Below are 72,089 nucleotides of genomic sequence, written 5' to 3' on the forward strand. Positions count from 1 at the left end.
TCTCTGGAGACATTCAAAACCTGCCTGGACGTGTTCCTGTGCAACCTGCTCTAGTTGAACCTGCTCTGGCAGGGGGGTTGGACTAGATGATCTCCAGAGGTCCCTTCCAACCCCTATCATCCTGTGATTCTGTGAGGCTCCTGCGTCAGCCCAGGAGGAGGAATCAGATACAGAGGTGATCATTAAATCCTTCTCTATGAAGGATCTGCGAAATATGAGAAAGGATTTTACCCAGAATGATGGTGAGACACTTCTCTCCTGGTTGCTCTAATACTGGGATAATGGGGCTGATAGCATGGAGTTAGATGGTAGCGAAGCTAGGCAGTTAGGAAACCTGTCCAGAGAGGGCGGTATAGCTAAAGCTCTTGGGAAAAGGTCACTGACTCTCAGTCTCTGGAGGCAACTCGTATCAGCTGTAAAAGGCAGATATCCTTTTAAGGATGATATTGAATGCCACCCGATTAAATGGACCAGCATAGAGAAAGGTATTAAGTACCTGAGAGAAATGGCTGTGAAAGAGGTGATTTATGGTGACTGGGAAGTGAATGTAGATCCTGATGAAATGCCATGTAGACAACCTATGTTGCGGAAGTTTGTACAGAGTGCACCACCAATGTATTCCCATACTTTGTCAGATTTGGGGAGGAGTTGATGATGATTCACTTAACTGTAAATGAAGTGGCTAGCAGAATGCAACAGTATGAAGACAGTTTCTCTCGTCCCCTCACTGTAGCAGCTGTGGAAAGATTGACTGATAAAACTGAGAAAATGATTGAGAAAAATATGAAACTGTTTGATAAATTGCCTAGGATGGAGGAGAGATCCTATTCTTCCCCTGCACGGGCCCGTGTTGCAGCCATTAGGAGAAGACCCCCTCCTACGAGACCGACTCAGAGGAAACAGAACACACTACGAAATATCCTGTGGCTTTGCCTCTGCAACTATGGAGAGGACATGAGTAAGTGGGATAAAAAAACCTACCTCAGCCCTACAGGCATGAGTAAGTGAGTTGCAAGGTAAAGCAGATAGAAGAACGAATTATTCCAGGAGGGCTGCTGCTCGAGTCCACAGGGGGCGGTTCTCCGGTCCAGGTAGAAACTCATCTACTAATTATAGATGTTAGAGGTGCCCTGCCTCCAGCCAGGAGGAGGAGAGAGACAACAGAGTTTATTGGACTGTGTGGATTTGATGGCCTGGCACGTTAGAACCACAAAAGTATAAAGCCCTGGTGGACACTGGTGCACAGTGTACCCTATTGCCATCAAACCATAAAGGGACAGAATCTGTCACTATTTCTGGAGTGACAGGTGAGTCACAGGAAGTGACTGTATTAGAGGCCAAAGTGAGTCTAACTGGGAATAAATGGGAGAAGCACCCCATTATTACTGGCCCAGATGCTCTGTGCATCCTTGGCATAGACTACCTTAAGAGAGGGTATTTCAAAGACCCAAAAGGGTATCAGTGGGCTTTTGGTATAGCAGCTGTAGAGACTGAGGACATTACACAGCTGCCTACCTTACCCAGTCTTTCAGATGACCCTTCTGTGGTGGGACTGCTGAGGGTTAAAGAACAGCAGGTGCCAATTGCTACTGCCACAGTGCATTGATGACAGTATTGCACCAACCGAGACTCCCTGATTCCCATCCAGAACCTGATTCATCAGCTGGAGACCCAAGGCGTGATCAGGAAGACTCGCTCACCCTTTAACAGCCCTATATGGCCACTGTGAAAGTCTGACAGAGACTGGAGATTAACAGTAGACTATTGTGGCCTGAAGGAGGTCACACCACCACTGAGTGCTGCCATCCCAGACATGCTAGAACTCCAATATGAACTGGAGTCAAAGGCAGCCAAGTGGTATGCTACAATTGACATTGCTAATGCCTTTTTCTCTATTCCTTTAGCAGCAGAGGGCAGGCCACAGTTTGCGTTCACCTGGAGAGGCATCCAGTCCACCTGGAATCGACTGCCCCAGGGGTGGAAACACAGCCCTACTGTTTGCCATGGGCTGATCCAGACTGCACTGGAGAAGGGTGGAGCTCCAGAACACCTGCAGTACATTGATGACATCATTGTGTGGGGTAATAGAGCACAAGAAGTTTTCAAGAAAGGTAAGAAAATCCAATCAAGATTCTTCTGAGAGCAGGTTTTGCTGTAAAAAGAGGTAAGGTCAAGGGACCTGCAGGAGACATCCAGTTCTTGGGAATTAAGTGGGAAGATGGGTGTCACCAGATCCCAATGGATGTGATTAACAAAATAACAGCTATGTCCCCACCTCCTAACAAAAAGGAAACAGAAGCCTTTTTAGGTGTTGTGGGTTTCTGGAGACTGCATATTCCAGGTTATAGTCAGATTGTGAAACCTCTCCATGAAGTGACTCAAAAGAAAAATGAGTTTACATGAGGCCCTGAGCAATGACAGGCCTTTGAGCAAATTAAACAAGAGATTGTGCATGCAGTAGCCCTTGGACCAGTCCAAACAGGACAGGACATTAAAAATGTGCTCTACACCACAGCTGGAGACAATGGCCCTACCTGGAGCCTCTGGCAGAAAGCACCAGGGGAGACTCGAAGTCAGCCCTTAGGATTTTGGAGTTGGGGATTGTGGTGGTGCAACCCCCCACCCGCTTCAGGCCACTAGGTACTTGGCGTGATCTCCCTCCCAACCTGGGCTGCAGAACAACACAATGGACCAGAACATATCACAATGGTCTAACGTGAAAGAAAAGGTAGAGTGCAACATACCAGAACACAGTAGTGTGCCTAGTCCCCATGGCTCCTACTGTTTGAAGATAATAACTATAATTGATTACTCCTGACACCATATGGATCATGGCCACAGAGTAGGGGATACTAGGACCCCAAGATCTAGCAAGCTCTGGGGTTGCGTAACTATCGTCCAAGGCCAGAGTGGAAAAGTACCTGACAGAAGTCAATTATCTCGGATCCTGTAAGTAGCGATTCTAGTAAAGACCCTTTGAGCTCTTCAAACCACGACAAGTGGCCTCACCTATAGAGAGTATATGTCCTAAGACTTGTATTGTATGGCTGTAAGTCAGTTAAATCTCTTGTATTTGTCCTCACTTGGAAGCTTATCTTCACAACCAAATCAGGCTAGCGATCTTTTTGTAAAAGGAAAGCACATATGTAAATGCAGAAACACCTACTGTCTGCTAAAAAGGCTAAATTCCTACCATTCCCTTTCAGTTAGCTTCAGATGAAAGCATGGATACTTGAACAGTAATAAAGTAGAAGCTTTAGCAGGACACTTGAAGAACCCAAGAGCCTCCATTTTTTTCACCTAAATCTACATCAAGTTAAAAAAACAATAAAACTGTGTTAGTAAGTGCTTATTATTGAGAGCAGCCCTGAGGAGAGGAACTTGGGGGTGTTGGTGGATGAGAAGTTCAACATGAGCCGGCAATGTGCGCTTGCAGCCCAGAAAGCCAAGCGAATCCTGGGATGCATCAAAAGAAGCATGGCCAGCAGGTCGAGGGAGGTGATTCTGGCCCTCTACTCCACTCTGGTGAGACCCCATCTGGAGTACTGCATCCAGCTCTGGAGCTCACACCATAAGAAGGACATGGACCTGTTGGAGCGAGTCCAGAGGAGGGCCACAAAGATGACCAGAGGGCTGGAGCACCATGAAGGCAGGCTGAGAGAGTTGGGGTTGTTCAGCCTGGAGAAGAGAAGGCTTTGGAAAGACCTTATAGCAGCCTTCCAGTACCTGAAGGGGGCCTACGAGAAAGCTGGAGAGGGACTTTTTACAAGGGCATGTAGTGATAGGGGGAGGGGTAATGTCTTCAAACAGGAAAAGGGGAGATTTAGATTAGATATCAGGAAGAAATTTTTCACTGTGAGGGTGGTGAAACACTGGAACAGGTTGCCCAGAGAAGTTGTTGAGGCCCCATCCCTGGAAGTGTTCAAGGCAGTGGTGAAGAAAGCTATAAAAATGTTAGTGTTGCGCTCCAGGGTCATACATCCTTTGGCATGCTTCTATGGGACAGTGGCTGTGTCCTCATCAATAGAATCACAAGAGGACACATCATAAGCCGGAAAAAAGCAGTAAGCATACAACTCATCTGGTTCTCTTACAATGGTGATGTTGGGTAGGTTGGATCTCCGTCATTTTCCCCACAGGGAATTTAAGAATAGTTTTGCAATTTGGCATCTGGCAGAGGTTTTTTTCATATGTTCGGGCTGCAAAATGACATCTCCTTTCTGCCAGTAATCTTCCACATATGTAGCTTTTTTGTCATCATTTGTGCACCAGCCTGGGTGGCCTGAAACATCCTACTTCTGGTGGAGGTGGAGTTTTATATTATCTGAGAAAAGACTCTCTGTTCAAAATGCCAAATCTCACAGATGTCAAAAAAACTGTAGCCCTCCTCCAAAGCCTTGTTCAGTTCTGATGAACACCAGGTACCCACAGAGGCTCTTTCTCTGTCATTATGGGTGCACACTCTCTTTAGGTGGTTCATCTTTTGCTGTCTTGTGTAGTATAAATATCTAAAGGTTGCCCCTGCCAGAGGGTGCCAGTCATTTTCATTGTAGCATTGATGCAACCATGGAAAAAACACCCAGTAAATTAAAAGCTGTTGGCATCCAATCAGTGACTGCATAGCCATCCAAGAAGTAGGATCCTACTTGATATTCACAACCTTGTAACGTGTGACAGATTTGAATATTTTCCTTTTTGATCACATACATAAGCCACTGAATAGAGGGGGTCAAATATCTCTTTTTTGCCTGATGATGGCCATCTGAAGGGAGGAGTGCTACTGTGTTAGGTTTAGAGAAACATAAACCAATACGCAGACATGCATGTAGAGGCCAGAGTAGTATACTGAAAGGGATCTATACAGCATTAAACCTTCACCTTTTCACTGCTCTCTTTCTTATAGAATGTTGTCTGGGTCTGGCTGGGATGGAGTTAACTTTCCTCATAGCAGCCCTCATAGTGCTGTGCTTTGTATTTGTAGGTAGAAGGGTGATGATAACACACCAGTGTTTTGGCTACTGCTGAGCAGTGCTCCCACAGCATCAAGGCTTTCTCTCTAACTCCCCCGCCCAAAGGCCAGTAGGCTGGGGGTGGGCAAGAGGTTGGGAGGCGACATAGCCAGGAAAGCTGACCTAAACTGACCAAAAGGATATTCCATACCCTATGACACTCTGCTCAGCAATAAAAACTGAGCGAAAGGGGGGGGGCAACATTTGTGGTTATGGTGTTTGTCTTTCAAAACAACTGTGACACGTACTAAGGCCCTACTTCCAAGGAAGTAGCTGGACATTGCCTGATGATGGGAAGTAGTGAATAAATTTCCTCTTTTTGCTTTGCTTCTGTGTGCTGCCTTTGCTTTTCTTATTAAACTGCCTTTATCTCACCCATGAGCTTGTCCATCTTATTTTCACCCCCTGTATTGTTGAGGAGCGGAAGTGAGAGACCAACTGGGTGAGGGTCTGGCAGCCAGCCAAAGTCAACCTACCACAAATGTGCAACAGGTCATGAACATGATCTCATTCCTGTATGATCTGCAAGCCTCCCTCAAAATTTAGATCTTGTTGGCAATAGTAACTCAGTTCTTTCTGCAAGTAAAAAATCTTCTGATTAGCTTTGTGCCATGCCAAGAACTGTATTTTCTCTTCAAGCATCATGCTGTCCACCGAATAATATTCTGGTGGTGGAAGAGGGCCCACTTAAATTGATTTTCAGAAGTGTTGAAAAAAATGGGGGAATAACGTTTGCAGCCCTCAATACCCAAAGCTTGTGGAAGGCTGCTTAGTTTCATGGGTAAAAAATGCAGTCTATGAAGCATATACTCAGACTGGGTACTTCTATGCACATAAGTTTACCACTTTGCGTGATTAATTGCACATCCATTTTCTCTTTCAGAAGCTGACTAACAATAAAATAGCCATCATAGCCTTTGGCATTATGCGCTAGGAATGTGTAGCCCTGAAAATTTGTGTCCTTAAACAACCCAATAAAGTCCACAAGATGTGTATCCCCTTTAAATTCCCATTCTTCTCCTCCTCCTTCATCCCAAGGGGCATCTGGTGCTACCTCCATGGCAAAAATGTAGTTCAGGACATGTGTTCTGGTTTCCTGCATACATTCTATGTCACAGATAATATAGCCCTGCCCTGCTTCGGGATTTTTGATCATGGGGATGAAACACTGGTGCTGATTTACATTGCACATCTGTTCATAGCATGTTACGCACTTCCAGCCTTTACATTTGTGCTGTTTTTCTACATAGGCCTTCTCACAGAAAACCATAGCAAATCAGTTTTTTTGGGTTTTTTTAATTGCCAGGGCCTTGTGCCTCTGTAAGCATTCCCCAGACTTGTTGTTATGCAAAATAGCAGGAATGGATTCAAATTCAGAAATGAACCACAACAATGCTGAAATTAATATCCTTTTATTCTGTATGCTCACAAATCCCACAGCAGGGGGAAGCTCCAGGAGCACCCTGAAGGGAGGCAGTGGGGAAGACCCAGGCGTGACAGAGAGTCCAGCTGTGTCTGAGGCTTCAGCAGCTGTGAATTTTTAGGGTGTTTTTCTAAGCAGGGATTGTGTCATTCCTTGCATAAACATACAATTACTTGTCAGTGAAGTGATTTATGTGTGCAATAAATATAGGCTACTTTGTACTTGTTCCATACATTTCTGCACAGATATATTATCTATCTTTTGTTTGTATGTTTGCCAAGCCCTCAAGAAGTGGGACATCCAGCTGCACACGTTTCTCTAGAGAACCAGGTGAATCAGTCAACATGAGCTACTCCTCCTCACCATTCTTGTTATTTAGTAGTTCCCAGTGCACTTGTACAACAGCCTGCAGCTGGGGCACCTTATCCTTGTTGCCAAGTTAACTGCACAGTCATGAGACAAGCAGAGCCAGCAATAATAGTGACAGCTGTGGTCATGGTTATACAGTGTATGATAAAATTTACAGAAGTTTCTCACGCCAAATACCTTCTTGACTTCCTTAAAAGGAGGAAACAGGTCTTGGGATATCTAAGACAGTTGTTTGAATTAAAAAATCCCCCAAACTTTTTTCCCCTCACACAAGAGGATAATGCGTATATTAACATGTAGCAGATCCTCAAACAAGGGGATGTCACTCAGCATGACCTTCCTGTGTACAGGCTATCCCAGTTTGTCATGTAGCTGTCACAGGTGAATTATTAAGAGAAGTCATTGTTATGGGGTTAACTAAAAGGGTTTTATTAATGATCAAATGACGATGTCCTGGTTTGAGGTAAAACAGAACCAATTTTCTGATTTGTAATTTTACTTTTTAGCTGGGCCTCTTCTAACTGACTAAACTCAGAAATTAACAGCATATTGTTCGGAAACTGTTCACTCCCAGAGTGATAAGACCTGATTATACCAAGGAGTGGTATGCAGAGAGGCTCTTGCTTAGACTTATTGCTATAACAACCAAGGTCAGCTAACTTTGCTGTTTGCCCCGTTAGAGGGTCAGAAGCGGAGAAGCGTAGAGGGGTCCCACCCATAGGGAGGAGCAGATGGGACAGGTGACCCAAAACTGACCAACAGGGTATTCCATCCCATCTGCATCATGCTCAGTATAAAAGCTGAGGGATCAAAGGGGCAAAGGGGACTCTGGCTCATTTTTTCTTCAATGGCCGACATCTGAGGAGGACCCTGTCTGTTCGTCTGCCTTTGATCCCGATCTGAGCACTCCTGACTCTAGTTCCGGAATTCAGCTCCTGTCCGTCACTGACTCCAGTCTGGGACTTTCCCTGTGTCTGCTGGTGACGCGATCGTCATCCTGGGAGCTGGATACGGTTTTGTATATATTGTATACTTTTCTTCCTTTAATTTTTATTATTCTATTATTATTTACTATTTCCTTATTTATTATTATTTTCATTAAAGTAGTTTAGTTCTTTTTCTAAACTCGTAAATCTCCTTATCTCTTCCTCTCCTCTCTGAGGAGAGAGGGGGGAAGGGCCATCTGTTGTTCTGCTTGGCCAATTTGGCCAAAACCATGACAGACGATCAAATGGTAATTAATTGATGACTGAATGAAAATGCAATGGCAATCAAATGGTGATTAAGCAAACTTGATCTTAAAGGTCTGTTCCAACCAAAACAATTCTTTGATTCTATGAAGGGTAAGTAAACCACATAACAGTTAACCTACTTAGGCCCAGGCCTATGTTGTGCTATGCTGCATGTAACGGTTGGCCTGTGTTGGGCTGTGCATATATATCCCTTGGCCACAGGATAAACTTAACCTGTTGATTTTTACAGAGGAGCCTGCAGGCAGCTCCCACTTCAGTACTGGCAATTACATCACCTGTATGGCCTTGCCTTTATCAGATGCCATCCAGAGGGACCTGGACAGGCTTGAGAGGTGGGCCCGTGCCAACCTCATGAAGTTCAATCAGGCCAAGTGCAAGGTCCTGCACCTGGGTCGTGGCAATCCCAGGCACAAATACAGGTTGGGCAGAGAATGGCTTGAGAGCAGCCCTGAGGAGAAGGACTTGGGGGTGCTGGTGGATGAGAAGCTCAACATGAGCAGGCAATGCGCGCTTGCAGCCCAGAAAGCCAACTGCATCCTGGGCTGCATCAGAAGTAGTATGGCCAGCAGGTTGAGGGAGGTGATTCTGGCCCTCTACTCCGCTCTGGTGAGACCCCACCTGGAGTACTGCGTCCAGCTCTGGAGTCCTCAGCACAAGAAGGACATGGACCTGTTGGAACCGGTCCAGCAGAGGGCCACGAAGGTGACCAGAGGGCTGGAGCACCTATACTATGAGGACAGGCTGAGAGAGTTGGGGCTGTTCATCCTGGAGAAGAGAAGACTCCGGGGAGACCTTATAGCAGCCTTCCAGTACCTGAAGGGGGCCTACAGGAAAGATGGGGAGGGACTCTTTATCAGGGAATGTAATGATAGGATGAGGGGTAACGGTTTTAAACTGAAAGAGGGTAGATTTAGATTGGATATTAGAAAGAAAGTCTTTACGATCAGGGTGGTGAGGCAGTGGAACAGGTTGCCCAGGGAAGTTGTGGATGCCCCATCCCTGGAAGCGTTCAAGACCAGGCTGGATGAGGCTTTGAGCAGCCTGGTCTAGTGGGAAGCGTCCCTGTCCATGGCAGGGGCGTTGGAACTAGATGATCTTTAAGGTCCCTTCCAACCTGAACCATTCTATGATTCTATGAAAGTGCAGCAAGAAGCTCTTATGCAAACACCCTTCCTATTTGACAGTAGAAATGATGAACAGAGTTGTTTTCTTGTAAGAAAATCCTATAATAGCTCAAATGACCAAAATGGAATAACCCTTCCATGGACAGGATCTACATGGCATGCTGTATCCTCATCAATGTTCAATGCTACACAGCTCAGGGTACCCAGAACCTGAAGGGATGTAAGGTTATCTATACTGTCCTCTCCTTCATAGTGTTAGCTTTAATAAATAGCCTTTTAAAACGATACTTTACAGAGTGTGAGTGCCTTTCTTACTGGGATCATAACAAACTAGCACCTCCTTTTACAAAACACCAGTCTCACCAGAAAAAAGTTCTCAACTATGAGCACATGGGAATTCGAGCATCTATAAGCACTCACATTATAGAAATGAAAAAAAAAATTGCTGCAGATCTGTATCGTGTGTACGGCAAGGTTTTGGTAGCGGGGGGGTGCAGGTGTGGTCTCTTGTGAGATGAGACCAGGGGCTGCCCTGTGCTGAACACAGCCGGTTCCAGCCAACTTGGCAATGGACCCACCACTGGCCAAATCTGAGCCAATCAGTGCAGTTGGTGATGCCCCTGTGAAAACATATTTAAGAAAGGGCAAAATGCTGCACAGGCAGTGAGTAGTGCGGAAAAAAGTGGGAGAAACAACCCTGTGAACACCAAAGTCGAAAGAGGAGGGGGAGGAGGTGCTCCAGGCACTGGAGCAGACATTCCCCTGCAGCACATGGAGGACCCTGCGTCAGAGCGGTTGGATATTTTCTGAAAGAACTGCAGCCTGTGGAGAGCTCACGCTGGAGCAGATTTTTTTCCTTAAGGACTGCACCCCGTGAAGAGGACCCACACTGGAGCAGGGAAAAAGTGTGAGGAGGAAGGAGCAGCAGAGAGGAACTGTTATGGCCTAAACACAAACCCCTATTCCCCCTGCACCACTTGGAATGAAGGAGTGAAGTTGAACCTGGGAAAAAGGGGGAGGGGGTGGGAAGGTGGTTTTGGTTTTCACCATCCTACTCCATTTTTAATTGGCAATAAATTTAATTAATTTTCCCCAACTCGAGTCTGTTTTGCCTGTGATGGTAATTGGTAAGTGATCTCCCTGTCTTTATCTCGACCCACAAACTTCTCCATCTTATTTTCTCCCCTTGTCCTGCTGAGGAGGGGGAGTGAGAGAGTGGCTGAGTGGGTGTCTGGCAGCCAGCCAAGGTCAACCCACCACACCATCTCTAGATTAAAGCTGCTTCAAGAAGTTCTAGGCACTACTTGCTTGCTTGTTTTGGGCTGCCACATCACATCAGATCTGGGCTTTGTTTCAAAGGAATTCTCAAAGTTTTTGGTCAGAGAACTACTAAAAAAATTGGCCTCAACATGCTTGAGAAGGTTAACTTATAATATGCTAAATTTCAACAAACAGGAAACACGAACACCTGTATGTTCTGTGGCATGTCAGAATGATAGGATTATAACTACAAGGAAGAGAAGGATTAAGAATTACCAAACACCACTGAAGAGGAAATTCAAATTTTAACTGATCAGCAGTGGTAATTTGTGACCAAGGAATGATCCAGCATGGAAGGCAAGAAGGCCTAAGTGCAGAAGGGGTTAAACTGGCTAGAAGCAGGAATTCCAGATAGAGAACAACTCCCTGTAAGGGAACAAAGTTTCCCTCAGTGATGAGATAAGAAACAGCCACAGCATTGTCTTGTAGTAATCCTGGAACGCAAGTGCTCAGGAGCCACAGTTGGGCAGCAGAGCTGGCTCTGGGGGATGAACCCGGTGCTGGGCCAAGGCACTCCATGCCTACACTCATGGGACTGGTATTGGTGCAAGTGTATATAAGGGATCTACTTGTGACACATCTTTGCAGGCTCCTTGTAGAACCGCTTACAGCGGTAGCACTGTCCAATGCATTGTTCATAATTATTTTTTTTTATTTAAGCACAAACGTGTGTTTAATTCACCTCAAGGGGTACAATACAAATTCCCCAACACCACACACATGTAAACTAAAGTTGAAAGTTAAGTCAACTTTTTATACAAAACACCTATTAAAATGACAGCACATTTACTCTTCTGCTGTTAAGTCATGCCAAACTACAGCTTAATCTTATGAAGCATAGTACACTTCAATATTTCTTGTATGCAATCACTTTTTAATAAAACAAAAAGCAGTCTTCCACCTCAGGTTACTTGTTACTTTACCCAAAATTTGTTACTTACACAAAAGTACTTGAGCTGTCTGAATTTTTTCTACAGCTACATAGAATTCAGTGCACTTGTCATACTGAAAGAAGTACTGTGCAAGTTATAGAACAGAATCATAGAATCATAGAATAGTTTGGGTTGGAAGGGACCTTTAAAGGTCATTTAGTACAACCTCCCCTGCAATGAGCAGGGACATCTTCAACTAGATCAGGTTGCTCAGAGCCCCGTCCAACCTGACCTTGCATGTTTCCAGGGATGGGGCATCTACCACCTCTCTGGGCAACCTCTTCCAGCGTTTCACCACCCTCATCGTAAAAAATTTCTTCCTTATATCTAGTCTAAATCTACCCTCTTTCAGTTTAAAGCCATTACCCCTTGTCCTATCGCAACAGGCCCTGCTAAAAAGTTTGTCCCCATCTTTCCTGTAGGCTCCCTTTAAGTACTAAAAGGCCACAATAAGGTCTCCCCGGAGCCTTCTCTTCTCCAGGCTAAACAACCCCAACTCTCTCAGCCTGTCCTCATAGCATAGGTGCTCCAGCCCTCTGATCATCTTCACGGCCCCTCCTCTGGACTCGCTCCAACAGGTCCGTGTCTTTCCTGTGCTGAGGGCTCCAGAGCTGGACACAGTACTCCAGGTGGGGTCTCATGAGAGCAGAGTAGAGGGGCAGAATCACCTCCCTCGACCTGCTGGCCATGCTTCTTCTGATGCAGCCCAAGATACTGTTGGCTTTCTGGGCTGCAAGCACACATTGTGGAGTCATGTCCAGCTTTTCATCCACCAGTACTCCCAAGTCCTTGTCAGGGCTGCTCTCAATCCCTTCATCCCCCAGCCTGTATTGATACTGGGGGTTGCCCCGACCCAGGTGCAGGACCTTGCACTTGGCCTTGTTGAACCTCATGAGGTTCACATGGGCCGCTTCTCGAGCTTGTCCAGGTCCCTCTGGATTAGCATACCGTCCCTCAGGCATGACAACCCCACCTCTCACCTTGGTGTCATCCGCAAACTTGCTGAGGGTGCACTCAGTCCCACTGTCTATGTCATTGATGAAGACAATGAACAGTACTGTTCCCAATACGGATCCCTGAGGGACACCACTTGTCACCGATCTCCATTTGGACACTGAGCTGCTGACCGCTACCCTCTGGATGCAACCATCCAACCAATTCCTCATCCACCAAACAGTCCACCCATCAAATCCCTATCTCTCTAATTTAGAGAGAAGGCCTTACAGAAGTCCAGATAGACGGCATCCATAGCTCTTCCCTTGTCCAAGTTGTCAAAAGATGTCAAAAGCATTACAGCTGATTGGGAAAATAGGTTGTTTTGAATTAAGTTATGACTTGGATCTGCAACCAGCTGGTGATTAGTCTTGTGCCCTGTGAAATATCACTCAGAAGCAATTCCGAGTTATGAGTCACAAGTACAGCAGATTCATGCTCAAGGCTCATTTTGGGATCAGACTATTTGTATGCAGCCAACTGAACAGTCAAAAGCATGTAACTGAGAAATTCTAAACCCACACCCATGAATTGCCAGGTAGTTTTATATAGGCTAAGCAGCCTGAAATGACTATGAAGTGTTTCATTTTTTTAAGCCCAAAAGACCAAAACTGAAGTGCATTAACGTATTATTTTAAACAAACTGGGTTAATACAATTTTCTACCACAACAGGTATCAATTATCAGAGAACATAACCCAACAATTGCAATTTCTGCTGTAGAATTGGACTACTTTTCTGAAACAGATGTATGCATCTAGTCAGTCTATATCAAGTAATTGAACGTTTTTTTTCTTCTCACTTAAGAAAGAGGGAAAGTCTGAATTCTTATCTGAATTTCCCGACGTTCAACGAGAGGGAGGAGTTAAGAGCAAGCAGGTCAATAAATATGACTTATTAACATCCACTAAAGCAGTAGCTCAACTAAAGAGTTTATCTAATTTGGAAACAAAATTTTTCTGGTTGCCTTCCAAGCAAAATACAGAAAGTGATCATCATGAGACAATGGTATTTGAAAGTACACAATACTCATGAGGTGACAAGATGTACCTCTAAATGCTTTTTATCTGCATCTTAGAGCACTAGGCAGTGTTCTGTACCTTCATTTATTTGGGAAATATATGAAATCACAGAGTTAACATACTCAAAACTACCTTTGGAAGCCTATTTTCTAGTTATATATGAATACTTCTTTTGCCATGTTTAACTGATAGCTGTGCTACAGTTAGCGAACACAAAATTGGCATGTTATCCTGAAGTAAAGCAATAAGGTGCCTTTATGCACAGCAAGCATGGAGGCTTCTATTTGCTAATAATCATATAAGAGCAATACTTTAAAACTTAGTGTTTGTAATAGGAGATCTAAAATAGTTTAGTACAAATCAATACCACCCTGTCAATATCCCCTTTATTAACAAAAGCAAGTGCCAAATCATTAAAGGGTCCAAAATATCTAAAAAAATATTACCAATTATTTACCTTTGTCTAGACTTTGCAAGACTAATCATTTTCAGATAAACCCAGCAACGTGCAAAAGTTCCTAACATCATACATTAGGAATAACAAGTGCTACTCAAACCAAGAGGTTCTGCTGAGATCAAATAAAAAAACATAAAATAGCAAAGTCAAGTCTTATATCTTGAGCAGTCACACTGAAGATCCTGAACTATCTTACAATTTCCTGCATGAAGCAGTTTCTTATGAGTTGAGATATCTAAGCTTTGCCTTCTGCCTTAGTGATAATAGGTAACAATATACTGACAGTAGAAAACTTGGTTCCATTGCTGCTTACGGTATCTTCAGATCTACCACTTTATATAGTTTTGCTTAAACAGTGTGATAAATACTTTCCCTTTTCTCAGCCTTCTTTGGCCACATGTACCATTCTGTTAACCACAAACACTGCTCAGAAAGTGCTTCCTGTGAAAATGGTTTCAAATAAATGAGTTAACCTTGCAAAAATCTAGCTTCCCACAACATGAAGTTTGTCCACCCTGCATTATTCAGTTCCATGTTTACAAGACACTTAAACTTTACATTTGTCTTTTACCTTACAAAAAGTGCAACTCTCTCACCCCATGTTATGGGGTGACAACATTCTTCATAAATTCTACAGAACAGCAGCCTATGATAAGTAAATAAGGTGCTTAGATTATGCCCAGGATCTAATTGGTTAAGAACCACCAAGTACCACCATTTCGTAAAGGCAGACTCCATTCCTATGCTACTGTCACAGTGGTGCCACAGCTAGGTTTGCAAGCTCAATAAGAGCCAATGCACCATGCATGCGTTCATGCTGTTCCTGGAGGCAGCGGTGAGCAGCTGAATAAGCACTATTTTTCTCTTCATCATCCTCTTCATCAGATTGAAGATATCCCATTGAGTCCTTCTGTTCCTGATCCGTTTTCTGGATTGTTTTACTTTTCAAAGTGGGAGCACGCTGTTCTCTAGTCTCCCAGTATCTGCAACATCAGAGATGGAGAATGCTTTTAAATTATGTACAGTTTATGTAAGAACTACCATTCAAAGCTAGCAAAGACCTTCCAAGTACTGTCTTGCACATGACTAATCACTGCATTTGTTTTTCCTCTTTCAACCCTTTTATGGCACTATTTAAGCTGTCAGAAGCCTCCTTTATTCAGCATTTTAAGTGCAGAAGTGTCCAAAGGATAGCTGATCTTTCACACAGATCTTTCTGCTACATGGTATTCCCACCAGTCAGCTCTCCCTGTGCATGATTGTTGTTCCTCACATAGATGCAAATTCAGCAGTATGACTGTAGCACTAACTAACATGGTATTAGCAGGTGTTGTTCAAGCAAAGAGAAGCGTTTAAGTAGAGAAGGAAAAGCAGATGAGAAAGCCTCATGAGGAACTTTGTCTTAACCAGGAGCCAGCAACAAAAGGCAAGGCTGGGTTGAATCATACTAAAGGAACAGCTGGGTTTTGTTTATTGTTTTTCTTTTTTTTTTTGCCCCTAAGAATAAAACACTCTCAGGCCACTCTGTGTTATAAGTTTAGAGAGAGATCACACCATAAGGAAACTTACTTCGCTAGCCACTCAGCTGCAGCTTTATTGTCAGCTGTCTGTTTTTTACTCAGTCTGACTGTGAGTTCTTCCCTCTTCAGCCGGGCATACGGGTGTTTGGTGCAATGACGGTTTGCATGTGTGAATCTGCTTAAACAGCCTTAAAAAAACCAAAATACCAGTGGAGAATGCATTAAGGAAATCAGTCAATTGACATGTTAGCATAACATCCCTGGGATGAAGATGCTCCTTACTCCATAAAAACCTGTATTCAGTTAAAAACAGCACACTAGTTGCAAGGCCCATAACACGCCCAATCATTTATTATGCATTATGCATTGGTATCAACTGATACAATTACTGATAACTTGGCTTATATAATAAAGCATGCAATCCTTAGATATAAGTTTGCATGATTATGCACAGATTCTGTGCAGCTTCTCCCTTCCCTAGAAGCTCCTCTAAAATTAAGATCCAAAGCTTTTATAGATCGCTGCCACATGAGCATCCATACATTCCCAGTACTGGACTGACGCTAATTCTGAAAGCCACAAGTTATTCTCTGAAGGCTCACCATTCTCTGAGCAGATGAAAGGCTTTTCCCCCGTGTGAAGACGCTGGTGAGTTTTGAGTTGCCCACTCTGAACAAAGGCTTTCCCGCAGTCTGGGTAGTCACACAAATAAGGTCTTTCACCTTTAAAAACAAAACAAACAAAAAATAAAAAGAAACAAACAAACAAACAAAAACCACACAAAAAGCAACTTCCCCCCCCAACCAAACCCAAAACCACAACCACACACACAGATTTATGAAAGCTGAATATAGAAGTCATACTATCCAGTGGTGGTCCTTTTTTCCCCAGAAAAATAACAAAATTATATTTTTGCCTTATCATATTTCCTAATCTTGCACATTATTTAAATAATCTATACTCAAGTCAGCTTCTGGCATGTTGAAGTACAAGATAATTCTAGAAGGCATAAAAAGGATGGGCTGACAGCAGTTCAGAGAAATCATGGGCCTTGCTTTTTTCCCCCTCCGTGATAAGATTGGATGTCATTGTCCTGTCACTGTCTGAATTTTTTTGGACTGCAGTAGGAATTTGAGTGAGGCAGACAGAGCACTACAGCAACTGCAAATAAGATGACTCCTTATCAAGGAGTCATCCTTAGTTCTGTTCATTTTGGTATGTGAGACAGCGGCAAGCAATGTTACACACTGTTCTTGTTTGAAAACTTCTGCTTCAGCATGTAAGCAGACGTGTGAACTTAGTAGTGAACGGATTTCCAGAAAGGCTACAGTTTCATAGTTCTGCAGTGTTAGCAGCATCTCATCATCTTTGGTTCCAGAGAAGAGAAGAATTTGACAATGTTTTTCCTTTGAGCACTGCATCCTCTCTTTCAGAGTATCATGAAAGACTGAGGGCTTAGAGTATTTTGTTTGTTTGTTTCAGAACTTTTTTTTGGACCTAAAACTTTCCTAAAGCACCGAGATAAGTCCTAGAACTGATACTTGTAGTTAGGTAGAATGAAACATACACAGTATATTGTATAGATAGCATCCTATAGTATAGGTAGAACAAAGTAAAGGCAAACAATTTAATTCCAGTTGCAACTAGATACATTTTATCATTAATATAAACTGATCTAGGGTAAAATAACTGAGGTTAATGATATAGGGATGTATAAAGTTGCAGAAGTATCTTATTAGAGAGTTTTACTAGACTATTTGAAAAAAGTTGTAATGAATACATGGAGGTAGGAAAAGAAACTCATTCTAGACTCAAGCCAAGAGAATTTTAGGCAAATCATCAAGAACGACTTCCCCATGCAAACTGCAACAAGAGGAATGGAGATAGTGGGTATGTCCCCTCTGTCTCTCAAGAGAGTATGATTGGGTGGCAAGTTTGCAAAGGTGTGCCATGCCACCACTCCTCAGAAAGGACAACTAAAAGAAGGTAACACTGACTTACTAAGTCAGAAAAGTAACACCAAGGTGAGTTCTGCTCAATTAAGTAGTCCATGTCTAATACACAAGTTCAACACCTAATTCAAGCAAGTGAAATGAAAACATCTTTTGACCAAAAGGCATGAAGAATCTGGTGTTTAATATAAGTATTCACAGACTTGTCTTGTTTGAGTCAGAAAAAGAGACAACAGCAGGCAAGGCTTTATGTGTCTACAATAGTTCATACTTTATTGCAACTGGGAACGGGGGTGTTTAGCCTGGAGAAAAGGAAGCTCAGGGGAGACCTTATCGCTCTCTACAACAAAGGAGGCTGTAGAGAGGTGGGTGTCAGTCTCTTCTCCCAAGTAGCAAGTGATAGGACGAGAGGAAATGGCCTCAAGTTGCGCCAGGGGAGGTTTAGATTGGATATTAGGAAAAATTTCTTCACTGAAAGGGTTGTCAAGCATTGGAATAGGGCTGCCCAGGGAAGTGGTTGAGTCACCATCCCTGGAGGTATTTAAAAGACTTTTAGATGTAGTGCTGAGGGAGATGGTTTAGTGGTGGACTTGGTAGTGTTAGGTTTACAGTTGGACTCAATGATCTTTTCCAACCTAAATGATTCTATGATTTAATTACCATGTAAAAACTACACAAAAGAAGAAGGAACCAGAAGTCAGAGAAGAGGTAGTCAGAATGAAAAATACTACCAAGTACAGAACACCAAGCTCAGGAAAAATTTTTCCTCTTATTAAGAAAGTCTGACAACATTAGATAAAATATTTATGCTATATGCCTTTACTATTAGAGCCCAAATTACTGTTATGGTTACCCAGTGACAAAAACAGTTACAGAAAGACTTTCCTTTGATTGCACTAACAAGCCCTGGGAGAAAAGTATGATTGATCTAACAATTACAATAAGATATTAACAGGTTGAGGGTTGGGTTTTTTGCCTTCCCAACTGCTTCATAAGTGTTTGTCAGCTACTCACATCTTCCTTTTAATCTCTTCACTTACCGGTATGAGTTCGTTTGTGTGCCTGTAGTGATTTCTCTCGTGGAAACACCCTGTTGCAGATATTGCAACGTATTCTGCTAGAAGAATGCTCTCCTTCATTTATTAGATCACGAACTGTGTCTGCTCTTGGTCGGCCACGTCTTATCCCGTCCTGTATTAAAATAATTAAGAAACTGAAGTGCCATACTTTTCCATGCAAGCAGTTTAGCAAAGAACATCCCCCCTTCCCCAAACAAACAAACCCACAACACAACCCACAAGCAACCACATACACATTATTCTTACATAAGCTCAACAAAAATGAAGGATCTGCTAAAATCATACATAGGAAACAACAAGTATTTTTATGCAAAAAAAAAGCAAAAGAAAAAAGACACTAGAGCTCATTTAGAATTAGCCAAAAAATTATTCTACAGAGCTATACTGTAGATATATCCAAAGATGGGTAAAACAGCAGAACTGTGCGAACCAAGTCTAAGCCTATCCAACAATATAGCTTATATTATCACAGGATTCATCAAATAAGCAGGATGGAGGAGGTTGGTTTTGTGTGTGGGGTGTGTGCACAGGATATGTGAGGTGTGTGTAGCATGGTGTGCGTGGTATGCATGAGGTTCATGGTGTGTGTACACATGGTTCATGGTGTGTGCATGGAGTGTGCGTGTGCACAGGGGCATAGTGTGTGGGGCAGATGTCATGTGGGCAGTATGTGGTGGGCAAGAGCAGTGTGTGAGTGTGGTGTGTGCGGTGCATGATTGTGTGTGTATGCTGTGGGTGGGTGCAGGTGTTATGTGGTGCATGGGGAGGTGTACATGTGCATGCGCAGTGTGTGGTGCGGGTACATGTGCATGGGGTGTGTAGTGCATGCATGGGTGCTGTGTGGGGTGCATTTGTAGTGTACATGTGGTGGGTTGTGGGTAGGTGTGGGGTGTGTCAGGACTAGGTAGGGGGTAGAGATGTGTGCATATGGGGGCTTTGAGGGCATCTGTTTTGGTTGGGGTTTTTTCCATGACAGGGTCTTGAGTCATCTGGATATTTTTCATTCCATGGTTTTGGGTTGTCAGGGTTTTTTCATTCCATGGCTTTGGGTTGTTGGGGATTCTTTTGGCTATGAGCTTTTGGGTTTCCAGTGTTTTTTGGGTTTTTTAAATTATTTTTAGTTTGGTTCCTGCTTTTTGGGTCATCTGAGGATTTTTTTTCATTCTGGGGTCTTGGGTTGTTGGGGTTTTTATTTGTTCTGGGGTCTTGAATTGTTTGTGGTGTTTCATTCCAGTGCTTTGGGTTGCTTGGGCTTTTTTGATGTCGTTTTTTTTAGTTACAGGGTTTGGGGTTATTTGGGGTGTTTGACTGTGGGGGTTTGGGTTGTTTGGGTATTTTTTGATTTAGTTTTGGGGGTTCTTATTTGGTTCTGGGTTTTTTGGGGGGAGATCTTTGCTTCTTGCATTTTGCGGCTTTGGGATTTTGCATTTCTGGAGTCTTGAGGTTGTTTGCTTCCAGGCTTCCGGGCTGTCCAGGTTATTTTTTTGGTTCCAGGCTTTTAGGTCTTACATGGCTTTTTGTTTGTTCCAGCCTTTTGGGTGATAGGGGTTGGGGTTTTTATTGGCTCTTGGCTTTTGGAGCATCTGGTAGTTTTCTTTGTTCTGGCCTTTTGGAGCATCTGTTTTTTCCTTTTGGTTCCGGGCTTTTGTGTCATCTGGGTTTTTTGTTTAGTTCAGGGCTTTTGGGGCATCTGGGTTGGGTTTTTTTGTTTTATTCTGGGGCTTTGGTTTTGTGGTGGGTTAACCTTGACTGGCTGCCAGGTGCCCACCAAGTTACTCTCTCACTCCCCCTCCTCAGCAGGACAGGGGGAGAAAATAAGATGAAAAGCTCATAGGTTGAGATAAGGACAGGGAGATTGCTCTTTCCTCCTCACATTGTTCCCCTGCTCCAGCATGGGGTCCCTCCCATGGGATAGTCCTTCAAAAACGGCTCCTGTCAGCACCTGTCCCCACAGCCAGTTCAAACCACAGGAAGCCGGCAATAGCAGCAGCAGCAGTTGGTGCATGCTGAAAGGAGTGTGAGACTTCTGAGGTCTCTGGGGGTGTCTGAGAGGGTTTCTGGGCCCCTGACACCCTTGGGATGTGTGTGTGGGAGGGACTGGCCAGATGGCAGTAAGTCTCATGAGAGGGGCAGGCAAGAGTTGGGTGGTGCCAGCAGTCCGTGCAGCCAGTTCAAGTCATGCAAAGCTGCATATAACTGGTCCCTAGGGAGCACCAACAACCAGGGTGTGCAAACAGGGAGTGATGCTTGTTGGAAGCTGCATCAGCAGTTCTTGCGGGAAGGGCTGTGCACTCTGTCAGTTATTGGGCTGCTGCCTGCTCTGCTCATCCTCAGGCTTAGGCTGCAGCCCTGACGGTCACCCCAGCTAGCTGGTGGCTGTGCAAACCTACCCAGCAGCTTGAGGTCTCCAGGGAATTAGAAGGGCTTATTAGGCAGTGCTTTGAGGTTGTTGAAAGCATGGTGGTAGAGAACAGGCAAGGGCTGTGCTCTGCAGCAGACAGAAATCAGTTACCCAGACAGGCTAGCCTGGGATGAGTGGAGGAAGCTGCTGTCCAGGTGGAGGGCTGCAAAGACTGCACCCCACACTCCTGGGTGGAGGAGGGTGCAAGCTCCACCTGTACAAGGTGTGCTCTGGTGGAGTCACTCAGGCAGCAGGTGGAGGAGCTGCAGGAGGAAGTCAGCAGGCTATGCTGTATTAGGGAGGGTGAACAAGAAACAGAGTATATTCGAGACTGCAAGAAGAAATACTAGGGCCCTGTGGCACTGACCTCCAAGGACTACCAGACAAAGAGTGTCAACAGCAAACAGACAGCACCTTGGAGAAGGAGGCGCCATGGTCTTGTGGCAACAGGATATCACTTCACTCCCCTTCCTGTATCAACCAGCAACAAATAGAAACTCTTGGCAGCAGACAAAACCAATAAGCAAGACTCACAGAGAGAAACTGCACTAGTTGCACACACTAAAAGCCGCAAAAGGAAGCAGCAAGTGCTAGTAATGGGCGACTCTCTGCTGAGAGGCACCGAGGCACCCATCTGTCGGCCTGATATACAGTCAAGGGAAGTTTGCTGTTTGCCAGGAGCCAAGATCTGGGATGTCACAGACTGACACAACCGGTTAAAAGTGCACACTACTATCCCCTACTTCTTTTCCATATGGGCACCAATGATACGGTGAAGCATAACCTGGGCAAGATCAAACAAGACTTCAGAGTCCTGGGGAGGCAAGTGAAAGGGACAGGGGCCCAAGTGATCTTCTCTGTCTTGTGAGTTAGGGATAGGGGTGCAGGCAGAAGTTGATGCATCATGCAGATCAACACCTTGGCTTGGTGGCTGGTGTCGTTGCCCCAAGGCTTTGCTTTCTATGATCATGGGACTTTCTTCAACAAATACAGCCTATTGGGGATCCACCTATCTAGAAGAGGCAGGGGAATCTTTGCTAGCAGATTGGCTGACAGTGAATTGTGCTTTAAACTAAGGAACTTGGGGTGTGGGGTCCACAGCTGTGACACACGTATATCCATAAGCAGCAGGGTGGATGAGCACACCTACCAGAGTAATGAGGAATGCTCCCCAACTCTCTCCAAAGGCAAGAACCCTAAGTCCAGCCACCTCAAGCGCATGTATACCAATGCAAGTAGTCTGGGCAACAAACAGGAGGGACTGGAGCTCTGTGCCCAGTCTGAGAGTTATGATGTCATAGGAATCACAGAAACTTGGGGGGAAAACTCTGTATTGGGTTTGCATGGCAAGGTTTTGGTAGTGGGGGGGCTACAGGGGTGGCTTCTGTGAGAAGCTGCTTGAAGCTTCCCCTATATCCGATAGAGCCAATGCCAGCTGGCTCCAAGACAGACCTGCCGCTGGCCAAAGTTGAGCCAATCAGCGATGGTAGTAGGACCTCTGTGATAACATATTTAAGAAGGGGGAAAAAATGCTGCGCAACAGAAGCCAGAAGAGAAGAGTGAGAATATGTGAGAGAAACAACTATGCAGACACCAAAGTCAATGAAGAAGGAGGGGAAGGAGGTGCTCCAAGCACCGGAGCAGATTCCCCTGCAGCCCGTGGTGAAGACCATGGTGACACAGGTTGTCCACCTACAGCCCATGGAGGTTGACGGTGGAGTAGATATCCACCTGCAGCCCATGGAGGACCCCATGCTGGAGCAGATGGATGCGCCTGAAGGAGGTTGTGACTCCGTGGAGAGCCCACGCTGGAGCAGGCTCCTGGCAGGACCTGTGACCCCATGGAGAGCGAAGCCCACACTGGAGCAGGTTTCGAGTAACCCGAAATAAGAACTATTTTGAGTGGGGCCTTGAGCAACAGCAAGCCTTTGAGCAGATCAAAGAGGAAATAGCTCATGCGTTAGCTCTTGGGCGTGTCCAGATAGGACCAGCTGTGAAAAAGGTACTCTACACTGCAGCTGGGGAGCATGGTGTTACCTGGAGCCTCTGCCAGAAAACATCAGGAGAAACCCAAGGTCGACCTCTAGGGTTTTGGAGCCAGGGGTATTGGGGATCAGAAGCCCACTACACCCCAGCTGAAAAAAAGATATAGTAGCAGCATATGAGGGCGTTCAAGCCGCTTCGGAAGTTGTTGGTACAGAAGCATACCTCCTTTTGGCACCATGATTGCCTGTGCTACACTGGATGTTCAAAGGAAACATTCCCTACACATCATACAACCAGCACTACATGGAGTAAATGGGTAGCGTTGATCAGGCAACGAGCTCGATTGGGGAAACCCAACTGCCCAGGAATCCTGGAAGAGATCATGTACTGGCCAGAAGGGAGAGATTTTGGAGCATCGCCTGAGGAGGTGGCTCATTCCCAAGAGGCACCACATATAATTAGTTAGAAGATGAAAGACTTTATGCTCTGTTTATTGATGGATCCTGTTGTGTTGTAGGAAACTATCGGAAGTGGAAAGCTGCTGTGTGGAGTCACACACAAGTCGTTGAAGCCACTGAAGGAGAAGGTGAGTCAAGTCAGTTAGTTTGCAGAAGTGAAAGCCATTCAACTAGCCCTAGAGATTGCTGAACAAGAAAAGTGGCCAGTACTCTATTTCTATACTGACTCCTGGATGGTGGCTAATGCCCTATGGGGATGGCTACGGCAGTGGAAGAATCGCAGCGCAGGGGTAAACCCATCTGGGCTGCTGCATTGTGGCAGGATATCAATGCCCAGGTAGAAAACATGGCTCTAAAGGTACACCACGTAGATGCTCACATGTCCAAAAGCCATGCCACTGAAGAACATCGAAACAACGAACAGGTAGACAAGGCTGTTAAAACTGAAGTAACTCAGTTGGACCTGGACTGGGAGCATAAGGGTCACCTATTTGTAGCTTGATGGGACCATGAAACATCGGGACATCTAGGGAGAGATGCAACATACAGATGGGCTCATGACTGAGGGGTAGACCTGACCATGGAGGCCATCACACAGGTCACTCATGAATGTGGAACATGTGCTGCAATAAAGTGAGCCACACGAGTAAAGTCTCCCTGGAACTGCTGGAGAGGGCGCAGAAAAGGGCTACAAAGATGATTAGGGGACTGGAACACCTCTCTTATGAAGAAAGGCTGAGGGGTCTTTTCAGTCTGGAAAAAAGATGACTGAGGGGGGACCTTATCAACACTTATAAATACTTAAAGGGTGGGTGTCAGGAGGATGGGGCCAGGCTCTTTTCAGTGGTGTCCAGTGACAGGACAAGAGGCAATGGGCACAAACTTGAGCATAGGAAGTTCCACCTAAACATGAGGAGGACCTTCTTTCCTTTGAGGGTGGCAGAGCACTGGAAGAGGCTGCCCAGAGAGGTGGTGGAGTCTCCAACTCTGGAGACATTCAAAACCTGCCTGGATGCGTTCCTGTGCAACCTGCTCTAGGTGACCCTGCTGTGGCAGGGGGGTTGGACTAGATGATCTCCAGAGGTCCCTTCCAACCCTATGGTTCTATGATTCTATGAATAGAGGGCGGTGGCTGGGTTTTTGATATGGCGAGGCCTGGCAAATTGACTATATTGGACCACTTCCATGAACACGCCAAGGCAAGCGCTACGTATTCACTGTGGTGGAAGCAACTACTGGTTGGATAGAAACCAGGGATAGAAACCCTGTAAACCATGCCACTGCCTGAAACACCATCTTGGGCCTTGAAAGGCAAATTTTATGGTACCCCAGAAAGAATTGAATCAGACAATGGGACTCATTTCTAAAATAACCTCATAAACTCCTGGGCCAAGAAACACGGCATTGAGTGGGTGTATCACATCCCTATCACTCACAAGCCTCTGAAAAGACTGAGAGACATAATGGACTGTTAAAGACTATGCTGAGAGCATTGGGCAATGGGGCATGGAAGCACTGGGATATAAATTTAGCAGAAGCCACTTGGATGGTTAACACCAGAGGGTCTGCTAAGTGTCCTGGTTCTGCCCAAACAAAACCCTTACATACTGTGGGAGGCGATAAGGGCCTCATAGTGCACATAGGAAAGTGGCCAGGGAAGGCGGTGTGGATTGCTCCTCCCTTGGGAAAAGGCAAACCCATTCGTGGGACTGTTTTCGCTGAAGGACCTGGATGTACTTGGTGGGTAATGCGGAAGGATGGGGAGACCCGGTGTGTGCCTCAAGGAGATTTAACCTTGGGGGAAAAATAGTCTGCTCTTGTGAACATCTGGAGGAGTGGAGGAAGCCCATGGAATCTGTTATTTTCCTTTGCTTCCGTGCACGGCCTTTGCTTTTGATTTATTAAACGGCCTTCATCTTGACCCATGAGGTTTTTTCCATCTTATTTTCTCCCCCCTGTGTCCTGCTGAGGAGGAGGAGTGATAGAGCAGCTTGATGGGCACCTGGCATCCAGCCAAGGTCAACCCATCACAAACTCACACAACTAAAAGACCACAATGGATGGCTACAAGCTCTTTCAGAAACATAGGAAGGGAAGAAGAGGAGCTGGAATTGGACTTTATGTAAAAGAGAAATTTGAATGTATGGAGGTGAGCTACGGAGACCACAAAAGTTCTATTAAATGCTTTTGGATCAAGATTGGAGGGATCATCACCAAGGGGAATCTTATGGTAGGTATCTGTTATGGACCTCCCAACCAGGGTGACAAGGCCAACGAAACCTTACTTTGGCTGCTCAAGGAAGCCTCGGGCACACAGAACCTGGTCCTCATGGGTGACTTCAGTTACCTGGACATTTGTTGAGAAAACAACACAGCAGTGTACCAGTTGCCCATCAGGTTCCTGGAATGCATTGAGGACTGCTTCCTGCTACAGATGCTGGACATGACGACTAGAAACAGCGCATTGCTACATTTACTGCTAGCAAACTGAGAAGACTTATTTGACAACATAACTACCAATGGTAGCCTTGGATACAGCGATCACAACATTGTGGAGTTTAAGATTGTGCTGAGCACGCTGAAGACCAGCAGTAGGACAAAGATCCTGGATTTTAGAAGAGCTAACATCAATATGCTCAGAGCCCAGCTGTGAGGGATTCCATGGGAAGCATCCACGGAAGGCAAAGGAGCTTGCAAGTGCTGGAAATTATTCAAGAACAGCCTCCTGGAAGAACAAGAACAGTCCATTCCCTACAAAGGGAAAGGAAGAAGGCAGAACAAGAGACCACTCTGTCTTAACAATGACCTTATGGGTGTGCTTAAAGGCAAAAAAGAAGCATACTAGCTATGGAAAGGCAGCCAAATAGCCATCAAGGACTACAAGAACCTTGCTAGTGCATGCAGAGATGCAGCCAGGAAGGCTAAGGCTCAGATAGAACTGAAATTGTCCAGAGATGTCAAGAACAAGAAAGGGTTCTTCAGGTACGTGAGCATTAAGCAGAAGCACAGGGAAGACATAGGCCCATTGCTAAACAGGGCAGGGAAACTAGTCACTAATAATGCTGACAAGGCAGAGGTTCTCAATACCTTCTTTGCCTCTGTCTTTACTAGTGTAGCTGGACGCCAGATCACAAGATCAAGTAGCTACGTCAACACATGTGTCGACCCACCAGTAGTGTAGGGAGGGCTGGTCTGCGGCCTCTTTCAAGAGCTCAACCCACATAAATCTATGGGCCTGGACAGAATCCACTCCAGAGTGTTAGGATAAGTGGCTGACATTGTTGCAAGGCCACTGTCTATAATCTTTGAAAAGTCGTGGAGATCAGGGGATGTCCCTGATGAGTGGAATAGGGCAAATATCATACTCATCTACAAGAAGGGTCTAAAGGAGGACCCAGGAAACTACAGGCCCATTAGTCTTATTTCAGTCCCTGGGAAAGTAATGGAACGAGTCTTCCTAGAAACTATCACAAACCGAATGAAGCGGGTGATTGGGAAAAGCCAGCACGGATTTACCAAAGGCAAATCTTACCAGACTAACCTGATCACCTTCTACAACAAAATAACATCTTCTGTCGACATGGGGAAAGCAGTGGATGTTGTTTACCTTCAGCAAAGCATTTGACACTTTTCCGCAGCCTTCTCCTGGACAAACTGGCAAGATACAGATTGGATGCATGGTCTGCAAGATGGGTAGGAAATTGGCTAACAGGTCACCCTCAGAGGGTGGTGATTAGTGGTTTTTACTCAGGCTGGCAGCCTGTCACAAGTGGGGTCCCCCAGGGATCAATACTGCGTCCCACACTGTTCAATGTATTCATAAATGATTGGGATGATGGAATTGAAAGCACCCTCACCAATTTTGCTAATGACACTAAACTGAGTGGACACATCAGAAGGGAGAGCCATCTTACAGAGAGACCTGGACAGGCTGGAAGGAGTGGGGTTAGAAAGAACAGCATGAAGTTTAACAAAGAGTGTATTCCAATACTTAAAGGGTAGCTACACAGAGGACAGAGGCTCTCTCTTCATGAGGAGCCCCATGGACAAGACAAGGTGCAACAGGTACAAGTGTCACCGGGAGAGGTTTCATCTTGACATAAGAAAGAATTATTTCACAGTGAGAACAATCAGTCACTGGAACAACCTCCCCAGGGATATGGCAGAGTCCCCATTACTGGAGGTATTCAAGATGAGATTGGACAGGGTGCTTGATAATCTCATCTAGGCTTCCTTTCCCACAAAAGGTTGGACCAGGTGATCTTTTGAGGTTCCTTCTAACCTGGGCTGTCTATGATTCTCTGATTCTCCAACATGGGTCCTTCCCACAGCTGCAATTCTTCATGAACTGCTCCAGCATGGGTCCTTTCCATGTGGTACAGTCCATCAGGAAAAGACTGCTCCAGCATGGGTCCCCCATGGGGACACAGGTCCTGCCAGAAAATTTGCTCCTGTGTGGGCTCCTCTCCACAGGCCAAAGCTCATGCCGGGAGCTTCTCCAGCATAGGTTATCCATGGGCTGCAGCTTCCTTTAGAGCATATCCACCTGCTCCGGTGTGGGGTCAGAGTTTATTTTGGGTCTGGAAGCTTCGCGTAATTTTTTTGGATCTAGAATTTTGAGGGGTTTGGATTCCAATGATTTTGAGTTATTTAGCTTGGGGATTTTCAGATTCTGGAGTTTTGGGATTTGGGGGTTCTGGGGTTTTGGGTCACCTGGGATTTTTTTTTTGTTAATGCTTTTGGGGCATCTGGGTTTCTTGGTCTTGATTCCGGGTTTTGAGTTTTTCTTGGTTCGGGGCTTTTGGGTCATCTGGGGTTTTTGTTTGGTTCCGGGCTTTTAGTTTTTGGGGTCTGTGGTTTGGGTTTCTAGGGCTTTGGGGGTTCTGGGATGGGTTTTTTTTTCAGTCCTGGGTGTTGTTCTGTTGGGTTTTTTTTATCTTAGTGGGTTTAGGGATTTTTTCTTTTTGATCCAGGAGGGTTTGGGAATATTTTTTGGTCCTCGGGGGTTTGGGGAGTTTTTTCTAGGGTTTTTTTGGTTCTGGGCTTTTGAGTCATCTGGGTGGGTTGGTTGGTTGCTCCTGTTTCTGGGATTTTGGTTTGTCTGGGATTTTGGGTTTTGGGGTTTTGGGATTTTGGGTTTTGGGTTTTAGGCTTTTGGACCATCTGGGTTTTTTTGGTTCTGAGCTTCAGGTTCGGCATTGTTTTTTCAGTTCCAAGTATTTGGGTGGTTTGATTTATTTTGGTTCTGGGCTATTGGATATCTCGTTCTCTTTGGTTCCAGGATATTGGTTATCTGTTTTTCTTTAGTTCTGGGCTTTTGGGGGGGCTGGGTTTGGCATGTTTTTGTTTTCACACGTTTATTTTGGGTTTTTTTGTTTGGTATTTGGGGGAGCTGCATTTGGCATGTTTTGGGTGATTTTTGGCATATTTTTTTTTCCATTCAGTGGTTAGTGGGGCTGGGTTTGACGCAGTTTTGGTTTGGTGTATTTTGGGTGGGTTTTTTTGTTCAGTGGTTTGGGGGGCTATGTTTGGCATGGTTTTGGTTTGGCTTGTTTTTGAGGTGGGTGGTTCCCTGGTTGGCAGGCCTAGGTTTGGCACAGGAGGGGTTTTTTGTGTTGTTTCGGGGGGGTGGGTGGAGTAGTGGCTCTTTTGTTTGTTTTTTTTTATGTGATTGTTACTGGTACCCCCTGCTCCTGACCCCTGGTAATGTGGTTAGCATAACTAACCCCATTTTATAAGGCCAAGCAGCCATTCTCTGTGACCGAGCAGGTCACATATTCATTCCTTTTCCCCTCATTATCAGGCCCTGAAGCTTCTGTGAACCAAGTAGACAAACCAGATTTTTTTCTTCCCCTCCTTGTCAGCCTCAAGATTCCTGGGCACCAGGCCGATCGCTCCCTTCCTTACCAGCCTTGAAGGTCCCAGGCTAACCAGGTGTTGTTGATGAACCCATGTATCGGGTCTGGCTGGGATGGAGTTAATTTTCCCCATGGCAGCCCTCATAGTGCTGTGCTTTGTATTGGTAGCTAGAACGGTGTTGATTGATAACACACCAGTGTTCTGGCTACTGCTGAGCAGTGCTCCCACAGCATCAAGGCTGTCTCTCCAACATTCCTCCCCCTCACTCAGTAGGCTGGGGGCGGGCAAGGTCTTGGGAGGAGACGTAGCCAGGACAGCTGACCCAAACTGACCAAAGGGCTATTCCGTACCATATGACATCTGCTCAGCAATACAAGCTAAGAGAAAGGAGGAGGAAGGGGAGGGCATTTGTTATTACAACGTTTGTCTTCTGAAGCAACCTCTCCAAGTACTGAAGTCCTACTTCCCAGGAAGTAGCTGGACATCACCTGCTGATGGGAAGTAGAGAATAAATCTTTTCCTTTGCTTCAGCACACAGCCTTTGCTTTTGCTTTATTAAACTGCCTTTATCTTGACCCATGAGGGTTTTTTTCCATCTTATTTTCTTCCGCCCCCTCCTGTCCTGCTGAGGAGGGGAGTAATAGAGCAGCTTGGTGGGCACCAGGCATCCAGCCAGGTCAACCCACCACAGTCCTTTTTGGTGCCCAACATGGGGCTAGAGGAATTTGAGATAAGGATAGTAATTAGGAGAGGTAACGGGCAAAACATGGACTGAACACAGCTAGAGAGCTAAGAGCGGAATGATTGTGGTGAAGGGACGAGGGGTGGATTGTGTGGAATTTGTCCGCTTTCGTTTGGTGCTGTGATGATGTTATTTTGATTTTGCTGTGGGGAATTCTTTGAGTGAAGTTTGTGAAGATTGTGTGATGAATGTGGATTTTAATGATAATTCTTAAATATGTGATTCACAGAGGCGAGGAGTGGATTGTATTTGGTTTGTGTGGCAGGGGTTTGGTAGCAGGGCTGCTACAGGGGTGGTTTCTGTGAGAAGCTGCTTGAAGCTTCCCCTATATCCAACAGAGCTAATTCCAGCCAGCTCCAAGATGGACCCGCCGCTGGCCGAGGCTGGGCCAATCAGCGACGGTCGTAGGACCTCTGTGATAACATATTTAAGAAGGGGAAAAAAACCTGCACAACACCAACAGCAGCGGAGAGAGAAGAGTGAGAATATGTGAGAGAAACAACTATGCAGACACCAAAGTCAATGAAGAAGGAGGGGAAGGAGGTGCTCCAGGCACTGGAGCAGAGATTCCCATGCAGCCCATGGTGAAGATCATGGTGAGGCAGGCTGTACCCCTGCAGCCCATGGAGGTTAACAGTGGAGCAGATATCCACTCTGCAGCCTGTGGAGGACCCCACGCCAGAGCAGGTGGATGCGCCCGAAGGAGGCTGTGACCCCATGGAGAGCCCACGCTGGAGCCAGGCTCATGGCAGGGCCTGTAGCCTTGTGGAGAGAGGAGCCCACACTGGAGCAGGTTTGCTGGCAGGTCTTGTGACCCCATGGAGAGCCCACGCTGGAGCCAGGCTCATGGCAGGGCCTGTAGCCTCGTGGAGAGAGGAGCCCACACTGGAGCAGGTTTGCTGGCAGGTCTTGTGACCCCGTGGGGGACCCACAGTGGAGCAGTCTGTTCCTGAAGGACTGCACCCCGTGCAGGACTCACGCTGGAACAGTTCATGAAGAATTGCGGCTGTGGGAAGGACTCATGTTGGAGAAGTTCATGGAGGACTGTCTCCCATGGGAGGGACCCCATGCTGGAGCAGGGGAAGAGCGTGAGGAGTCCTTCCCCTGAGGAGGAAGGAGTGGCAGAGACAATGTGTGATGAACTGACCACAACCCCCATACCCCGTCTCCATGCGCCACTTGAGGGGAGTAGAGAAAATCAGGAGTGAAGTTGAGCATGGGAAGAAGGGGGGGGGTGGGGGGAAGGTGCTTTAAGATTTGGTTTTATTTTCTCATTACCCTACTCTGATTTGATTGATAATAAATTAAATTAATTTTCCCCAAGTCAAGTCTATTTTGCCCGTGACAGTAACTGATGAGTGATCTCTCCCTGTCTTTATCTCGACCCATGATCCTTTCGTTATATTTTCTTTCCCTTTTTCAGCTGAGGAGGGGGAGTGATAGAGCGGCTTTGGTGGGCACCTGGCATATAGCCAGGGTCAACCCACCACACCCTATCACAGAACAGGGGAGTGTAACAGCACATAGAGCACTCTCTATAAAATCAAGCAGTTACAAATCCTAAATGGGGAACTTGGACCAGAACTGCTGCTGGACAGTGAGATCCATGAATCCCTGGTGGCCAGGGACACCTCCACCATCGTCTGCTTCCTCTGAGGATTAAGTGACTTGTATTCTTTTATATGATTTTCAAGTCTAGATTATGATTGTTATTTTGATACAGCAAACCACATATTAAGATTTGACCTGATCTGCAGAGGGTCCAGGTGATTAGAAATTATAAGTTAAATTGTATTATAAAGTATGCATTACACTACTTATAGATTATACTATATTGATTCTGCTTGTAGAAATCCTGTGCCATTCTAATAATAAATTCTGTGCTATAATAATCACAATATCCAGTTAAGAAAATAAAGATTTAATTTTAACTACGATTTAGTGCCATCATCATTCTGCCAAGGATCCCTAAAAGAACCTGTCTGTCCCCTTAGTGTTGGGTGACAGTGTTTTGCAGGGTTTTTTGGTTCAGTGGTTCTGGGGGATTTATTTGGCAGATTTTTGTTTCAGCATGTTCTGGACTTTTGTGAGGGGTTCTTGTTGAGGGGGCTCAGTTTGGCTAGGTTTTGTTTTGGCGCATTTTTCTTTTGGCACGTTAGTTTTTTTGTGGTTCAGTGGTTTGAGGACCTAGATTTGGTGTATTTTTAGCACATTTTTCTTCTAGCGCGTTATGGGGGTTTATTAAATTGGTGGATTTCAGTTTTTGCGTGATTTGTGTTTTTTTCAGTGGATGGGGGACTGGGTTTGGGGCATTTTTGATTTGGCATGGTTTCAGGCCTTTTTGTTTCAGTTGTTGGGGGTCTGAGTTTGGCATGGGTTTTTTGGATCGGTAGTTGGGAGCGCTGGGTAAGGTGCAGTCTTGTTTTGGCATGTTTGGGGGGATTAATATTGTGTTTGGGGGACTTACAGCATTGGGGTTTGGGGTTTTTTTTTGTTTGATAGTTGGAGGGCTGGACTGGGCATGTCTTTGTTTTGGTGTGATTTTGGGAAGCTTAGCGTGTTTTGACATGTTTTCAGCATTTTCTCCATGCTGTGGGGTATTTTTTGGTTCGGTGACTGGCTTAGTTTAGGCTGTTTCTCTTTTGCATATTTTGGGTGGCTTTTTTTGTTCTGGGTTTGGCAGGACTGGGCTTTGCACATTCTTGTTTTAGCACGTTTTTGTTTTGTCCCGTTTTTGTTTTGGTGCATTCTGGGGGCTTTTTTTGGTTTGGTGGTTTTCCCCCCAACCACCTCATTGGGTTTGGTGTGCTTTTATTTTGGCAAGTTTTGTGGTTCGGGGGGGGCTGGGTTTAACATGCTTTGGGAGAGAGTTGCGTGTCTTAGGGATTTTTTTTGTTCAGTGGTTCAGTGGGCTTGTTTGGCATGTTTTTGGTTTGGCATGTTTGGGGGTTGTTTTGGTTCAATGGTTTGAGGTGCTGGGTTTGGTGGTTTCTCTTTTGACACGTTTTCATTTTGGTGTGTTTGGGGTTTTTTTTTGGTTCAGTGGTTGTGGGACTGTTTGGCATGGCTTTGTTTTGGCATGGCTTTGTTTTGGCATGGCTTTATTTTGGCATGGATTAGGGTTTTTATGGTTTGATGGTTGAGGGAGGTGGGTTTGGCACACTTCTGGCATAGTTTTGGGGGCCTTTTTGGTTTGAGGGGGCTGGATTTGGCATGTTTTGAGGGGTTAATATTGGGTTTGGGGGTTTTGAAGGGTTGGGGTTTGGGGTTTTTTGTTCTGGTGGTTAGGGGCGGGGTTTGGCGTGTTTTTGTTTTGGTACGTCTTGGGGTTTTTTTGGTTCAGTAGTTCAGGGGCTAGGTTTGTCACAGTTTTGTTTTGGCTATTTTTTTTTTTTGTGCAGTTTTGGGGGTGGTGGTACAAATTTTGGAGGTTTTCATGGTTTTTCATGAGCTTTAGGGATTTCGTCAAGGTTTGATGGCTCAGAGGACTTGTTTTGGCACTTCTTACTTTTGACATGGTTTGGGATTTTTTGTGGGGTTACGTGGCTGAGGGAGATAGCTTTGGCACATTTTTCTTTTGTGTACTTTGGAGATTTTTTTGGTTCAGTGGTTCAGGGGAGCTAGGTTTGGTATGATTTTGTTTTGGCAAATTTGGGGGAATTTTCAGTTTGCTTGTTGAATGGAGCAGGGTTTCGCATGTTGTAGTTTTGGTGTGTTTTGGAACGTTTCTTGGTAGCGGAGGCTGGTGTTAGCGTGTCCTTCATTTGGTGCATTTTGGGGGGCTAGGTTTGGCATGTTTTTCATTTGGCATGTTTTAGGTGGTTAGTTTTTTTTTTAACGTTTGGTGCACTGGGTGGCTGGGTTTGGCACGTTTTTTAATTTGGCCTGTTTTGGAAGATTTTTCCAGGACTGGGGGTCCTGGGTTGGCATAGTTTTTTATGTAGTGCGTTTTAGGGCAGGAGGTTGCCTTCTTGGTGTTCAAGGGGCTGGGTTTGGCACATCTTTTCATGTAGTACATTTTAGAAGGAGGTTGCCTTCTCAAGGTTCAGGAGGCTGGGTTTGGCGCTTCTTCATGTGGCTTGTTGGGGGGAGGACGAGTAGGTGTTCTTCCCAAAGTTTGGGGCGCTGGATTTGTTGCGCTTTCTCATGTGGCACATGTTGGGGAGAGGTGTTACCTTCGCAGCATTCAGGGGTCTGGCCTTGGCATGCTTTTTCACATGGCACATTTTGGGGAATGTGGTTGCTTCCTCAGGGTTCAGCGGGGACTGGGTTTTGTGCGTCTTTTTGTGTGGTGTGTTTGGGGGGGGGGAGTTGTCTACTCGGGATTCGGGGGGCTGGGGTTGGCATCTGTATTCATGGCAAGTTTTTGTTTTCGGCGTGGGGTTGTTGCCTTCTCAGTGTTCAAGGGGCTGGGTTTGGAGCATCTTTTTGTGTGACATGTTTTGGGGAGAGGAATTCCATTTGAGGATTCCAAGGACTGGGTTTGGTGCGTTGTTTAGCGTGGCACATTTGGGGGGGGGCTTGCCTTCTTGGGGTTTGGGGGGCTAGGTGTGGCTAGTCTTTTCATTTGCTGCATTTTAGTTTGTTTTTTTTTTTTCATTTCAGTGATTCAGGGTCTGGTTTTGGCACGCTTTTTATTGTGGCATGTTTTGGGGTGGGAGGTTGTCTTCTCAGGGTTCAGCAGGCTTGGTTTGTCACACGTTTCATTTGGCACGTTTGGGGAGTACCTTCTTGGGGTTTGGGGGGCTGGGGTTGGCATGCATTTTCCTGTGGCTCATTTTGGGGTGGGAGGTTGCATTCTCAGGGTTTGAGGGGGCTGGGGATGGCACACATTTCCACATTTTCACTGGGTGGGGTTCAATGGGCTAGGACTGGCGCTTTTTTGTGTGGCTTGATTTGGTGGTGGTGGTGGGTGCCTTCCCAGATTTTGGAGGGCTACATTTAGCGCGCTTTTTTGTGTGGCTTAATTTGGTGGTGGTGGTGGGTGCCTTCCCAGATTTTGGAGGGCTACATTTAGCGCGCTTTTTTGTGTGATGCATTTTGGATAGGGGTTGCTTTCTAGGGGGCTTGGGGAACTTGGTTTGACACACTATATATGGAACATGTTTTGAGGCAGAAGGTTGCCTTCACGGGGTTTGGGGGGGGGGCTGAGCTTGTCACACCTTTTTGCGCAGCATGTTTTGGAAGTGGTTCAGAGAGCAGGGTTTGGCGCGCTTTTTCGTATGCTGCATTTTGGGGCAGAAGGTTGCCTTCTCAGGATTTGGGGGGCTATATTTGGAGCATCTTTTCCTGTGGCACGTTTTTGGAAGTGGTTGCCTTCATGGGGTTTAAGGGGCTAGAGCTGGTGTGCTCTAGAGCAAAATGTGTCCTGTGACACATTTTGGAAGGAAGGTTGCCTTCTTGTCGTCCAGGGGACTGGATTTGGCACACTTTCTCGTGTGGAACATTTTTGGGTGGAAATTTGCCTTCTTGGCATTCAGGGGGCTGTGCTTGTTGTACTTTTTAATGTAGCATGTTGTGGGGCCATTGGTTGTGTTCTTGGGGTTCAGGGGGCTGGTCTTGGGCATAATCTTCCATGTGGCAGATTTTTGGGCAGGAGGTTGCCTTCTTTGGCTCTACAGAGGGATCTGGACAGGCTGGATCAATGGGCTGAGGCCAGTGGTATGACGTTCAACAAGGCCAAGTGCCGGGTCCTGCACTTGAGTCACAATAACCCCATACAACGCTACAGGCTTGGGGAAGAGTGGCTGGAAAGCTGCCCAGCAGAAAAGGACCTGGGGGATTTTGGTCAACAGCCGGCTGAATATGAGCCAGCAGTGTACTGCCCAGGTGGCAAAAGCAGCCAACAGCATCCTGGTCTGTATCAGAAACAGTGTAGTGAGCAGGACTAGGGAAGTGATCATCCCCCTGTACTCGGCACTGATGAAGCCCCACCTCAAGTACTGTGTTCAGTTTTGGGCCTGTCACTACAAGACATTAAGAATCTGGAGCATGTCCAGAGAGGAGCAACAAGGCTGATGAGGGGTATGGAGAACAAGTCATATGAGGAGCGGATGAGGGAGCTGGGCTTGTTTAGCCTAGAGAAAAGGAGGCTGAGGGGAGATGTTATGGCTCTCTACAACTACCTGAAAGGAGGTTGTAGCGAGGTGGGTGTCACAGAATCACAGAATGGTAGGGGTTGGAAGGGACCTCTGGAGATCATCTAGTCCAACCCCCCTGCCAGAGCAGGGTCACCTAGAGCAGGTTGCACAGGAACCCGTCCAGGCAGGTTTTGAATGTCTCCAGAGTTGGAGACTCCACCACCTCTCTGGGCAGCCTGTTCCAGTGCTCTGCCACCCTCAAAGGAAAGAAGGTCCTCCTCATGTTTAGGTGGAACTTCCTATGCTCAAGTTTGTGCCCATTACCTCTTGTCCTGTCACTGGGCACCACTGAAAAGAGCCTGGCCCCATCCTCCTGACACCCACCCTTTAAGTATTTATAAGTATTGATAAGGTCCCCCCTCAGTCATCTTTTTTCCAGACTGAAGAGACCCAAATCCCTCAGCCTTTCTTCATGAGAGAGGCGTTCCAGTCCCCTAATCATCTTGGTAGCCCTTTGCTGTACCCTCTCCAGCAGTTCCCTGTCCTTGATGAACCAGAGAGCCCAGAACTGGACACAGTACTCCAGATGCGGCCTCACCAGGGCAGAGTAGAGGGGGAGGATGACCTCCCTCGACCTGCTTGCCACACTCTTCTTGATGCACCCCAGGATGCCATTGGCCTTCTTGGCCACAAGGGCTCATTGCTGGCTGTGGGAAAGCAATGGAAGATTGGAAGATCGGCGAAGAGGATTGTAAATACGCTCAAGTGACTTGCACCTGGGGTTCTGGAAAACACATATATCACACTAATTGTTATTCAGTCTCGGGTGCTTGCAAGAAAAACACTTGCACTTAGGTAACAGAAGTCTGTGATGGACTCAGGGACACCTTATCTAGACGCTTGAGAATCCTGGCCTGTTGTGGAAGAAGATCAAAGCACAGTGAGAAAACTATGCCTCTTTGAACCCTGTAAACACCAGAGAGAACAGGGAGTCTACGCGCGCTCTTGCTAACAAGGACTCTCTTGCTGCGAAGGACTCCTGCTAACAAGGACTCTCGCTAACAAAGACTCTCTCTTGCGCCGCAGTGCCTGCGGTCCCTGCTTGCATGCCTCTGCTCGGGTGTTGCTTCAGAGATTCCCCGGTCTGTGAGGTATTGAGATTAAACTTGTTCTTTGCCTTTCATCCGTGGTTTTGTGCTTGTTCCTGTGTCCTGCCTGCATCGGCTCACACATTTGGCATAGTCAGCAGCTCCAGGAGCAACTATGCCATGGCTGAGGAAAAAATGGTGGGCTGGGGGGGAAACTGAGATGTCTTCCTATATTTTGGGATGGCCCAGTACTGAATACTGGACTTCTGTTGCTGCTTTTCCAGATCAATTGACCCTGCCACAGGCATGGCCTGAATTAAATGACGGAGCAGCAGTTACCCCCCAGGCAATTGAAATGGCTATGTGTCAGCTGCGTGGAAAACGGCATTCTTCGTGTGAATTAGCAGGGAAATTAGGATGGCTGTTAGCTACTGGACTTAGAACTCTTAATCGTGAAGTTGTTGCATTACGTAGTAAAGTGAGAGAGTTGGAAAAGGAATACAGGAGTTTACAGGATGAAAAGGTGATCGCGCAAGAAGTAATTACTGTTCAAGCAGAGCGGTGCCAGGAGCTGCAAGATAATGTAGACCGGTTGGTAGCATGTACTGTTAATAAACAAAGGGAGAAATATGGGAAAAGCAAGCTTTCAATTTCCCAAGTTCGTGCTCTCACCGCAAAATGGTCATGGGATCCCGAGGAATGGGATGAAAATATTTGGAGTGAACCCTCAGACTCCAAGACTGAGTTTGAATTTGATGTGGACTTAAAAAGCAGTGAGGTGGTGGTAGCATGACCCCTCATTCAAATGAGGGGGGAGCGGGAACGAGCAGACAGGGGAGTGCAGATCACGCGTACTGACACTCCGAAAGAGTTAAGGGAATTTTTAGAGATTTAGCAACAAAAGAGTGGGGAAGGTATACTGGCATGGATTCTGACAGCTTGGGATAGTGGAGCTGCATCTATCCATTTATCAGAGAGTGAAAAAGATTTATTAAGCCCTATCCCCATTCGTGATCAGATATGAGGATATGCTCAGCTGCAAAATGTCAGAGGTCCTGACGGGCAAGACATTATTGCACCTGTGTTGTATCAGTGGTTGTGTGCAGCAGTTTTAACAGCATATACAGAACTTGTTGAATTAGTGTCGTCCCTCGGAAACTGGTGTGCAACCAAGAAAGGTATTAATTTGGTGCAGCAGATGGGGATGGCTCACGTGTTGGTTACAGGATGCAATCCGGACAGTGTAGCAGTGACAAGAAGTATCAAAATGCAGTTTTTGAGAGGAGCGCCTGCCTCACTAAATCCCTTGGTTATACCAGCAGTGACAAATGCTATGGGTACTGTAGGTGCCCTAGGAAATACCTTGAGGGAAACTGAGACTGTGATTTCGGGATCATCTGTGTGGGTGGTCAATAAAGGAGAGCCGACAAAACAGAAAGCAGTTACAGCATGGGTGACAAGGAAACAAATGTGGAATGATTTTGTACAAGCTGTTAGCCCACAATCAGAAAGAGGTGGGATCACAACATCAGAAATGTTTCCCCGGTGGCAAAGGTTAGCATTTATGCAAAAAAGCCGACCGCCCCCAGCCCCACCACCAACTCCGCACCCCCCCTCCGCCCTGCCTGACACCTCAGTGCAAGATGTGACCTGGGAACAAAAGCAATATACTTTCCAAGTATTGCCTCAGGGATACACACACAGTCCCATTTGCCACCTAACGATAGCAGCTGATGTAGCAGTATGGTCGGGTACCATTACTGTTTACTATTATATTGATGATCTATTGATTATGGCAGAGTCACAACAAGAAAATGAAGCAGCTGCCGAATTGCTGAAAGCGCATTTGCAGGACCGAGGCCGGGCAATTAATCCAAAGAAAATACAGGGCCCTAGTGCTACTGTACAATTTTGGGGAATAGTTTGGCATGGACAGATTAGAGAAATATCAAATCAGGTACAGCAAACAGTCCAGTGATTTCTTGTACCAATCACAGTAAAACAGTTACAGATCTTTTTTGGGACTTTTTGGGTATTGGAGGACTTTTATCCCACATTTAGTGATATTAACGTGCCTTCTGCAGAAATTAACTAGGAAGAAAGTTGTCTGGCAGGGGACCAAGCAGCAACAAGAAGCCTTTGATGCCTGCAAAAATGCTTTGATTGAGCATTCACAATTATACACTCCTAAGCAAGGATACCCTTTTGAATTAGAAGTAACAATTCCAGACGATACAGTCTCGTGGGGATTGTGGCAGATGACTGGGATGAAAAATCAGAAAGAACCTGTAGGATTTTGGTCCAAGGCATTACAAGGTTCCCCTATACATCATAACCCAACTCTTATTTTACATCCTTTGTTAATATCAGATTCTGGAGTTCTTGTATTTCAGGCGTCCTCAACAAGTACCTGTGCCTTATCTAGAGGAGATAGATAGCATTGGAATGGTGTTATTGGTATCACGAGCCCAGTATCGAATTGAAGTCCGATCCGAAAAAGCACAAGCCACAGCTTCCCAGCCTGTGTGGGCAGTTACCCTGCATCAGGTCATCAAACCTGGGGTAATATTGGCTGAAGGGGCTGGAGCAATAGCATATGTATTGCTGGAAAGTGATGACACTCCTGTATTCCTCCCCTATCACAGGTTGGCTCGCCATGCTTTATAGTCTGGTACTACAAGTACACACCCTGGATACATCTCTGCAAAAGCAACACGTAAATACTTGGATGTGGTTAGTCTCTACTGTAACTAACTCATTTGCCTTTTATATATTAAGGGAAGGTCAACAGCTGCAGATATTTAGATAACTTGTTTTCAGTGGTGCATCAACCCCAGCAGCTGTATTACAGAATGATACTATGCTAAGTGATTTTTGATATTAATGTCTTTCATTGCTATCTTTTCTGAGTAGGTAACGGCTGTATGCCAATGAATATTACAATATCAACTGAAGGTGGACTATTTCCCCCCCCGACACCAGAAATGCCGCTTCGACTGTGACGGCATGTGTTCCCTCAACGTAACTGATGAAACAGCCAGTACGGAGCACGACATTCAGCATCAGCATTCTCTGGGACTTAACAACACCAAATGAACCAAACTACTGGTAGTGTCTGCCTGGCTGAGTGGTTTAATCCCCTGACAAGAGGAATGGGACACCTCATTCAAAGCAGTATTGTAGAGATATGTTTATTCCTTTTTCTATATATATGTTTATTGCATGCCTTTGTCAATTACTCTGTGTTATACCCCATGAGACTAAATGAACCCCAGCAGAAGTGGTCTCTTGAGCGAGGGGGTGGAATGTGGGAAAGAAATGGAAGATCGGCGAGGAGGATTGTAAATACACTCAAGTGACTCGCACCTGGGGTTCTGGAAAACACATATATCACACTAATTGTTATTCAGTCTTGGGTGCTTGCAAGGAAAACACTTGCACTTGGGTAACAGAAGTCTGTGATGGACTCAGGGACACCTTATCTAGCCACTTGAGAATCCTGGCCTGTTATGGAAGAAGATCAAAGCACAGTGGGAAAACTATGCCTCTTTGAACCCTGTAAACACCAGAGAGAACAGGGAGTCCGCGTGCGCTCTTGCTAACAAGGACTCTCTCTTGTGCCGCAGTACACGCGGTCCCTGCTTGTGTGCCTCTGCCCGGGTGTTGCTTCAGAGATTCCCTGGTCTGTGAGGTATTGAGATTAAACTTGTTCTTTGCTTTTCGTCCATGGTTTTGTGGTTGTTCCTGCGTCCTGCCTGCATCGGCTCACACACTGCCTCGTGGTTATCCTGTTGTCCACCAGGACTCCCAGGTCTCTTTCCACAGAGCTGCTCTCCAGCAGGTCAGCCCCCAACCTGTACTGGTGCATGGGGTTATTCCTCCCCAGGTGCAGCACCCTACACTTGCCCTTATTGAATTTCATAAGGCTTCTCTCCGCCCAACTCTCCAACCTGTCCAGGTCTCTCTGTGTGGCGGCACAGCCTTCTGGTGTGTCAGCCACCCCTCCCAGCTTTGTGTCATCAGCAATCTTGCTGAGGGTGCGCTCTATCCCCTCATCCAGGTCATTGATGAATATACTGAAGAGGACTGGACCCAGTACTGACCCCTGGGGAACACCACTTGTCACAGACCTCCAACTAGACTCTGTGCCCCTAATCATGACCCTCTGTGGAATAAATACTAAATTGGCTAAAAAATACAAAAGTACAGCATTGTTCACACATTAAGGAAAAGTATAAAATCAAGAGGCTTCTGAGGTAGAAAATAGCCGCAGCTGGCATGAAGGACACAACATCTGTGGTTCCCTGATAAGCTACATGAGGTACGGGACGGGATGCAATTATTCCGTGGCTTTACCTTATGATGTATAGCGGATACAGGAATGGGATGATACCATGAAACAGATAAGCTGCCAATTAGCTGCCCGCTAGATGCTCAGAGCCAACATTTTGTCAAATTTTGATGAAATGCTGTCCTTTGTGCGAACTTTGCTCATTCTAATGTCATTATAATACCAAAACACACCTCCATCCCGAAGGCTACCCGCCTCCAAGGTGCGACCACTCCTTCTTGAGTCTGCGCCCTGAATTTCTCGTAAACTATACCTTTAATTGTGAAGCGAGAGAAATTTACACCAATCATGATAAAAGTATGTATGACTAAAGTCACTCAAACTCCACCTTGAAGATAACAAATAGTATAAAACTAGCCCAAGAGAGGGGGGATACCCAGGGAAGACACCATCATAAAGAATTACATCACTGACTTCTGGGATCAGTCGACGGGCTGAGCCTCTCTTCCCCCCCGATAGGGACGCCTTTGGGTAAGACTTAGATTATACCGAGTGCTTCCTCGGGAAACTTAGAAATTTCTCTAGAGACTCTCTTTTTCTACATTTAAAGCCAGGCTGTATCGTTTATAACTTTGTCGCGCGTTTTGGATATGTAACAATACTTTCATTTGCACGTGCTTTGCAGACAGTGTATTTATCACCGGCAATCCTAAGAACCTATATATCTGTTGTTTAAATAAACTGCACTTTTTTAAGTAGCTAGTCGTTTTGGTTTCTCACTGAACGCGACCAAAGACTCGAGAGTGGCCGTGCTAGTTCATGAGCACGACTAGACTGAAGGTGCAGTCCACTATTAGTGTATCCAAATCGTAATAGTTGAATACATATTAAACGCGATTGGACTGATAGTGCTGAATTGGGCATCACTCAGAATTTAAACCTAGCCGCACCTAGCCTCCCACCTCGGTGAGGAGTGTTAGAACGCAAGGGGGTTTATCTTCTGCTAAAACCGCTTTGCCCCTTTTCACGCAACAGAATTTTGGCGTAGTCGGCAGGATTGCCATGGATAAACTGCTGCAAAAATATGATTGTGCCCCTTCCCAGGCTGGGAAGGAGTGGGCCCATAAATTTTGGAAGGATGAAGAGAAAGTGGTGGAACGTATTGAAGAGTGTCGGGTTTCACAGAAGCTCAGAGCGGGGAAAGGCAAAGGTGTGATTTGTGCGGTGTTAGGCGCCTGTTTATCTTGTGCACAACAAGAAGCTAGGGAAACCCCTGCTCCTAATCTGATTTCAGCTGTAGAATATGCAACCCTGAAATCGGAGAATGAGGTGTTGAAGTCATCACTAGCCTTTCAAAAGGAGACAGGAGAAAAATTAAGAACTCAAGTTGATAAGCTTGTGAGTGAGAATGAATGTTTAGGAAACCGGAATGCTCAACTTGGGAGTGAAAATCACCAACTTAAAATGTTATTGGAAAGGGTGACTGGGCTCTTAGATAAAATGCAGCCCTCGACCCAGGTCCAACAGATTCGTAAGTTAATGTGTTATCCAAATTCTGGAACCCAGACCGGAGATTTTTGGTCTAATAGTGAAGATGAGGAAGAAGATGAGGAGGGAAGGACTTTTACTGTGAAATCTCGAGTCTTTCCTTTACGACCTCTGATTAAAACTGAAACCACAGTTGATGAGGATGATGATGAAGTCCGCAACACTGTGCGTACTATTCCGTGGACACCAACAGAGTTAGCGAAAATAAGGGAAAAATATTCGAGGCGGCCAGAAGAATCAGCTGTTGAGTATGTGTGGCGAGTTTCTTCTGAAGGAGGAGATAGAATTATGTTGAGTGAGGAAGGAGCAGGAGACTCTTGGGGACCAGGAGTGTTTTTAACTACAATGGACGGGGATCATAATTATTCCCTAACCGCTCGAGCAGCCTTTTGGGCAGGTGGTATGGATCCGCGAGAGAGGGGAGAGCCATTAGAGATTAGAGCTACAGGCTACTCTGAACTGTTTGCGGCAATACGGAAAGCAGCTTGTCTGCAAGCCATGTATGACAGAGAGGAATTTCGGAAATCCCCAATGTCAGCTGCTATCGACCCCGATCAATTAGCCCCTCTCATCCGTGGTCTTCCCGATTGCCTGAAGCCATTTGTTGTTCGTACTCAAGATCGTATACGAGAGGCTCGGGATGCTCATGGGCGGGGCCGGCGTCGCTACATGCCCACCTGGAATGAATATGTACAGGAAATAGACCAATATGGGCGCCGAATGGGCTGGGCCAGCCTAACTAGTGAAAAATCCTCCGAACACCCCCGGAAGGTTCGCCAAGTCCGAACTCACACTCAAAACCCCAAAGCGGTGGAAAGGTTTAAGCCTGATAAGGACCGGAATGAGTTGTGGCGTAAAGCCCTACAATTAGGGGTGCCCCGACAATTCTTGCACGGTGTCCCTACGGGAGATCTCCGTACGCTGGTCCAATCTCTAACTAGAAAGAATAATTCGGCTGGGGAGAAAAGTCTAACCAGAGAATCCCCAAGCTGTGAGAAAATTGTGCCTTCTGCACCGGAGCGTAATTTGATTGATTTGTCAGAGTCCCAGTCAAAAAACTCCTATCCCCGGGGAGGGCAGTGAGCCACCCTGTCCGGCGGGTACTAGCTATTCAATGGCTCTCTCATAAAGATTCTGAACCTATTATCGCCATTCCTGTCGGACCCCGGAGGATGTCAGTAAACTTTATTATTGATACCGGAGCCCAAATGTCTGCAATCACTAACGAAACGGCACAACTTCTAGGTATAAATCCCACCAGACGCAGAGTCAACTTCGCAGGAATTGATGGTGTGGTAAAAACATGCCCCGTTGCAAAAATTAACCTCTGGTTGCCAGGAGAGCAGCGAATGACCAGGGCGGAAGTGTTAGTGGGTGCCTCGCGTACTAACCTCCTAGGATTTGACGTGCTGCGTGGGCGAATGTGGAAATTCCCAGATGGAACTGTGTGGAGTTTTGCAGGATGCGAAAAAGTAATAGACACAGTGAAATTGAGTCTCTTGGAAACTTCCATGCCTTTACCTCCCTCTAAAGTCACTAATGTCCGGCAGTATCCACTGCCTGCAGCTGCGCTTGCAGGAGCAGACGGGGTGGTATCAGATTTAGAAAAAAGAGACATCATCAAGAGGACTCACTCGCCTTATAATTCACCAGTGTGGCCGGTAAAGAAACCAAACGGGCAATGGCGTTTCACAGTAGATTACCGAAAGTTGAATGCCAACACTGCACCCCTCACTGCCGCAGTTCCAAATATCGCGGAAATTGTGACAATGATACAAGGAGCTGCCCATCCTTGGATGGCTGCCTTAGATGTTAAAGACATGTTTTTTATGATCCCCCTCCTTGAGCAGGACAAAGCGCGGTTTGCATTCACATGGAAAGGAGTCCAATATACCTTTAACCGACTTCCACAAGGATACAAACATTCCCCCACTATTGCTCATAATGCTTTAGCTAAAGTGCTATCAGAGATTCCTGTTTCACAGGGATGTACGGTATACCAATATATTGATGACATCCTAATAGGGGGAGAGAACCAAGAAAGTGTAAAAGACATGATGAAAAACATCCGAAAAACATTACTTGATTTAGGATTGGAAATTCCAGACTCAAAGTGTCAGGGACCTGCACAGGAAGTTAAATTCCTGGGGGTCTGGTGGATTAAGGGAGCTGCTTCTGTCCCTCAGGATACCCTGGAAAAAATAGAGCATGGACAGAATCCTTCCAGCGTGAAGGAGTTACAGCAAGTTCTGGGAACTTTAAGTTATTGGCGTAAACACATCCCTGGCTTTTCCATCATTGCTCGCCCCCTTTATAGTTTGCTCAAAAAGGGTAGATCCTGGGAGTGGACTGAACAACACACTAATGCACTAGAATTGCTAATAAAGGAGCTAAGGTTATTCCAACAGCTTGGTCCTATACATCCAACTGACCCTGTCCATGTAGAATGGGGGTTCAGTGAACATGGTTCCCATTGTAATTTATGGCAGAAAGGACCAGCAGGACCGGAGAGACCATTAGAATTTAGCTCTCACTCCTTCAATGATACTGAGAGCAGATATTCAGACCTTGAGAAGGGTTTACTGTCCCTAGTGCGAGCGTTGCAACGAACAGAGCAGATAAGAAGAGAACAGAGTGTGATCATTCGGGGACCTTTTCGCCTCCTAGATGTGGTCCGTAAAGGGACAACACCACCAGCTGGCATTGCCCAGAAACCTACAGTTCGAAAGTGGTATGCTTATTTAGAAGGCATTAATGAAATCATGCCAGTCTCTGAAGGCAGTGTTAAAGTATCCAAGCTGCAAAAGGATATAGATGGTGCCCTATTGTTCCAATCCCCACCAAACAGACCATCTCCGATCCAAGAAGCTCCTCCTTTGAAGGAAGGCAGTGATCTTACAGGAGTGTGGTTTACTGATGCGTCATCTCACCGTGAAAACAATAAGTGGAAATATAAGGCCGTAGCACTGGAAGTAGCAACGGGAGAAAGAGCGATGGAAACAGGGGAGGGTAGTGCACAAGTAGGGGAACTCAGAGCTGTCCTACTAGCTGCACAACATGGAGCCACCTCCATTTACACTGACTCATATGCTGTTTTTAAAGGAGCCACCGAATGGATAGGACACTGGGCAGCCAATGATTGGCAGGTGAACAGAGTCCCGATTTGGGAGACGGACAGTTGGAAGCAACTGTTAGAAATAGGAGAACAGAGAACATTGCACATTGGTTGGGTAAAAGGCCATGATCGTTCAAACTCGATCACTGCTCAATTCAACCAACAGGTAGATAGCCTCACGCAGCTACAGCAAATTGACATTGTAGATGATGGTCGGGAATGGGAACGCTTACTTGAATGGTTACATGTTAAACGTGGCCACACAGGCCGTGCTGACCTGTATCAGGAAGGTCTAGCCCGGGGGTGGCCTGTGTCGGTTAAGCTGTGCGAACAAATAGTAACTGCCTGCTCACAATGTCGCCTACGACTCAGCAAAGATCATCCGAGTAAGGCGCCTCCCTTACACATTCGGGACAAGAAAACGTTGTGGCATTCATGGCAGATTGACTATATTGGGCCCTTGAGATTATCAGGTGGGAAAAGATATGTCCTGGCAGGAGTGGAGATTATCTCCAGCCTCAGTATGGCCAGCAGTTTCAAATCAGCTACCGGGGACAACACAGTGAAAGGCCTAAAAGGGTGGTTCAGCACACTTCCCCTTCCCGAGGAAATCCAAAGTGATAACGGTTCACACTTTACCGCTTCGGTGGTACAAGATTGGGCCAAAGAAGAAGGGATTCGATGGGTATTTCATACTCCCTATTATCCCCAGGCTAATGGCATTGTTGAACGCACCAATGGATTGGTTAAGCGTTTTGCAAAAACTCATGAACCTGGTTGGCATTTGCGATTGGACGATGCCATCTATCAATTAAATAACAGATGGAGTGGAGACGGCTGTCCTAAAATGAAAGCTTTCCGTGTATCTGCCAATATTATCTCTCCAACGGCTCCCAATGAACCGGGAAAATACCCTGGAAGATTTCACCCTGGGCAACCTCTGCTAGTGAAAATGCCTCAAATTGGGACGGTACCAATGGTGCTAGCTACTCCCAAAAATCCCTATGCATGGGAAGCCAAGGACTGTTCAGGGAAGATACACCGGATCAGCACCCGGTGGATCTCGCCTTCTTTTTAACCCCGTCGGTCGAATAAGACCGAGCAGATTTTCTTTTCCTTTGTGTCTTTCAGGAACCTTGGATGAGCTGTACAGACGGATTGGCCTACGCTAACTTTGAGTGTCTCCAGGGAATCCTGACATTGATCCTGGCAATAATACTATTTTTATTATGTATGGCTACCTGGAGGCCCAAATTCTAAAATGACGAATTGGCAGATGGAATTGATGCTATTCAGTTTTACCTTTTTATTCCCTGTTGTTTGTAGTCAGAGAGACCCAGAGTGGCCATGGTCTCAAGCCTTTGTTAAACACAATGCGATGGCAGGTACTAGAAAGGGAGACTTGAGTTTGGCCACTGTAGTTCTACAGGAAAATGAGGTGTTACATGAGTGGACCTGGAATAGTTGGTACCCAGTCCTGAAAGGTAAGGCAGGGGTGGAAGCCCGAGTAGGGTGTAGAATGATCAACGGCTCAAACCATGAGAAGGCCATGAGAATAGAGATATTTCGCCCTCAGAACCCACGCTCAATGACAACAAAGCACTGTGTCACCGACAAGTGGGATTGCTGGTATAATTTTACTCTTGTTGAACCCACTCTTGTAACTTGTCGTTGGCAACAGGATGAAATAGCGCTGCTATTTGAATTCAAGATAGACGTAGCACCTGACCTTTGGGATAATGCATTGTCACGGTACACTGCAAGCACCGGAACACCAGGAAACAAAAGGGGTTTAAATCTCTCCACTCTGGTTATACAAGGAAGTGAAGTATATTCCAGAGATAAATGGAGATGGAATGATTCACTTCAAATGGCTAAAATCGAGGCCACCCTTGGAAAGAGAATACACATTGGTTGCCGATTTATCAATGGGTCTGCTCACCACAGGCCAACTGTAATTAAAACCATCTATGTAGACTCTACCAAACCAGACAAATACAACACTGACTGTTACAAAATTATGGAGCCAAATTCAGATTGCTGGCACAATTTCACCTTTATCAAACCTACAATAGTGTATTGTATTTGGGGCTACAGGGGCACAGAATTGTTATTTGAATTTATGATTGACTCAAATACACCTGAACTTGCCGAAATAAATCCAGAACCTACACCCCCACAAACTCTCAAAGGCGTACCTTCTAAGCCCTCCATTAGTCTAACTCCTTACATTTTCAACATTGGCCCTTATGTTATTAAACACACAGGTCAACAACAGATACTGTTTAATCCCACATATTCCCTCAAACGAGTAGAATTGTCAATGCAGATTAAAATCTCTGCGATCAAACCCACTTGTTTACCATTCCTAAGTACATCTTATGCAGGATGGTCAGCATGGTTACGCAGACGAACTTTTGCCACTTCACAACGACTGAAGAGGGATGTGACTGGTATCTTAGGAACAGGCCTGGGAGTCTTAAATAGTATAGATGCTGAGATACTTGCCAACAAACTAGTCACAACCACTACTGATCTGGACAAATTGAGACGTCCCCTACAGTCCTCTCTATTAGCATTGGGAAACCACCAATGGCTTTTATCGAATATATTGCCTCAGTGGGAAGAAACGGGTGAAAAAGACCATCAGCTGATCACAGATGCACTTGGTACAACCCAAAACAATGTTTCCTTGGCTCTTAGTTGTATCCAAGCCCAATTGTGGATGCAATCTATGACAGCCGCAATCATAAGGGAAGGTGAAGAAGGCACCTTGCCCACCGAAATTCGAAAAGTAATATGGGATAACGCAATTGAATTTGAGAAAAAATTTCAGTCCTGGTGGTATCTGGTTAATTTCACCTATGATCCCATTGAGAGCAAGGCCACAGCTTTTGTCTTAACAATACGCAATGCTTTGGTATACACCATATACCCAATCATTGCGCTGGGGTTGAATCACCAAGGAGCCATACCCTATCCAATAGAGCACAGAGTGTGGGCACAACAAAATGAGAATAAGTGGCAAACTGTTGGTGTTGACGCATGCGTTTCACGAGGCCAACAAGGATTCATTTGTGAGAGTAATACCCTGAAAGCACAAGACATTTGTCTTGACACCAACCAGAATGTTTGTCACTTTGAGATACATCCCGATGAAACCCCAGAAACTGTGCTTGTATATATTGGGAAAGGGTGTGTTTGCATGAGGTCTCCCTGTAGTCTTGTATTCATAGATGACATAGTAGTTGATATAAGTAATCACTCAAACCTTTGTGTTTGTAACTTTACTAACATTATCGGATGTGACTTCAATTATTCAGCTCCTGTTACATCTTTTCAATTGCTACAATCTAATTATACATTGATTCGAGATTTGTTGCCTACCCCCATCGGAATGAATCTCTCACTGGTGAAGAAGTTGCTACAACACGATGAATTGAAGCGACTGTTGAAAGAGGCCCAAGAAAGTGGACAGAGAACTTTGATTACCGTCCATCATGATGTTGAAGAAATACACCAAGTGCTGGAAAGAGTCAAGAGAGACGGAGGACATGGATGGGGAGATACTCTTTTTGGATGGTCACCGACAGTTACAGGACTTTATAACAAGATGCTCCATCCTGTTGTCGTTTTACTAATACTCATTATTTTGTGCTTCGCTTTGACAATTGTTTTGTATGTTAGACTTTGGATTATGATGAAAAGTTTAACTCATTTGATCACTCCACGAGATGTATTTGCACTTGATATCCCTCACCACAAGAACACATGTGATCTTTCCTATCAGTATTGAGTATCGTGGAGCTTGAGTGACTGTAGTCACGGGGTGGATTATGTGGAATAAATACTAAATTGGCTAAAAAATACAAAAGTACAGCATTGTTCACACATTAAGGAAAAGTATAAAATCAAGAGGCTTCTGAGGTAGAAAATAGCCGCAGCTGGCATGAAGGACACAACATCTGTGGTTCCCTGATAAGCTACATGAGGTACGGGACGGGATGCAATTATTCCGTGGCTTTACCTTATGATGTATAGCGGATACAGGAATGGGATGATACCATGAAACAGATAAGCTGCCAATTAGCTGCCCGCTCGATGCTCGGAGCCAACATTTTGTCAAATTTTGATGAAATGCTGTCCTTTGTGCGAACTTTGCTCATTATAATGTCATTATAATACCAAAACACACCTCCATCCCGAAGGCTACCCGCCTCCAAGGTGCGACCACTCCTTCTTGAGTCTGCGCCCTGAATTTCTCGTAAACTATACCTTTAATTGTGAAGCGAGAGAAATTTACACCAATCATGATAAAAGTATGTATGACTAAAGTCACTCAAACTCCACCTGGAAGATAACAAATAGTATAAAAATAGCCCAAGAGAGGGGGGATACCCAGGGAAGACACCATCACAAAGAATTACATCACTGACTTCTGGGATCAGTCGACGGGCTGAGCCTCTCTTCCCCCCCGATAGGGACGCCTTTGGGTAAGACTTAGATTATACCGAGTGCTTCCTCGGGAAACTTAGAAATTTCTCTAGAGACTCTCTTTTTCTACATTTAAAGCCAGGCTGTATCGTTTATAACTTTGTCGCGCGTTTTGTATATGTAACAATACTTTCATTTGCACGTGCTTTGCAGACAGTGTATTTATCACCGGCAATCCTAAGAACCTATATATCTGTTGTTTAAATAAACTGCACTTTTTTAAGTAGCTAGTCGTTTTGGTTTCTCACTGAACGCGACCAAAGACTGGAGAGTGGCCGTGCTAGTTCATGAGCACGACTAGACTGAAGGTGCAGTCCACTATTAGTGTATCCAAATCGTAATAGTTTAATACATATTAAACGCGATTGGACTGATAGTGCTGAATTGGGCATCACTCAGAATTTAAACCTAGCCGCACCTAGCCTCCCACCTCGGTGAGGAGTGTTAGAACGCAAGGGGGTTTATCTTCTGCCAAAACCACTTTGCCCCTTTTCACGCAACACCCTCTGAGCTCTGTCTTTCAACCAGTTATCTATCCACCTTACTGTCCATTCATCCAACCCACACTTCCTAAGCTTCCCTATGAGGATGCTGTGGGAGACAGTGTCAAAAGCCTTGCTGAAGTCAAGGTAGACAACATCCACTGCCCTCTCCTCATCTGTCCATCCAGTCACACCATCATAGAAGGCTATCAGATTAGTCAGACATGATTTCCCCTTGGTGAATCCATGTTGAGTACTTCCGATAGCTTTCTTTTCCTCCACATGCCTTGAGATGACGCCCAGAACGAGCTGTTCCATCATCTTTCCAGGGATGGAGGTGAGGCTGACCGGCCTGTAGTTCCCCGGCTCCTCCTTCTTGCCCTTTTTGAAGGCTGGAGTGACACTGGCTTTCCTCCAGTCCTCAGGCACCTCGCCTGTTCTCCAGGACCTTTCAAAGATGATGGAGAGCGGCCCAGCAATGACTTCCGCCAGCTCCCTCAGCACTCTCGGGTGCATCACATGGGGGCCCATGGACTTGTGGATATCCGGTTGATCTAATTGATGTTTCACTTGATCCTCCTCAACCAAAGGGAAGTCTTCCTTCATCCAGACTTTCCCTGTTACCTCCAAAGTCTGGGACTCCTGAGGGCTGGGCCGAGCAGTAAAGACCGAAGCAAAGAAGGCATTCAGTAACTCCGCCTTCTCCGCATCCTCCGTTGCCATGGCTCCTGTCTCATTCAACAGCGGGCCCACATTTTCTCTAGTTTTCCTTTTGCCTCCGATATATTTGAAGAAACCCTTCCTGTTGACCTTGACAGCCCTTGCCAGGTTTAATTCCAAGGAGGCCTTGGCTTTCCTTGTTTCATCCCTGCATACTCTGGCAGCATTCTTGTAATCCTCCCAAGGGGTCAGTCCCTTCTTCCACTTATTGTAAACTTCCTTCTTCCACTTGAGCTTTTTCAGAAGCTCCCTGCTCAACCATGCAGGTCTCCTGTGTCCCTTGCCCGTTTTCTTGCTCTTAGGGATGCACCGATCCTGAGCTTGGAGGAAGTGGTCTTTGAATACCAACCAGCTTTCTTGAGCCCCCCTGCCTTCCAGAGCCCTAGCCCACGGGATCTCTCCAAGCGCTTCCTTGAAGAGGTCAAAGTTAGCCCAAAGTTGCAAACCTACTTGTTGTTTTGTGCATACTACCCATGATCCTGAACTCTGTCTTCTCATGATCACTACAGCCTAGGGTGCCCCCAACCTTAATGTCCTCCACCAGTCCCTCTGTGTTTGTCAGTACCAGGTCCAGGAGTGCTCCTCTCCTTGTTGGCTCCTGCACCACCTGTGTCAAAAAGTTATCATCAATGCACTGGAGGAGCCTCCTGGACTGTGCGTGCCTGGCTGTGTGGCCTTCCCAGCAGATATCAGAGTGATTGCAGTCCCCCATGAGAACCAAGGCCTGTGATTGCGAGGCTACCTTCAGCTGTCTGTAGAAGGCCTCATCAGCTTCCCCATCCTGATCAGGTGGCCTGTAATAAACACCCACAACAGTGTCACCCATACTAGCCTGCCCCTTAATCCTTACCCATAAGCTCTCAACTCTCTCTTCATCTGCCCCCAGGGAAAGCTCAATACATTCCAGATGCTCTCTCACATAAAGAGCAACTCCACCACCTTGCCTCGCTGGCCTGTCTTTCCTGAAAAGGACATAGCCATCCATGACAGCATTCCAGTCATGTGAGCTGTCCCACCATGTCTCAGTAATTGCAATGAGATCGTGTCCCTGCAACCACACACAGATCTCTAGCTCTTCCTGCTTATTCCCCATGCTGCGTGCATTGGTGTATAAGCATTTCAGAGAGGGTGTTGTGTGAGTAGTTTTCACCCTTGAGGTGTGATAGTCCTTCTAGTTCTCAAAAATACTAGCATGCTCCCCCACAAGTGCTGAGCTACTATATCCAGGCACCTCACTGGCAAGCCCAGTACCATCCCCACCCCCCTTCAAATCTAGTTTAAAGCTCTCTCAATGAGCCCCGATAACTCTTGTCCTAGAACCCTTTCCCCCCTGCAAGGTAAGCTATTCCCGCCTGTTGCCAGCAGGCCTGGTGCCTTATAAATCAAGACGTGGTCAAAGAACCCAAAGTCCTGGTGGTAGCACCAGGCTCAGAGCTAGGCATTGATCTGCTGGCTCTTCCTATTTACCCCCTCATCATTCCCCACAACTGGAGAGAGAGAGGAGAATACGACTTGTGCTCCCGATCCCTCAGCCTCTTCTCCCAAGTAACAAGTGATAGGACAAGAGGAAATGGCCTCAAGTTGCACCAGGGGAGGTTTAGATTGGATATTAGGAAAAATTTCTTCACTAAAAGGGCTATCAAACATTGGAACAGGATGCCCATGGAAGTGGTGAAATCACCATCCCTGGAGGTATTTAAAAGATGGGTAGATGTGGTGCTTAGGGACATAGTTTAGTGGTGGTTTTGGCAGTATTAGGTTGATGGTTGGACTCGATGATCTTAAAAGTCCCTTCCAACCTAGATAATTCTATGATTCTTGGGGTTTGGGGGGGGGGGGGGGGGGGGGGGGGCTGCATTTAGAGCGCTTTCTCCTGTTGCATGATTTTTCAGTAGGAGGGTTGCCTTTTAAGGGTTCATGGGCTGGGGTTGGCGCACTTTTTCATGTGACATGTTCTGGGGGTAAGTGTGCCTTCCTGAGATTTTGTGGGGCTGTATTTGCTGCAGATTTTTGTGTAGTGTGTTATGGCATGGGTGGTTGCCTTCTTGGGGTTGAGAGGGATGGGGTTGGCATGTCTTTTTGTGTGGCATGTTCTAGGGGTGAGGGTGCTTTTTTGGGGTTGGGAGGGGGCTGGGTTTCACACTTTTTTGTATAGCACATTTTGGGGGGAGCTGGAGCATTTTTTCATGGTGCTTTTTGGGGAGGGAGGTTGTTATCTTGGTGTTTGAGAGACTGGGTTTGAAGCATCTTTTCATGTGATGTGCTTTGGGTAGAGGGTTTGATGTTCAGGGTTTGGAGGGCTTCATTTGGTACACCTTTTTTTAGTGTGGCGCTTTTTGATGGAGGTAGCTTCTTGGGGTTTAGGGGCTTAGGTTAGTGTGCTTTTTCATGTTGCACATTTAGGGGGTGGAATGCCACCACAAAGATAGAGGGGGGAAGGAAGAGGCTTTTTCATGTGGCACAGTTTGGGGAGTGTTTGCCTTTTTGGGGTTGAAGGAGCTGGGGTGTGCATGCTTTTTCCATGTGGTGCATTTTGGAGAGTGTAGTTGCCTCCTCAGGGTTCAGCACGCTTTTTTGTGTGGTGTGTTTTGAGGGGGTTGCTTTCTCATGGGTCTGGGTTGGAGCATTTTTCTTTCAGCTCATTTTGGGGATTTTCTGGCTCTGTGTTTAGAGGGGTGGGTTTATTGGGTTAGAGGGTATATTGGGTGGGTCTATTTTTTTTTTGGGGGGGGTGTTATTGGTTTGGGCTTTTTACAGGGGGTTGGGATGTTTTGTTGGGGTTTTGGCAGGGTTGAGGTGTTTTGGGCAGGAGGGGTTGGGGCAGTTGTAATTTGTGGGGGTTTGGGGTTTAGGTACGATTTATCAGTTTTGTGAGTTATGAAGTTCTTGAGAGGCAGGGGTTGGGTATTCATAGGAGAGTTGTGAGTGTTTTATTGGATTGGGGGGTGTGTTGGGTTTGGGTTGTTTTTTTTTTTGCATTTGGGGCTTTCTTTTTTGGGGGGCGGGGGGTGGGTGGGTGTTTTGGGGAGGTTTGAGCTGTGAAGGCTTCTGGGGTTTGGGGCATTGTGCATGGTTGGGACTTTTGGAAGGAGTGTGAGCATTCGGGGGGGGTTGGAGATGTCAAGGTTTCTTGTATTTAGGGGTTTAGGGTTTTTTGCTTGGGGTGGGTTTTGGGCGATTTTGGTTTGGGGTACTTTAGGGGAGTGGGATTCACGGAGTTTGGGGGTCATGGAGGGTTTTTTTGTTTGGTGGTTGGGATTTGTGGGGGATTGGAGGGTTTGTGGTTTTTTTGAGGGGTTGGAAGTTCGGGTTTTTTGTTTTGGGGGCAGGGAGCTTTTAGGGTGTGGCATTTTTGATGTTTTGAGGGTTTTGGAGGGTTATCAGCACGTAGACGCCCAGCCGTTGACGGGTTGTCATCCCTCTGCAGCTAGCTCCGCCCCCATCCCACCCCTCGGGGACCGTTAAGGGCGGCTCACCTCTTTTCCCTCCCTCCCCCCCCCCCCCCCCCCCCCGATGCGGTTGGGCGCGCCGTAGTGTCATCGGAAGTGACTTCACTTTAAGTGGCCAGGAGGAGATAGACACTGAGAATAAGGAAGGGGTGCTCGGCGCGTCGCCCTTTAAATTTGCGTCTCTACTGTTCCGTAGTGAAGCCTCTTACCACCGCACTGACTCCAGGCTGCACGCACAGGGGCAGCGGAGTTCGCCCTATCGCGCCCAGCTGCTTGGCCTGTCCCGGCACACTCACCTTGAGATGGCTGTCGCTGCTACTGCTGCCTGGGGTACCCGCCTCCTCTTCTTCCTCGCTACAGGTTCTGGCTGCCCCCCCACGGGGCTGCTGGACGAATAAAGGGGTGGTGGAACCACGAGGGCTAAAGGTCACACTGTGGGCGTTCTCCCCCCAGCACCAGGGGTAAACCATGAAGTCGCTGAAGCCAGGGCTGATGGGGATGGGCGGGGGGAGTGCTGGCCCCTCACCTCTCCCCTGGGAGGGCGGTTTGATCGAGGTGGTCTTTATAACGGAAACCAGGACGCACTTCGGGGAGTCCCGGCAAAAAGTCACCGGGGGACCTGACGGTGGCCTCTCCACCATTGCCACCCCCTCGCAAACACCAGCGCAGAAAAGGGAAGAGGGAGCGGAGAAGCTCCACAACGGCTCAGCTCCCCTTTCACAGTCTATGTCCCAGGGCTGGGAAGGCGTAGAAATCTTGCAACAACCACCACCGCTTGTCACCCCCCAGGTCTGCTTTAGTTGTTTACCGCCGGAGACGGCGGCTCCTCTTGGGGCCTCACCCTCCTTTCCCAGCTACCACCGTCGCAAAATCTATGATGGCTACAACCTCCCCACACCTTTCTGAAGCGGCGCCGGTCCCCGCTTGTAGTCCCAATCCTGGTGGCTCCTGAGGAAGAGCTACTGTTGCACAACCTAGGCCAAACCCGAGATTTTCCCGCGTTACATTTCGCGCCTGGGCGTAACCAATCACTGAACTAGGCGCTGACGTTACAGAGCAACAGTTCCCGCTCACCAACCACTTTGCTCTGTGGGCGGGGACAGAGCGGGACTCAGCTTCACTTCTGCCGCTCTATTGGCTAGGCGCCAGGCTGACTGGTAGAATTCGAAACTGACAGGGCTGGTAGGCTGCTGGGGGTGTTTTGCCTCACTATAACTCGTTTCCTCTCAGGAGGTGCAGCCTGGCTGTTGATTGGCCCGCCACGGTGGGTGGACGAACTGGGGAGGGTTTGTTTGTCTGCTCTAGCTTGGCGTGTGTTTTTGTTTCGCCGTTTGGTCGCTTGGTAGATGAGCTCTGGCGCACCTAGCTCTGGATGCGGCGCGTCACGTGTGAGGTCGGCCACCGCTCGGGTATTTGGTGCTTGTCATGCAGAAGAGATGCTAGAAAGCTCCCAGAAGGCGCTGAGATTTCATTGCCTGTGTGGATTTGTGCCCTACCGCAAGGAAAAGTCTTCTGTCGCGATTCCGTCTCTAGAGGTGGGGAACAGCTGAGGATTGCACATAGCAACGGGAGGAGCGGAGGGAAGTCGCCACCAGGACGTGCTGCTGCCATGACCGAGATGTGTTTAGGGTGGGAGACCCGGAACAGGGGCTGTGGAGGCTGCTGCAGCGCGGTCATTGCGGCACGCGGTGTCCGTTATGGGGCACTGCAGCGGCAAGCGTGTGGTTGCGCCCTGTGAGGACGCAAAGCAGGGAGCTTGGAGCCGCTGATGGGCTCTTGCGGGCTGCTGCCTCCCTGCAGTACCGGGATATCGCTGGGGGGGGGTGTCTAGAGTGTATGGAGAAATGCCTGTTTCGGTACTAGACCTTAACACTGATAAACCACACCGAGTCGGCAGCTCTGCTCCTCCATGCACACGTTTAAAATAATCTACAGCTCTGTCCGATTGCCTGATCATACACTAACAGGGAGTCCAATGACTCTAATGCTCTTTTGTGATGGTTGGTAGGAAAGGCAAGATGATAACTGCAATATGACTTGCTTAGAAGAATGAATGCTACCTGACACTATGAGCTTTTACCTCAGCGTTGATGTGACCTGAAGACCCAACCTAAGACAGTTCTTACTGGCTGAGAACACCCCATACTGATGATAAAACAATAGAAGATTTGCCTTTCAAAAAAACCCAAACAAACAACAGGCATATAACCATAGTCATCTGCATGGGACAAACGCATACTGATTACAATAGTAACTGAGCAATAGTAACTGATTAGTCCACCTGTAACATGAGCGATTTGATTAGGCTGCACAACTGTATTGTAACATATACAAACCCTGCTTTCCTCTGTAACGGTCCTCCGTGCATTAGGCTGGGGCATTGCTATGTGTATAACATATGAGAGAATAAATTCCCTTGGTAATTCTATGCTAAGCATCCTTGTCTCCCTCCTTGGCCAGCAAAGAACTGACTTTTACATTGGTCATACACAGTTTATACAGAACTGTCTTATAAGCTTCTAGCTAGACAGCCTGACCTATACCACCAACATGTTACCACTGAGTAACTATGGCACCATTCACAAAAGTTTATGAAATAAATAGGAGTTATGTGCCAAATAATTATACAGATCTAGCTCCAGATAGCCATTGCTATATGAGCTCTAACCAGTCTGTATGAGTCAAAGTGTGAGGTTTATCTAGTATGTTTTATCCAAAGTTTCTAAAAGTTATTAATTTTACTATGTAGTAATTACTGTTTTTTAAAAAAAGTAGGAAACTGGGATTCATATCAGCTTGTATTTGATCCACGTGAGTAAAAGACATACAGCTGAATGATAAAAGATTTGGTGATAAAGATGAATAATTAGAAAATGCAGTGGCATACGTTGATTTGGCTTTATCTGGTAAAATCCTGAAAGATAGGTTGTATGTTTGATTTTTAAATCTCAAAGTAACCACAATGCCTCATTTACTAAATCCTTAAGAAATACTTTAAATTAGGGAGGCTTTGGCTTTATCAGATACAGCAGCTCCTAATTTATTTTATGCTGTGTTTCTGCATTTTTTTAAAGCAGTACACCTCACTAATATAACGTATTTCTTTCGACATTCGGTTCAGGCCTTTAACATGAAGATAACTAGTACTAGTAAAGTAATATTCTACTTTTTATGTAAATAGTTCACTTGAGCCCAGCTACTGAATGCTCTAGAAGGAAGGAAACAGAATGAGATAATCATGCCCATAATGAAAATTAATTGCTATCCCTTCCTATGAAGGCAATGGAAGAATAGTAGTTAATATGTAGCACCCCGATACAGAGGAACAATAAGACATTCTTTCCCTGCACTCAGAACTGGCGAGGCTGCACCTCGAATATTGTGTTTAGTTTCTGGCCCCTCACTACAAGAAAGACATTGAGGTGCTGGAGCACATCCAAAACAGGGCAATGAAGTTGGTGAAGGGTCTAGAGAACAAGTATTATGAGGAGCGGCTGAGGGAACTGGGGTTGTTTCGTCTGGAGAAAAGGAGGCTCAGGGGAGACCTTATCGCTGTCCACTACTACCTGAAAGGAGGTTGTAGAGAGGTGGGTGTCGTTCTCTTATCCCAAGTAGCAAGTGATAGGATGAGAGGAAATGACCTCAAGTTGTGCCAGGGGAGGTTTAGATTGGATATTAGGAAAAATTTCTTCACCAAAAGGGTTGTCAAGCATTGGAACAGGCTGCCTAGGGAAGTGTGATGCCGTGAAATGCTGAAGTTAAGACTCAATAGCCTTGGTGACTATTAAGCAGGTATTCTTTATTGCAGCGCTGGGTGCACAGGGGATTGCTCCACCTAATGTGCGCGCCGACTGATTTAGATGTACAGTTTAAATACATACTATGTATGCATATTCACTAGTTTTCCAAGAAATTATTACCTATTCATTAACTCATTATTACAGGTTACTGCCCACTCCCGCATGCGCACTAGAGTCTCTTGGTGGTCTTCAGAGACATCTGGTGGTCGTTTACTTCCTCCACTCCTCTTCATCGTTGTGACTTCTGGGTGAACTGCAGGCCTCTACTCTACTCCTTTATTCTTGCTGGCGCATCAAAAGTGTTAGCTTTGACTAGTCTCTGCATTCCTCAGTAACCCTGGGCCCCTCGTTTTGAGAGATAAGCTTCTACTACAAGGTTATATTGTCCTAAAGCATTCTGTCTTAAAAAATAGGAGATAAGTTCTGACATTTAGTACTACAACTGTTGCATCTGCTCTTTGTACAGCCTTAAAGCACCCAGTCTCCTAAATTAAGCTCTTCCTTCAATTAGTCTACAACTTTAATATATCAAACCCTACTTCAAGTGGTTGAGTCACCATCCTTGGGGGTATTTAAAAGATGTGTAGGTGCGGTGCTTAGGGACAGGGTTTAGTGGTAGACATGGCAGTGTTAAGTTAACGGTTGGACTCAATGATCTTAAGGGTCTTTTCCAACCTAAATGATTTTATGTTTCTATGATTCTAACATAAGTTGGTTCCTGTAATTAGTAACCTTTGCCCATTAAAAAAGAATGAAGCAGGAGGTCATTTAGTAAAGATGCCATATTCCAAATCTATACGTGCTTAGGAAGCTGAGTCTCCCCTACTTGTGTGGAGCTGCTATTCTGTGCACATGAAAAATCCACCTGTGGAAAGAACCTGGATGGAGGAGTGTACTAGGTCTGGCCGGAATGTAGCTATGTTTCTTCATAGTACCTTGTATGGAGTTCCATTTTAGAGTTGTGATTAAAACAGTGTTGATAACACACCAATGTTTTAGCTATTACTGAACATTGCTTGCACAGCATCAAGGCTTTCTCTGTTTCTCACTCTGTCCCTGCAGCAAGTAGGCCAGGGGTGGGCAAGAAGTTAAGAGGTGACACAGCCAGGACAGCTAACCCAAACTGACCAAAGGCATATTCCATGCCATATAACGCCATACTTGGCGATAAAACTGGAGGGGGTAGTCTTTCCAAAGTAGCAGTTGCTCAGAGACTGGTTTGGCATCGGTTTGCTGGTGGGAGGTGGTGAGTGATTGCCTTTGTATCACTTGTTGGTTTTCCTCTTTTTCCTTCACTTATTCAACTGTCTTTATCTCAACCCATGAGTTTCTTGTTTTTGCTCTTCTGATTCTTTCCTCCATCTCGCTGGGATGGAGACTGAGCAAGTGGCTGCTAGGTGCTTAGTTGCTGGCTGGGGTCAACCCACCACAGTACTTTTTGGTGCCTAATGTGGGGCTTGAGGAGTTCGAGATAACAATAGATTTCATTGGAGTGTGTTAGACTGAATTTATAGGTGTTATACCTGTTTAGCTGTTACTTGCAGGTTATTACTTGCTGTTGCTGGTCACAATGTTGACTTGTTTGCTCTCAGTACTGGTTTATTTTTTCTCTTTGCCTGCTCCATGGCGTGCTCCCTTTGTTGCTGTACATCAAAATCCAGAGCTTGTTAATGGCTGCTTTCAATTTTTGCTCTTTGCTGTGCTGTTTATCACTTTGTTTTGTTTTGCCTGGAAGAGCTATGATAAAGGCACTGGCCTTGAGCCTAATCTGGTATTTGGGCCCTACATTGCTGAAGTCCCAGTACTCCAGGAACCATCTCATGGAAACAATTAACAATTATGCCTTTCTCCTCTGGCATCTGCCCACTATCATGCACATGGCTCAGAGGCCCATTTGATGCTACACCACCTGGGGTCCCCACCATCTAAAGGGATGTAAGATTATCTATGCTATTCTCTCCTTATAGTGTTAGCTCTAATAAATAGCATTTTAAATGATACCTTACAGTGTCTGAGTGCCTTTCTTACTGGGATCATAATGGACCAGCACCTCCAGGTGACAAACAATTGCCTGGCACATTGGACCCACAGGAGTATAAGGCTCTGGTTGACACCAGTGCACAGTGTACCCTAATGCCACCTGGGTATAGCATATATGGGCCTCCAATCCATGCACAGCATGCTGGGCAGACCCTGTCCATAGAAGAGATTCTCCCATTTTGGTCATTCAAACTATTTAAAGGATTTTCTTACAATAAAACAACTCCATTCATTATTTCCACTGTCAAAATAAAGGCTGTTCACATGAGAACCTCTTGCTGCACTCCTCGATAAAGGCAGTCTAATCACTGATACCAAGTGGGAGCTGCCCACAGGCTTCTCCGCTACAATTATTTGGCTGCTTATCCTGTGTCCAAGGGATTTGTACGGTACGGCACGGCACAGCACAGGCCTGAAGTCCACACTGTATGTGCAGGATACCATGGTGCAGCACAGGCCTGGACCTACTCAGGCTAACTGTTATGTGGATCACTAACCCCTCAACATACAATGGTCTCCTGATCAGGATCAATACATTTTGGTCAGAGCATTCATTACTTGACTCCTGTAATTGCAAACCAGAAGCTCCTTCATCAGGATCAGGAGGAGAGGTATCCTCAGCTCTTCTATTGCCTCTGAGGAATTGCTTGACAGAAACCAGAGCAGTAGTCTTCCTGGATGAACCCCTTTTAGCGGCTGTTTTTCCTGCAATTCACGTACACAGGCTTCCAGGTCCAAGGTAGGTGCACTGTCCCTCTTCCTCATGTCCTCCCCATAGTCATGTAGATGGAACCACAGGGTGACATGTGGTGCGCGCCCACAGTACCCTTTCATTTGATCATAAAAAGGTTGACTCTGTATGGCATTCTTCATAGCCAAGATGCTGGTGTGGTAGGTTGACCTTGGCTAGCCGTCAGGTGCCCACCAAGCTGCTCTATCACACCCCCTCCTCAACTGGACAGGGGAGAGAAAATATGAGGAAGGCTCATGGGTCGAGATAAGGACAGGGAGATCACTCAGCAATGACCATCACAGGCAAAACAGACTCAACATGGGGAAATTAATTTAATCTATCACCAATTAAACAGAGCAGGATAATGAGAAATAAGAACAAATCTAAAAACACCTTCCCCCCACCCCTCCCTTCTTCCTGGGGTCAACTTCACTACCTGCTTCTCTACCTTCTCCCTGCAAGTGGTGCAGGGGGTTGGGGAATGGGGGTTGCGGTCAGTTCATCACACGTCGTCTCTGATGCTCCTTCCTCCTCACGCTGTTCTCCTGCTTCAGCATGGGGTCTCTACCACGGGAGACAGTCCTTCACGAACTTCTCCAACATGGGTTCTTCCTATGGGCTGCAGTTCTCCATGGGGCCACAGGTCCTGCCAGGATCCTGCTCCAGCACAGGATCTCTATGGGGTCACAGTTTCCTTCAGAGCACATCCATCTGCTCCAGCACAGAGTCCTCCACAGGCTGTAGGGGGACAACCTGCGTCACCATGGTCTTCTCCATGGGCTGCAGGGGAAACTCTGCTCTGGTGCCTGGAGCACCTCCTCCCCCTCCTGCTTCACTGACCTTAGTATGGCAGATGCACCAGCCCTGACAAAGATCAGATAAGATCTGAAAAAAGCCTGCAAAAACCTAACAAAGACTCAACAAAAAACTTCCTGCCACAGCTCTTGTTACACCCACATGGTGGTGATCATTTCAGTCGAAAGGTGAAGAAGTTGGGGTCTTCAGCCAATGGGAGGGCTACATGACTATATATGACCATAGGTCAGATTCAAATTGGGTATAAACAGGGCCCTGCCTGAGAGCCATTTTGAGTCAGTCTCCTTCAGAGCAGTGGGTCTGCGGTTGGGGGCTCTCCCTGTGGGTTGGGACGCCTTCCATGGTTCATCTTCTGTACAGATCAAGAGATCTCATCTTATTTAGGTGAGTGATTATGCGCATTTTGGGTCATCAACCATAAACCTCAAGAATTTTTAAGTCTGCAGTGTAGTATTGTCCTGGTTTGAGGTAAAACAGAACCAATTTTCTGTTTTGTAATTTTACTTTTTAGCTGGGCCTCTTCTAACTGACTAAACTCAGAAATTAACAGCATATTGTTCGGAAACTGTTCACTCCCAGAGTGATAGGACCTGATTATACCAAGGAGTGGTATGCAGAGAGGCTCCTGCTTATACTTATTGCTATAACAACCAAGGTCAGCTAATTTTGTTATTTGCCCCATTGAAGGGTCGGAAACGGAAAAGCGTAGAGGGGTCACACCTGCAGGGAGGAGCAGACAGGACAGGTGATCCAAAACTGACCAACAGAGTATTCCATCCCATCTGCATCACGCTCAGTATAAAAGCTAAGGGATCAAAAGATCAGTTCTCTTTCTTCAATGGCCGACATCTGAGGAGGACCCTGTCTGTTCGTCTGCCTTTGACCCCGATCCAAACTTTCCTGACTCTAGTTCCGGAATCCTGCTCCTGTCCGTTGCTGACTCCAGTCTGGGACTTTCCCTGTGCCTGCTGGTGATGCAATCGTCATCCTGGGAGCTGGATACAGTTTTGTATATATTGTATACTTTTTTTAAAAAAATTATTATTATTATTACTTATTTATTTATTAATATTTTCATTAAAGTAGTTTAGTTCTTCCTTATCTCTTCCTCTCCTCTCTTTGGAGAGAGGGGGGGAGGGCCATCTGTCATTCTGATTGGCCAATCCGTCCAAAACCACAAGAAGTATCAACATCCTGAACCCGTGGATTGTTAATGTTTGTCAGAGTCTCAAAGTGGTTTTGGTTAGAGTAAAACTTAGTTTGATTTTGTTACCATCTTGTAAAAATAAATCCCCTTTTGGAGTTCGTTAGTTGGTCTGGCTTGGTTTTGTGAGGTTCCGTGACATTTAAATTGGTGTAGTCGACAGGATGTCAAGAGAGGAATTATTATGGAGGCTCAGCTGTAGTCCTTGTCCTCCAGGCATAAATTGGACAAAGGAGAAGAGGTCCAACCTGGTAGTGGTCGTGGAGAGAATAGAACAATGCCGCAGAAATAGTCGAGATGGAAAAAGTAAAGGAACTATGTGTGCCATCCTAGGCACCTGCTTGATTCAAGCACAGGAACAAAATAATGATTGCAAAAGATTAGCCAAGGATAATTTAAAGAAACAACTAGAAATAGATTGTTTAAAAGGAGAATTGAAAAGAGAAAGAGAGCGGATGCGTCTGTTGGAACAAAAAATTAAAATAATGCTAGCACAAGCAAAAAAGCCCCCCGGCATTGTCCAAATCCAAAAGTTGATCACGGGCACAGATCCCGAGGATTGGGATGGGGATATCTGGGGAGACCCTGATGAAAATAGCTCCAAAGAAGCAGAAGAGCTGGAGGAAAGGGATGTGTGACCTTTTATTAAAACAGAGAGGCACATGGTGGCCTCTCTGGAGGTGCGGAGAGGCCTCTCCGCAAGGCGGAGACTCTTGAACCACAGTCCGCAGGATTCCCTGGACAGGACCCGAGCTCAGCAAATTGCAAAGTAAGTTTTTGTGCAAGGCGAGTGAAACGGAAACCGAGTATTTGTGGAGAATGTCTCTAACCGGGGGGTGATTGGATACTGTTGAGCGAGGATGAAGCAAGAGGGTTCTGGGGTCCGGGAGTGTTTCTGAGTGATGGACCGCAGGGCTGCCAGCCAATAATATCCCAAATGGCTTATTGGGCTGGGGGTGTGGACCCCAAAGAGCAGGGGGAACCTATTACTATTAAAATAAAGGGATTGTCAGAGCTAGTGGAAAGAGTGCAAAAAGCCACTTGTCTTCAGGCAACGTATGAAAGAGGGCAGCGAGGGATACCTATGGCTGCACCGGTGGACCCTAGCCACCTTGTTGTCCCAAAAGTGGGGTCGTTTACCTGGTGTGCAAGATGCCAATGTACACACAGAGCAGAGGTATTTTATTATTGCATATTTGCTCAGATATGAGTGCTAGGTAGTATTCCACAAAGCTAGCACACCAGTTCACAAAATCTTCGGTACATTTATACGATTCAAAACACAGAAGTACGCGTCTTTAGTTATGATTACTGGTTAGTACCTTATCTTGACAATTTCTATTGGTTAGTATTATTCCTCGCTTTCATTTAAAGTTACAGTGACCTTTAATTGGTGTGTGCATGCTCCAATACAGTGTGGGGGGGTTAGCCTGCTCGGTCTCTAATTGAGTCGTCGGTCACGATCTCCCCCTGCTGCCTTTACCTTTCCCTTAGTTACAACTGACTTTTGCTGACTTCATGCTTTTTTTGCAATTATCCAGCTTTTGGCGCCTCCTGGGGTAGGATGTTCTCTTTTTATCAGTCTTTAGTTCTTTATCAGCTTTTCAGTTCCTCTTCAAGGATACAGTTGTAAGGCATGCATTGCTAAAGTAGCCAAGCTTATTTATTACAAAGTAGAATATCCCTTTTTCTGCTGTACATCAGCCTTAGACCTCTTATTAGGGGATTGCCGGAAGCTTTGAAAATACACGTTCAGTCCCTTAGAGAAAGGATTCAGAGAGCCATTGAGCGCAATCAGCAAGACCCTCAGAACCCCCCCACGCACGTTTTGACTTGGGCGGAGATGCTACGCAATATAGTGATTTATGGGCGCGAGAAGGGATGGACTGATCCGGGGGGTCACGCCAACCGGAATAGGAGGGTCCGACAAGCCAGCCGCAAACCCCACCCTGACCGGCCTCCTCGCCAGGAATCTGAGCCTTTCCGGGGTAGATCAGACTGGACTAATGGTTTAGAAAGAAATAGCCTTTGGGGAAAAGCATTAGCACTAGGAGTACCCCGAACAATGCTGCATGAGCAACCCTTGGTTCAGATACGGAAACTGGTGGAATTGCTTGAGGCGAAAACTAAGGAACAAAAGGAAGCTCCGGCAACCGTGCCCCCTCAGGAAAGGAAACATAACCCTTTTGCGCCTCTGCGAGAGGAGTTGCCAGAGTTAAAAAATTAGGAGCTGCAGTTTGGGGTTCAGGCCGCCCACTCAGCGTGGTGAATTCCTGCCAATGGTCCGCTGACAGGGAACCTTATATACATATTCCTGTGGGTTCAAGACGGCTAAGTTTATAATTTTTAATTGATAAAGGGACCCAAATTATCATTTTAAATAAGCAACAGGCTGAGGAATCAGGAATTAAACCCTCAAGAAAAGCTATAAACATAATAGGGGTAATGGGTATAGCAGAAATATGTCCTTTAGCTCACATTCAACTTTGGCTACTCAGGGAGAAAAGAATGATGGCCGTGGAGGTGACTCTTTCCCTCATAAGAGAAATATATTGGTGTTTGATATACTAGCGGATGGGCCAACCTAATGGCAAGATATGGAGTTTTGGAAGTCGATGGGCAGAAGCTGCCCATGTTAGGTCCCTGCAGCTTGCTCCCGTGCTACCACAATTTAAAGTAACCTGTGTTTCTCAATACCCTCTGTCAACCACAGCAAAATGGGGCATTACAGAATTAATTAATGAGAAAAGGCAAATCATAAGTCATGCCCACTCATCATACATTCTCCAGTTTGGCCAGTCTCTAAGCCTGATGGACGGTGGCGTTTAACAATTGATTATAGAAAATGGAATAGTAATATTCCACCCTTAAATGCCACTGTCCCAAGCATAATGTCAGTGGTCATGGCAATCCAGGCAGCTGCTCACCTGTGGATAGCCGCTTTAGATGTTAAGTAAATGTTTTTTTATGATACCCCTGAGAGAAGAGGATAAACCCCAGTTTGCCTTCACTTGGGAAGGAGTGCAATACACCTTTAACGGACTACCTCTGGGATATAAAAAAACACTCCCCTACCATTGCGCACAATGCTTTAGCTAAACTTCTTGATACCGTAGAAGTGCCATCAGATGTCCACATATGTGGGAATAGAGAGCAGCATAGGTCTGTTCGACCTTGATGAGATAAAGCTGCGTCCATGAGAGAGGGTTTGTGAGAACAGAAAAACAAGTAAGAATTAGCAAGAAATGGGACGTGAGAACGAAGTTGTTGCTCCTTGTGAACAGACAGCAGAAACAAATCGGAAGAAGTAGAGAAGTGCGTGGCAGTCGACCTTCAACCTATCAGCAGGACACAACTTGCGCGTGGAGAGTGTGTATAGCTATAAAGCCTGTCAAATTGTTGCAATAAAGGTCTTTGGTCTGTACCCCGCCAGAGTCCGTGAATCCATGCTCCACATGCATATATCAATATATAGATGATATTTTAGTTGGTGGAGATAACAAAGAACAGTTAGGGCAAGTGGCTGAGGCCATCTGCAATCTGTTAACTAAGAATGGGCTAGACATTCCACCTTCTAAATGTCAAGGTCCCGGACAAGAGGTTAAATTCCCAGGAGCTTGGTGGATAGCTGGTGCAGTTGCAGTACCTGATGATACACTGTCAGCTATTGAGAAGGGGCAAACTCCAGGCAATAAGACAGAATTACAGCAGCTGCTAGGTACACTGGGCTATTGGAAGAAGCATATACCTGGGTTCTCAGTGATTGCCTGCCCTCTGTATGATCTGCTCTGGAAATATAGGGAATGGGATTGGACTCCACAGCATACAGAAGCCCTTAATACCTTGAAGGATGAACTAAAAACCTATCAGAGGCTAGGTTCATTGCACTCACAAGATCCACTAAGGGTGGAGTGGGAATTTGCAGAACACGCCTCCTATTGTGGTGTGTTTCAAAAGGGACCAGACAGACCTTTATTGCTCTCTTCCACCTCGTTCAAAGAAACTGAACAACAGTATTCCGAGTGGGAGAAGGGACTCCTTTCACTCACCAGGGCAGTTAAGGAAGCGTAAAGATTACATACTTCGAAAGATATCATGGTGCAATGTAGGAATGTATCTGAGAGAAAATGGCCATGTGAGCCAGCCTCCCTACTGTGAGAGATTAGATTAAGGGCAAAACAGGTGGTAGAAGATGGAATTAGTACATGGGAAAAATGGGAACCGAGAAGGCAGAAAACATGTTGTGCTAATGACTAAGCAATTTACTATGCGAATTCTTGTAACCAATCTGATGTGTGAATGAACTGCATGCACAGCGCGTGGACAGTGTAACTAGCTAATCAGAAATAAGCAAGTGGCATGTACGGCTACAACACAGGGTATAAAAGATGATGATCTGTGCTTAATAAACGGCTTCTGTTGATTCACATTGGATCATCTGGAGTCCAGTTATTTCTCCTCAGATGGTGACCCCGACGTGATACCGATCAGCGCTTGGCTTGAGCAACGGAATGCGAGGGGCGGAAGACCCAGAAGGAGACCCACCGGCTGGAGGACGGCTCAGCTGGACTGAGAGCGGGCGGATTGGGCGGCAATCCGGAATAGAGGAAACAGACGACGTGGCCACGGACACCCAGAGAGAGGTGAGCAGCCAGGGCAGGAGATGGGGCAACAAGTAACAAAAGAAGAAGGGGCTATATTAAGACTTCTCCTGCATATCCTCTCTACGAGAGGGGTGAAATACGATGAGCGTATGGTCCGAAGGTTGTTAACCTGGTGCAGAGAGAACGGATTCGCACCAGAGCCCCAGACAGCTTTTAAACCAGAAATATGGGAGGCTGTTGGGAAAAAACTGTGGGAAGTGATAAGTAAAGGAGACAAAGAGGCATCACCGTTAGCGACGACATGGCGGTTGGTGTTATCGATCTTACAAGAGATGAAGGCGGAGCGAGCCACGGCAGCCGGGGCTTTTGCAGCATTACAACCCACGGGAGGGGGATCGAACAGGCCAGGTCCGAAGGTCTGGGACGATCCCCTGCTGATCCCCTCTGCTCCACCTGAGGCCGAGGGAGGAGGCAGAATGTCAGCAGAGAAGGACAGAGCTGGAGCTCCTGCCATTGCCCGCCTCGCCCCCTCCCCTCCCCAGTCGCCTCCCTGAGATAGAAGTGCTGGTTTTGTATGTCTGCTGTGTAAGTGCGTGTGGGCGCCAGCTTATACCTGCTGATCAGCATGTGTGCTACTGTTTGTTTTTTGTTGTGTGCAGTGTCGTTAGGTGACTCCACTTGAGCAGGTGTTCTGCCCGGTGTGGTACTGTTCTCGTATGCAACTAGGGCTGACACTCCGTCAAGTGAAGAAGTTTGTATATACACAATGTTTAGACGTAAGGCGAGCGTGCCCCAGGTAGATACACCAGGATGGGCCGTAGAACCGATGGAAGTCCTGAAATATTGGGGGAGTTTTCACCAGCCGACACGTTTATGCTCTTGCGAACGGCTCGCCCGTGCAGGGCGTATGGCTGGTTGTTTGTTGTTTGTCTATAAGGTCATGGTTGATTGGGAAAAGGAGTTGAGACAAAATCTATAGGATGCTCTGTAGGAAAATGAGAAACTTAAGGAAAAATGAGAAACTGAGCTCTTGTTGCAAAGGCAGACTTTTATGTCAGTCGTAAGTGATGGAAGAAAAAAAAAAAAGAGAAAAAAGAGAAAAAAGAGAAAAAAAAAAGAAAAAAAAGAAAAAAAAGGAAAAAAAAAAAGAAACCAAACAGGAACAATTAGATGGGAAATGTGCCACGTTAGCACAAAAGTATGCCATACGCACTATGAGAAAGCATCAGAAAAAGAGAAGTAGGACACCTGATTCAAAGCAGTACCATAGAGATATGTTTTTGGTTTTTTCCTATATGTGTCTATGTTATTGCATGCCTTAGTAGATTGCTCTGTGTTATACCCTGCGAGACTAAAATGAACCCCAGCAGAAGCGGTCTCTTGAGCAAGGGGGTGGAATATGGGAAAGCAACGGAAGATCAGCGAGGAGGATTGTAAATACACTCAAGGGACTCGCACCCGGGTGCTGGAAAACACATATATCACACCAATTGTTATTCATTCTCGGGTGCTGGCAAGAAAAACATTTGGATGACATAAGCCTGTAATGGACTCACAGACACCTTATCCAGCTGCTTGAGAATCTTGGCCTGTTGTGGAAGAAGATCAAAGCACAGTACCAGCAAGAACAGGGAGTCCGCATGCGCTCTTGCTAACAAGGACTCTTTTGCTGCCAAGGATTCGTGATAACAAGGACTCTCTTGCTGCCAAGGATAAGTTTAGTAATGCTACTAGTCCAGCTATTTCCGAGTTATTGCTAGATGTAGATAGTATTCGATATGCGATGTTGCAAAACAGAGCTGCTACTGATTTTTTGCTTTCAGCTCACAGACATGGTTGTCAAGATTTTAAAGGACTGTGTTGTATGAATCTAAGTGAGCACTCCAAATCCATCCATGCCCAGTTGCAGGAACTGCACCGACCGAACCAGCAACTTGTGGAGACCACTGGGTGAAATCTCTTTGCTGGATGGACTTGGGGGTGGGGTTGGTTGAAGCAAATTATACTCATTGCCTGTGTGGAAGGAATTTGTCTGTTATGTTTAGTATGCTGTTTGCCGTGTTTAATAAGCATTATACGATCAGCTGTAAATGCCGCTTTGCATCGTACCCTTGTACGAGTTGTAGAATATGTTGCTCTAAAAACTATGTGTGTATCCATGAGAACCTGACCTTCACAGAAGAAGATAACAAGAAGGGATTACAACAATGTAGTCACGTATCAGACAGCTGCTGTTAGCAAAGCTGGATCATGAGTCTGGTGAGACTCGCTGCATACGCTGGCCACGTGTGCAGCGACTCTGGCCTGTACTTTTCTACTCAGTCCAGTGCAGGAGAGTCTGGTGGGACTTGCTGCATGCACTGGCCATGCATGCAGCGACTCTAGCCTGTACTTCTCCACTCAATCCAGTGCAGGATATAGGGGGGCTGTCTCGGGTCAGAGAGGGGGAGAGAGACATGAGGGAGGGGGAGAGAGACATGAGCGAGGGAGAGAGAGACATGAGCGCACTTTGAAGATACAGGGCATGCCCTGAAGCACTGTGTCTGCCCCCGCCCCCCCCCCCATAAGCTCTATGTTCATTAACCCCAACAGCTCCGAAGGCATTACAGCATGTTGCAAGATAAGATATAGTCTACTACTGCTGCAAGACACATTGAACACCTTCCTACAAGAATTTCAACTTTATGCCCTGATAGGACAGTGGGATGATGCACTCGCAAAGAGCCTGACTGCATTAGAGTGGGTATTTTTGCCACATACCTTTTCAAAACCAGTAACTATGATGATTGAAATGTTACCGCGATTGTTTTTCCAGGGTCGTTTGTGCTGTCACCAGCTTTCTGGAATGGATCCAAGTCACATACACGTCCCCATCAAAAAGGATGACCTTGACCCTTGGTTATCACAATTTGACATGTCGTTGCAAGAAAATATTCGTCCTTTACATGATCAGCTAAAAGCTCAAATACTAAAGATTCAAGATTTAATGAACCGCGATGTATTTGAAATATTACAAAAGGATTTCTCGTGGGTAAATCCAAAGAAATTGGCTCTCTGGGCTAAATTTAGGAATCTGGGTATTTATTGCCTTAGCAGGGTTCTTTTTGATTCTGTTTTTAATTGTGTTTAGTATATAACCTGCTAAGAGCGTCACAATGAGTAGAAGCACAAGTCATGGCGACCTTGTTAATAAATGGTCTGGTGTTAAACAAAAAAGGGGGAGATGTGGCAGATCTATGAGCAGAGGCCTGCGTACGGCCAAAGACACAGTGAGCAGAGCACACAGTAAATACAGAGCCAAGAGAACAGTTCATACCTTCATTCCATCCTGTGACGACCCTGTAACATTTTCAAATCTTGGACAAAGATTAGGGCTAAGTATTCTTCCTTCGCTAGGAACAGCGATGGCATTAAATATGTTGAATAAGATAGGGTGTTGGGCAAGTAAACAGATAAACCTTACAACTGAAATCCTATCTAGCTTGCTTACTGATGTTGATAGCATTCGGCATGCTACGTTGCAAAATCGAGCGGATATTGATTTTTTGCTGTTAGCTCAGGGTCATGGATGTGAAGATTTTGAAGGCATGTGTTGTATGAACCTTTCCGACCACTCATCATCCATTCATAAGCAGTTACGGGAGCTGAAGGATAACATGTCCAAATTAAAAGTGGTCAAAAATGGTTTTGATGATTGGTTAAGCTCATGGGGTATAACGGGATGGTT

At 46.0% G+C, this 72,089-nt stretch overlaps 1 protein-coding gene across 1 annotated transcript; it reads right to left on the reverse strand.

Moving 5' to 3' along the window:
• Window positions 1-13,856: 13,856 nt before the first annotated feature.
• Window positions 13,857-55,887, reverse strand: LOC141735552 (zinc finger protein 367-like). The gene is made up of 5 exons (XM_074568528.1): window positions 55,462-55,887; window positions 18,414-18,564; window positions 16,024-16,143; window positions 15,471-15,609; window positions 13,857-14,884 (listed from the first exon to the last, which is right to left on the reverse strand). Exons 1-5 carry the CDS (start codon window positions 55,804-55,806, stop codon window positions 14,653-14,655), a joined length of 987 nt encoding a protein of 328 aa, XP_074424629.1. The 5' UTR covers window positions 55,807-55,887; the 3' UTR covers window positions 13,857-14,652.
• Window positions 55,888-72,089: the final 16,202 nt, after the last annotated feature.

Source organism: Larus michahellis, chromosome W (assembly GCF_964199755.1).
Source record: "Larus michahellis chromosome W, bLarMic1.1, whole genome shotgun sequence".
Taxonomy (NCBI): domain Eukaryota; kingdom Metazoa; phylum Chordata; class Aves; order Charadriiformes; family Laridae; genus Larus; species Larus michahellis.

Excerpts from the sequence above, each read along its gene's own strand:
- LOC141735552 (XM_074568528.1), bottom strand. The coding sequence starts at position 55,806 with ATGGTGGAGAGGCCACCGTCAGGTCCCCCGGTGACTTTTTGCCGGGAC. Across the intron at positions 16,144-18,413 it reads ACACAAACGAACTCATACCG|GTGAAAGACCTTATTTGTGT; the intron begins GTAAGTGAAGAG and ends TTGTTTTTAAAG. Across the intron at positions 14,885-15,470 it reads GCAGCTGAGTGGCTAGCGAA|ATACTGGGAGACTAGAGAAC; the intron begins GTAAGTTTCCTT and ends CTGATGTTGCAG.